The sequence below is a fragment of the Mya arenaria genome, chromosome 7 (genome assembly GCF_026914265.1).
Source record: "Mya arenaria isolate MELC-2E11 chromosome 7, ASM2691426v1".
NCBI classification, from domain to species: Eukaryota; Metazoa; Mollusca; class Bivalvia; order Myida; family Myidae; genus Mya; species Mya arenaria.
In genome coordinates this window covers 21,921,150-21,993,238 of record NC_069128.1, presented here as the reverse complement: position 1 = coordinate 21,993,238, position 72,089 = coordinate 21,921,150, and the positions used below count along the sequence as shown (strand labels likewise).

Below are 72,089 nucleotides of genomic sequence, written 5' to 3'. Positions count from 1 at the left end.
AATAGCAAAGTCTTTTATAGACTACGAAATATTTTCAAATCTTTATTGTAAAAAAATGTAGAAATTAACGGCACTTACTTGTTTGTTTACACCAGTTGTGACCAGTGATGACTCATGTGAGAACCCATTAACAGGCCAATAAAAATAACAGGCCAACAAACATAACAGGCCAACAAGCAAGACATGTCAACTAAAAGAACAGGCCAAAAAGCAGGCCAACAAACAGAACAGGCCAACAAACATAACAGGTCACCAGACAGAACAGGCCAACAAACAGAACAGGCCAACAAACATAACAGGTCAACAGAAAGAACAGACCAGACAGAACAGGCCAACACACAGAACAGGCCAACACACAGAACAGGCCAACACACAGAACAGGCCAACACACAGAACAGGCCAACCAACAGAACAGGCCAACACACAGAACAGGCCAAAACACAGGTAAAAAAGAACAGGAAAAAAAGAACAGGCAAAACAGAACAGGCCAACAAGAACAGGTCAACAAACAGAACAGGCCAAAACAGAACAGGTCAGCAAACAGAACAGGCCAATAAATAGGACATGCCAGCACACAAGACAGGCCAAAAAACTGCAATAAAGCCAAACTGGATCTTGGAGCGCCTTAGATATATCCGAAAAGAAAGCAAATAGAGTAGCTGATGTCGAGCGAATCACTTTAAATAGAAACTATATTTGACAGGAAACACCTAATACATAGAAACACGTCTTACAAAGTTAACATAAATGTTGTAATCATGTCTATTTATGTACGCATTGGCAGTGTCGGCGAAAACTAGTGGTACCTGTGTGTGCATTGAAATACGATGACAATTAATACATTATGAAAACAGGATTCATCGGAAACTACCAATATTTATTATCCTACTTATTATTTTTGAACTACTTGCACTGATGTACCGGCATGCGTCCGAGGTTGTTTTTTATGCAAAATGGCCGAGGAGACCCGATCAAATATTTCGTCTCCTGCTAGTTGCGATGTTACAATAATAGAACAGCATGCAGATGATATATTTGAAAATGCATTTAAAGGTATGGAATAAATCGCAGTATTATATTAAGACACTGTTAGCCGAAACATGCCGGTCTATTTTTTGCACATATGTTGCACATGTGTTGCTATTTGTTGGGAAATTCTTAGACTAAGTAGGACGCACTTTTTCAGCTGTGTTTCCATAGACAATTAATATCATGATTAAGAAAGAAATACCAAAGCGAACGCCAAAGTTCCTCTCGTATTTTTGCAGTCGAACAAGTGTGGCCATTGTATTTGCACGATCGCTGCTACACCAACGCTCTGACATACCTCCACTGTAATAAGACGAGCTTTACCGTATAAATATCCCAAATAAAAACGTTCTGAAAGGGAGAGAGATCCTTCTAGCACACAGTGTCCACGTACATATTATAAAAAATAAAGCCTAATACATTAAAGGTTAGTCGGCGGTTGATTGAATTGTTTCACAGATAAGAGACAAGAGGGAAGTCCACTCTTAAAATGGCTCATGCTTGATGTCTTTAAACCAGAAGAGAAAACACATACAAACGATAAATTACAGATTGACAGCTGGTGATGAGTGAATGTTTTTGCACGATATATTAAGACAAGGAACATTAGATTCAAGGTAATCATAGATATCCTTGTTGAATTAATGGCCATTGATTAGACTAGCGGGAAATGTTCCAGTCTAAGTGCAATTTAGAGTAAGAAGTACATGCCAACCATATTGGCTCCGATACAAATGGAACATAATTTTGGTTTGAAAAAATGTAAACATTTCCAATGAAAACTGTTTCAAAATTACTAAATACATGAGCTACTTGGTTAACAGTTATTGGCCCTCGAACCCCGACTCAACCTTTTTATAAGTTGAATGCACTGCACAATCGTAATGAAATAGAATGTAAAGGGACAGACAATGTAGCCAAAACACTATCATGATTTTGTTTAATGGATCACACATTTTAATTTATATCACAATGAAACACACACTCTATCAAAATTAAGTATTGCATGGATTCGAGACGGATACATATCAGTTATCATCCGCTCAAATAAATCAGTATTGGCTAACGTATCCTAGCACCAGCTTTACTTTAGATGTTTCCTATTTCATTTTTTGTATAAACATTCGACGATATAAAAATACTTACTATGAAGAAATCTACCTTTTGTTTGATAGAAATGTTGAAGTTCATGTTGGCATACAGGTTAACATTTAGGTACGTTTATATCAAATGAATCATGCTAATAAAGTTAAAACTCGTTTGTTCTAAATCTCTAACGATATATGTATGTTGACAATACTCACAGCTATAAAATAGTGTTGCAACACGCCTTTTTGCTAATTTAAAACAAAATTTAGGAGGAATGTAGAAATTATTCAATTTAACAGCTGGATTAGATTGATAAGGATTGATTAGTGTTGACATCTTTTTGAAGGTTTATGACCCAAACTCAAAAACTGTTTAAGATACGTGTTACACTAAATTCCATTATCTACCTGACTCTTTTAACTATGTCAAAGACTTAAAGTCTGCTGGGCACAAGCACAACCAAAATCCCAGAAGCACAACTTCACATGCTACTTAAAATTTCACTTGGATTGAAATACTTATCGGGATAGGTGTGACCTAATGCACCATGCTTTATATGCAATGTTTTACTAAATCAAGGGCTATATAACTCTTCTCTCATTAGAGGAAGGGCCATAACTCTGCATTTATTTGGCAACGTAATATAAAACTCCTTGGTCACAGCTCCTTACGCTGGTTATCTATTACGTTAAGTTGTGTGGCTCTGTTAAGTTGTGTGGCTCTGACTTTCATACTTTTGGAGATATACATGTATTTTCATTAATCTAGTGATGCGCGTGGCTTTTGAGTCGGACGGACAGCCAAGGACAAATTTCTTCCCAAACACGCACTGAAATAATTGCGGCATACAAATAGAAATGCACGCAAAGTAATTTGTACAGAGTGTGGCTCCAGTTCCTCTATCGATTACATTATATCCTCATGTTACATCGAATAGGAATAAAAAGGTGTATATTACAATTAAAACAAATAACACAAAACACACGAGCTAATCTCTTCTTCACAAATAACACAAATAAATCTCAATAATATTATGAAACGGCAAATGCATTTAACAAACAAATGTTTATGATAAACCGTCAGAACGATTCACAAAGTGCAAACTAAATCGTTTTATTATAGTTAATTCTACCAAATCAATAGGCGCGGTTTTGCTTCCTCCAGACGAATACAATTCCTTGCATCTTTTATACACAATAAACGACCAGACACAGGTGGAAGCTTTTGAAATTTGGCATTTATATCAGGATAATGTTACAGAAGCCGGAGGAAATTTGTTACCATCGTTTTAAATTAAATTACTTATGTAACCTTTATGTTTTAAGAAAACCTACTAGCCGAACTTTTAAAGCCCATGCCTATCTTGCAAAGAATTGGCCTTAATGGATATCATGAGCGTTTTTGGTAGAAAAAACATAGAAATACATTCTTTAAAGGCGATCCCCATGATACTTCTTACAAATAAAGCTTCGTATGGAACAATTTATTACCAAAAACATTATCACTTTTTACTTCCCCCTTCATGACCTTCACCAGTCGATAATTTCCATTTACACTTTTTCTGTTTTTCAGAAATGACCGAACGATCCCGAATTTTTATGAGCCTCGTTTTCAACCACGGAAGTAGACAAAGTGAAAAAAAAAATCGATTATTGTCATTTTACTAAATCATAAGTTAACATATGTTGTACTTCACTGTCAATTTACTAAGCATAAATAAACAGCTGTTGTACTTCAATGTCAATATAAAAGTGTGAATTAACATGCATTTTATTTCTGCGTCGATCTAAAATGTTTTGTTGTTGGCAACCGTAGACGTACAAATATGATAATTGATTATCTTCTTTATTGTATTTAATTACACTTATGACATATAATAACACGGGGGGCAAATCTGCACCATAAAATGGATGCAGCCGAATTTCTCAGTCGACCAAGAGGCATAACTCGTCAATCTTATTAGCCAGGTTTTAGGGGAAATGTCGACCAACAAGCATAACTCGTCAATCATATTAGCCAGATGTATAGGAAATGTCGACCAAGAGGCATAACTCGTCAATAATATTAGCCAGATTTATAGGAAATGTCGACCAACAAGCATAACTCGTCAATCATATTAGCCAGATGTATAGGAAATGTCGACCAAGAGGCATAACTCGTCAATCATATTAGCCAGATGTATCGGATATGTCGACCAAGAGGCATAACTCGTTAAGAATATTAGCCAGGTTTAGGAGAAATGTCGACCAACAAGCATAACTCGTCAATCATATTAGCCAGGTGAATGGGATATGTCGACCATGATGCATAACACGTTAAGAATGTTAGCCAGGTATAGGTGAAATGTCGACCAAGAGCCATAACTAGTCAATCATTTCAGCCAGGTGTATGGGTAATGTCGACCAAGATGCATAACTTGTAAATGATATTAGACAAGCTTAGGGGAAATGTCGACCAAGAGCCATAACTCGTCAATCATATTAGCCAGGTGTATGGAAAAAGTCGACCAAAAAGCATAACTCGAGCACTACTCGTCAATCATATTAGCCAACATTATGGGAAATGTCGACCAAGCGGTATCACACGTCAATCATATTAGCCTTTAAGCCTATGGAATCAACGCCACTGGACTCTTAAGCAGTTATTTTCTGACATAGTTGTATATATGGCTATTTATGTAATGTCGGTCGTAAATCTTCAATTTTATTTGAGTTGTATGCCATACTAACTGATAAATTATGCTTAGAATCACCCCTGTTTATTCTCGGTAAAAAAGAAGGATTCCGTGTTAAACAACTGTTTTAGGCGAACGAACTGCCGGAAATGAGGTTTATAAATATAGAATAAATGTTATTTTATGCAGAAGATCTCTATCAACCCGTTCTGTGAGAAGAAAATGCACAGTTGCAAACAGGTGGTAACATTTCTATTTTTAAATTATTTTATTCATAAAAGCTCATTTGTTCACATCTTAATCAGTTATGAAACATGTAAGCTGAATTTTTTACAATGACATCTGTAGGAAGTGGAGATGATGTCAGGTGTAAGACAACTGCGGGTTTTGCATTCAAACAAAATATTATCCTGGTTAGATTATGCCAGCATTTTGTAATTTTGTCAAAGCTTCCCTGTGAAAGGCAAACATACTTTTGCATAATCGTTAGTCTTTCGGTGACCTTTTTAACAACCTTTGCAAAGACAAACGCCGTTATCGATATCCTGTAGGATTGTGACTGTTATTTTTGCTATTTACAATCATGCCTTAGGTATGTAATAATTGTTTACACTCGAACATATGATATTATCAGTCCTACGCATTTATACCAAAGCTTTAGTTTCCCCCAAAAATGTCTTATATCAGTGTGGTGCTAATTATTAAAATAACAGGGAGCTCATGAAATTATCAGATGACATCTTCTGGAATGCCTTCTTACCACTATTGAATTACATTTACTAGCTTGGCTGGGAAGAAATGACCAACATATTGTAAATTACATTTTCTGGAAACTTAAATCAGGGTCAGATTAAATGTTCTTGGCTACATTATTAGATACTAAACTAAGAACAACACACACACCCCATCTCCCTATTACTTAGGCTGCCATTCCTTCTGTCAGTTACAGTCCTTTCTCGGTCTTTAATAGGATTTCATGTTATGATAAACTTAATATGTTCGCAATATGCATGCCTGCAATTAAAACTACTGTACTGTTATTTTGTTTGCCAAGATGTATTGCACTAATTGCAATTTTGTGAGGACGGTATGAACTCAGCTAGAACCCTGGTGGACTGGTGGGAACAAAGCTAGAGCTCTGAAATGTCTTGCGGGAACAAGGTCGGTAGCCAAATCTTATCTCTAATCTTTCTGAAAGGCACACATATCAAACGGCAAACACACAAACACTCATTCAAAAGAATAGACAAACACAAATTAGAAGCAATTCAATTGTTTAGTCATATGTTGCTTATGTATGGTGCGTATAAGCCTAAAATAGAAAAACAGACTTTCAGAACGTAAATGCATTAGCTGGTGGTTAGTGATTCGCTTTGGCCACTGATTATATCAATAAATGAAACAAAACATATATAAACCAGCCAAGATCGTGCCCATTCGTTGATGCTTGCGGATATAAACCAGCCAAGATCGTGCCCATTCGTTGATGCTTGCGGATACTTCCTAGACTAAGTGCAATTTAGAGCCAGAAGTACATTCGACCTGTGTTTGCACCATGGCAGGAAAACATGATAAGGTAAAATATTTAGTACTCATAATGATTGTTTTTTGGCAAAAATCATCCTTCGGGCGCACAAAGTACATCTTAACAAATAAGATATAAATCTTAATTAATGAATGTTTTATTGACGACCATGATCCGTATTAAATGCAAACCGTACCAATCATCATCCTTACACCCAGCAGCGCACTTAACTTGTTAACCATTCAACATAATAAAAGTTTTTAAAAAAAAACGTTTAATAAAGAGACTTTCATGTCATAAATGGTCTTGATGTCGCAAGTAATAGCGTAATTATACGGCATACTTTCGCTTGATTTCGCAAGTATTTAGGTGAAAACGTCAAACATTCTCTTGATGTCGAAAAATATAAATACATGTAACTAACACGTTAAGCACTAACTCGATGCGCAAGTAACGAATAGCCTACATGTCAAGCATTCTCTTAATGTCGAAAGTGATAAATAGCTTGCATTTCATTCATTATCTTGTTGTCGAACGTGATAAATAACTTACATGTCAAACAATTGTTTGATGTCGCGAGTAATACATTACTTACATGTCATATCTAGAGCTCGTAACTGTCTGTTTTATTGTATGATCGAATTATAGTGCAACTAGTGAGCACTAAAAGTTATATTTCACGAATTGTGTAATCATTTGTTTTTATTTTTTACTATATACCTTCAAGTAGAATTAAAGGTTGACATATGAGATTGACCTCTTTAATGTTATGGTCAAGGTCATTTCAAGGTCAAAGTACGAAATATACATTAATTTAAAAATGTTTCATTTTGAATAGTTTTGAAGTCTTTTTAATGATATTTAATATAAAAATTAGGTACTGTTGCAACACTGCAAATTGTATGTTCTTTCATTTTAAATAATATTTTATGTATTTTTTATACATTTTTTTTTAATTCGCAATGGTTTCGTACATGGTGCAAAAGGCTATCGCACAATTGTTATATCTGTAAGATTCAAAAACAGATAAAATTTATTGTCTATATCCTCTCTTTAAAAGGTTTTTTTTTTGAAAGTTTATAACCGCATGTTCATTTCCAAAATGATTTCAGATCGGTCGTCATATATTTTCATTATAGTATTTTTGTCTACAAGGGTCAATTGAAACAATTTGGTGCCATGCCTATACTTACTGCCAAATGTTGGTGCCAATATATGTGTTTCAATGAGGTTGTTTTTTTATGTTTAAATGTGACCGTTTTATCTAAATGAGCACAGTGTTTCAGTTTAAGAAATTAACACACAAAACAGGCCAAATTAATGTCAATATACAAAAAAAACAGTTTGAAAATGAATTTTATTTTGTTTTTGAAACCTAAAAAATACGTAACCAGTTAGGGAAAATCCTTATCTATCGATTTACCACGACCGGATTTATTAGGCTTAGTATTGGATAAAGCATAACCTGTATGCCAAAATGTGGTTTGAATGGCACTGTGTATGCTTGACTAGAGCTGAACATGGGATTGTTTGGCTTTAAATGGGATTTGAGGTACCAAAATATGGTACGTTTGGCACTGAGTAGGCTTACTAAGAGCTGCACATGGGTTCGTTTGGCTTTAAATGGGATTTGTTGGTGCGACCATGTGGTCTTCTTGACACTGGTTAGACTGAAATAGATTGATTTAGTTCTTAAAGGGCGTAATGGTTGTCAACAAATGGTATGTTTTACACTGAGTAGTCTAATTTAGAGTTGCACGTGGGTTAAATTGGCTCTTAACTGGGATACGACTGCCTGCAAGTGGTCTATATTATAATTGAATATGTGTTTGTTTGGCTTTAAATGGGATTTGTGGTGCGAACATGTGGTCTCCTTGACACTGGTTAGACTGAAATAGATTGATTTAGTTCTTAAAGGGCGTAATGGTTGTCAACAAATGGTATGTTTGACACTGAGTAGTCTAATTTAGAGTTGCACGTGGGTTAAATTGGCTCTTAACTGGGATACGACTGCCTGCAAGTGGTCTATATTATAATTGAATATGTGTTTGTTTGGCTTTAAATGGACTTTTTGTGCCAAGATATGGTCATTTATGGTAATGAATTGTAAAAAAAGAGTTGCGCACTGGCTTGTCTGGCTCTAAAAGGGTTAATGGCTACCACATTGTGGTCAACTGGCCACTGAGTAGTCTATGTTAGAATTGGACGTGTGTTTATTGCGATCTAAATGGGCTATATTGAATGCCAGCATGTGGTCTATTTTGCACTGAGCAGTCTGAACTAGAGTTGCACATGTATTTTGTATGGCTCTTAATGGGCTTAAAGATTCCCATTATGTGGTCTGTTTGACACTGAGTAGTCTAAACTATAGTTACACATGTGTTTGTTCGATCTAAAAAGGCTTTAGACTGCCAAAATTGGGTCTTCACACAATGTGCCTTTTACAAAATATGGTTTATCAAACACTCTATCGGCTTCATAGACTCCCTAAAATTATATTTTTGACACCAAACGGGGTAAAAAATTTTTTATTCAATACAAGGTAGATTTAAACAGAGCCAGTCTTTGAGGACTGCTTGGTCATTAGGGTTTGTTGTTGACTAAATGTGGTTGAATAAGCTATTGGATGCCTTGGTACAACCTGTCTGGATTTTTAGTAATATGTTGGCTTGACCGAAACCACAATATGAAGTATTGAGCTGTTCAGAAAAAACCTCTGTAATAAGAAAGGTATAAAAGGGGCTTCATTGCAATCATGTAGAGGGTTGTTGGGGACCTATAGTGTCTTGAACGGACAATATGGTATTGGCTGGGCACTTAGAAGGCACTCAGTAGCCATGTGTAGAAGGACTTTATGGCTTGCTTAACACTAATACATTAAACCTGGGCTGAAATATTTGGAGTTGTTTGATACTAAAATATTTACAGTCTAGGCCGGCATAGCACAAAATTGACTTATACAGTGAATAACTTCCGGCTGAATGAGCTAACATGGAATTCAAAAAAATAGTATACATGTAGTTTGTTAAGCACTGAATAAGACAGTAAAAGGACGATTTTGGTTTACTTGAATTGAAAAAAGTTTCAATATGGGATTAAAGATGATACATGATTTAAACTGTTCTGTGATTTTAGTCATGTTATGACTTTTTTCAAATGAAATCAAGTCAAACACAATGAAATAATAAATAACACAGTCGATATTGTTTATACTTGCATTTTAAATTTCAAATGATCAGTTCGAGTTTGATTTTTTATGGCTTAGTTTTTTATATCATTATGAAGTTCAGTTATCCTCTATTCCTTAAGATAGGTATTTTAAGGTGAAACAGTGTCATTTGATAGCCTCTTGGGAGCAGAATGTTTTGGCGACCGTCTTTTGTAACATGTATTGGGATCACACGACACCCAGATGATTTCATAAAACATTAATATGTTTTCACTGAAAAAACACACACAGAGACGTTTAGAGTCATAATTCCAATAAGTTTTCTACAAGAACTTCTGTTAGCAAACGCAAAGTTATTTAGAAGAACTTTTCACATTCAAATGACTTTGACATTAAAGAAGTCAGTAATGTATGCTAACATAAAGGACATTGTGAAAAAGATACACCATATGCCGTTGCACTTATAAGTGTTACACTTTAAAGATGCACTCTTACTACCAGATAAGATTTACCACAATTGATAATATTGTTTTAATATTCCAAAAAGGATGAATAAATGTCGAAAACAATAGTTCTAACGAAGGATACCGAGTTTAATTTGAAAGTAATTAGTATAAAACACGGTATTTATACCTTATGAGACTGTAGTAGACCACAGTAAATCTTTTAGCATTCACCAATCATTTAACATTTTTGCACTTCTTGCTTTTAAATACAAGGTTACAATCTTGTTACCAGTAATTAATATTTTCCATAAATGCATTATTTAGTAAGTAGTCAAAAGTTCATCAGTCAAAATTGATGTTTGTTATACATGTGTATGTATTGATTTTGAATAAGAGTGTCACTTTAAGGCAAGCACAATTTTTCCAAAGATTCTAATAACAACCTTTTGACGACCTTCGGGACGTTATTATCGCGTTGTTTATGAAAATAATCTCAAAGGTTAACCCTTAAATATTCATTTTTTTTAAAAGAAGAAACATACAATCTTCATTTCTGCCACAAATATTTGACACTTATTACAGTGAAAAACATCAAATTGATATTCCACTGATAAATCTATATAAACCACGATTTCGCAAGCAATAGATAGCTTACAAGCCATACCTTATTCCGATGATGCAAGTACTAATAAACCTGAACTATCATATATATTCTCCTGATGACGCAAGTAAAAACATTATAGGGGTCAAACGATAAGTTTCAAAGACAGACCACAGATGAATTCAACATATATGTATAAATAAATAGTCAGAAATTTAAGGATAAAATACATTTAATGCTTGTGTTTCACGTTCATTAAGCCACAGGTTTATTGAATTACGCCCACATCAACATGTTTACTAGAACAATGTTCTATATTGATGCAGACGTAGGGCTAGTAAAAGAAAGAAAGTAGGGCTAGTAAAAGAAAGAAAGAACGATTTATTATAAAAAAAACTAGCAATTACATGCAAGATATCCACCAAATATAGAATACCAGTATTTGTTTTCCTTGGCCTCCTTTTTTAATAAAACCAAGCATAAAAATTATACCGACCATACAGTAAATGATGTTATAATTCATGTTTTGTGGTGATATTGTTGTTCTTGTTTACATTTGAATAACTTGTTAAAACAACGAGGAAAACAAGCGCTGTGGTAATCCGATAACCAAGACACCGTAGTTATATGCTAACGGAGCTCAAGGAGTTGGTTTTATAGTGTGATACAAGTCATATAAGCAATAAATTAATTAAAACTCACAGAATATATATTCACTTTCAAAGCCGCACTCTCACAGATTTACCGTTTTCACAACTTTTTTTGTCTTGGAAAGAGCAAATTTTTGCGTTAATATCTGCAAACCAGTGATATAAGACTGCTGACAAAAGATCAGATCGCAGATTTTCATATTTCCATTCGAAAATTAATGTTTTATGGCTAAAAGCGTTACTAACGGTTTAAGAAAATGCATAAAACAACAATTTTTGAACTTGAATATGAGAATCTACGTTTTGATTTTTTGTCAGCAGTCTTATATTACTGGTTTCCATGCACTTCCGCTAAAATGGCTCGTTCCAAGACAAAAAATAAAAAAAAGTTGTCAAAACTTTCAATATGTGAGAGTGAAGCTTTAACACTGAGTCTCAAACTCAGATTTCAGTTTATAGCGGCCAAGATGGTATTAATTGTTAATTATTGATATGTTACTGTAATTCTTGCTTTCATGTACACAAGTGTATTCAATAAACCACATTTCTACTTAGTTTCATTTGACTGTGATATGGTTTCGATGTTTTCGTTGACATCATACTTTGTATTTAAAGTAAGCATAATAATGAGTTCCCAAAACTCGGACCACATCATTAAAAGGAAATTGTGAAATAATAAACCAGGATGTACTACGTAATAGATTAGTGAAAAAAAGCATGTGCCATATAGAGACTAAAATCAAGAACGACGCATTGCGTAATGCACGGGAGGGAGTGCACATCTTGTATATTAGATATATTGGAATGTGCTACATGTAAAGGTATTGGGCGTCGGTTTATGTCTACATTTCCTTTATAAATAGTCGATATGAATTTATACAAATATTTCACAGTATAAAGATTGTCTCCATTTAGTTTTCTAATTAGAATATTTGGTCACAGAAGCATTTCATTGCGTTAAACGTCATACCATTAATGTATTTTCTTTCTTTTTCTTAAAGCTGCACTCTCACAGATTTACCGTTTTGATTACTTTATACATCTATTTTTTGTCTTTGAATGAGCCAATTATTGCGCAAATATCTAACAACCTATGATATAAGACTGCTGACAAAAGATCAGACTCCAGATTTTCATATTGCCGTTCGAAAACAAATGTTTTATGGCTGAAAGCGTTACTAACGCTTTAAAGGGGCTGTCTCACGTATGATAAAATAGCGAAAAAGAAAGAAAATTGTCGAAAACTGACTTAAACTTGGCATCGACTGAAGTACCACATAGTTTACAATTTATTTAAGTTTAGCAGTTATTTCGTATTTTTCGATTAAAAAAGATTACTGGGTATGTCTACCAGGTAGAATTCATTCATTATGCGTGATTGGCTAGTCGGTGTTATCACGTGATATTACCGAGGTAGGTGTATAGCTTGATTATGTCACCCGATTAGAGTAAGCCTTTGAACATCAGTGAGTAAGACGCTGGACTTCAATTTTGGCGACGCGGGTTCGAACCCGGTCTCCGACACAATTTGTTTTTACATTTTGGTACTTTTTTTACAATTATGATAGCAAAGCGTAACACATTCTATTAGATAATTGTCCTGAGTTTCGATACAGAAAAAAACTTTTTTTGGTGCCAATCTGTGACACAGTCTCTTTAAGAAAAATGCATAAAACATCATTTTTTTAATATAAATATGAACACCTGCGATCTGGGGTTTTTTCAGCAGTCTTATATCACTTGTTTCCATGCATTTTCGCGAAGAAAGCTCGTCCCAAGACAAAATAAATAAAACATATTGTCAAAACGTTCAACCTGTGAGAGTACAGCTTTAACAATATAACTTCATAACTTTAAAATTGACGCTTTTTAAAACAGTTTTTTCACGTCTTTATTGTCGGTTAAATCGTGATTTCGGAACTACACTTGAATCGCTTTGCGAAATGTACATTGGCAAAGTATTTATAATGCAGATTAATGTCAGCTGATATAAAGTGTGCATGTGCGTTTTAAGTGGGGCTGTATTCTGACTTAATCATTAATACGGACATACTAAACGCAAGGTTTGTGGGATTTTTGTTACAAATTAATTGTGTTTCTGCCTTTTTGTTACAAATTAATTGTGTTTCTGCCTTAAAGCTGGGGTTAGATTCTCAGCATGGTGTAAGATGTGAATGATTTGCCTTCTGTGCCGCTGAACGGGAGCATAATATGTTTATGGCTACTGGGTTCGGCCCTGTAAAGTCATGTTTATTAATAACTCGAAATGAATTGATTGTTTATATTACGTGCATGTAATGGAGCAATAAAAAATATAAATACGAACAGAGAAATATTGTGGTTAAGTGAAATGTTAATGGTGTTTGTGTTTATTCATTAAGATATAATTAAAATGATATTGTTTTATGAACAGTATGTACAGTAGTCCATTTGAAGTGATTATAATTACTTACAATGATATTAACTGCCAATATGTCAGCGGCCTAGCGGCCTAGCAATAAGAATTCATGAACATTAAATGGAAATATGCATATGCTGTTTTCGTATTAATGTTATATAGTGCTGTTGATTGGTCTGTTGAATTTGTTCTACGGAAACATTTTGGGGACTAGACCTTGTAGATTAAAAATCAACACATTTATGCATGATTTAAAGAATGCATTCATAAACTGTTGTTGTTGCGAACTGTTTGATTTTTTAGGAGGGCGTCGGACTGTAAAACAAAACGACATAATATTCATTTAGCTGGACCCTTGTGTTCTTATAACATCTCATCTGCTACATTTCAACATATTAATATAGCAGCTTGGAAACAACTGTGTTCTCATCAGAAATTCACGATAAATATATCCCATAATGCATAAGTTATAAATATAGTATTTGACAACCATTCTTTATTTCACATCGGAAATTCTATCGTTAAGGAATATAAAGACTTCCTATTACATGTACAAACATATTTAAATCGACGGTTGAAATCAATTGGGTGTAAATAGCTGATAAAGATCTCTGTGGGTGGATTTAAAACCTAACCACTGCGTGTGCTCGGTGGTTATGCGGTTTAAAGCATAAATATTTTGATATCAAATTAAACGAAAGGTTTATTGTCAACTCATTCAATTTAAAGATTAAATAGATAACGCCTTAACGCTTTAACTGTTGATAAAAGGAAACAAGTTTAAGGTGCGTGAAAGCGTGCATTCATTTATCTGTTTAGGATTCGTTTTTTACATGCTTGTGAAATCCGTAAAATCAGAACCGTTTTCGGATTCCTTCGGTGTTTTCAAAAAGAATAAAATCTAATTCGAACAAATTATTCTAGTTTGTATTCAATGGGTCCTTTATGAATGACTGTGACTTTTTTTTAAACAAAACAAAAACAAATGCATTATAATAATCTATTTTAGAATCGATAGAAGAAATCTATTTGCCAGTCAAAAACAATATTTCCGTGCAATAACAAACACTAGATTTACCTTGTTCGTAAATGCATAATGTATACTATATATATATATATATATGTATATATATATTTACGAACAAGGTAAATCTAGTGTTAATATATATATATTAAGTGAGAACGACCAAACTGTATGATGATTAAATTCGATAGAAATTTGTTTTCTAAGAAACCTTTATTAGCAAATATCCAATTTATGTTACACCGATATCACATACTATTAAAGGCATCTTTCATTAGCCATTAACATTTTAAAGACATTGTATTTGGTCCCATGAAGCTCTAAAAAAAGTGTTGTAAATAACTTTCGATTGATCTTATAAAATTCCTTTCAGTATTCCTTGGAAGACTTCCAGGCGAATGTTTAAAACTGAGTTATTAATATAAAGTGATTGAACGCATGCAATACTCGCCTACAGCAAGAACAGATTTCTTGGTTATAAAATGCATGAATTGCCGTATGTCATCGTGCTTTACTGTTTGCATCTGGTCTTGTGTGACCTTCACTGAGTGTCTGTCTCGCTTAAATCAATGATCCTTCAATAAGTTCGTGGTTTACTGTTTGTTTCTGTTTGACCTTCACCGAGTGTCTGTCCAGCTTTAATCCTTGCTCCTTAAACAAGTCCGTACTTAACTGTTTGCTTCTGGTCCTGAGTGACCTTCACTGATTGTCTGTCCAGCTTTAATCCTTGCTCCTTAAACAAGTCCGTACTTAACTGTTTGCTTCTGGTCCTGAGTGACCTTCACTGATTGTCTGTCCAGCTTTAATCCTTGCTCCTTAAACAAGTCCGTACTTAACTGTTTGCTTCTGGTCCTGAGTGACCTTCACCGAGTGTCTGTCCAGCTTTAATCCTTGCTCCTTAAACAAGTCCGTACTTAACTGTTTGTTTCTGGTCCTGAGTGACCTTCACTGATTGTCTGTCCAGCTTTAATCCTTGCTCCTTAAACAAGTCCGTACTTAACTGTTTGCTTCTGGTCCTGAGTGACCTTCACTGAGAGCATACATTGCTTTAATCAATGATCCTTTAACAAGGTCGTGGTTTACTGTTTGCTCATGGTCTTGTGTGACCTTCACTGAGTATCTGTCCAGCTTTAAGTCATGCTCCGTTAACAAGTCCGTGCTTAACTGTTTGCTTCTGGTCCTGTGTGACCTTCACTGAGAGCATACATTGCTTTAATCAATGATCCTTTAACAAGGTCGTGGTTGATGTTATTGTATTATATTGCTTGATGCATAATCTGTTTTTGTCTATTTTATATTCTATCGTCAATGACCAAATAAGGATCATTGTTTGCATGGCTATTTAAGTGTCATATGACATATGATCTGTCTGTGGTTTATAAAAAAATAATTCCCGGGTTTTCAGAAATGTCAGGCACTGTATTACAATCCCAGAGTTGCAGTGGGTTTATTTCGCCTGTCAACTAAATTAATGGAGTCATTTGTTAGACCCTTAAGGGATCACATGGCAGGGTATCAGTCAGACAGAGACATTTAATTGTCTGCATATAAATTGGTATATCATTTGGGTTCATGAATGAATAACAAGTTTTGAGAATATGCATAACCGTCTTTCTTCCAAACTTGCAATTGTAACCTAGCCCCCCCCCCCACCCCCAGGTCCGGGAAATAGCGGGGACTTTGACTTTCGGTCCAGACAACCCCGGCTAATATCCCAGTCCTGCGGGGACGAACAGATGGTAAAATCCCTGCCAAACGCCCCCGCACTCCAGGGACCCTAAGGCACATCCCCCGCTATATTTAAAGCGAAGATAAAACCACCGCATTCTCCCGGCACTGCGGGACCTGAAAGATAAAAACACGGCCCATTTCCCCGGCTATCCCCTGTATACCCCCGGACCTGGGGGGGGGGGGGGTACAGTTGACTGGTGCATTAACACTACTATGAATGAGAAGTTATGCACCAATCAATGGTAACCACCTCCCCCAGATCCAACTGCTGGAAAATTCCCCGCCAAATGCCTCCTCACCCCAGGGACCCTAGGTACGGACAATTCCCTGCTATTTTTGGTGCGAGGACAAAACCACCACATTAACCCGGCACAGCGGGGCCGCCTGGAAGGTAAAAACACGGCCCATTTCCTCGGATATTCGCGGTATACCACCGGACCTGGGAGGGAGCGTGGTTATAATTGACTGGTTCATTAAAGTATCGTACTTGTGTGGTACTTACTGTTCATTTTGAACTAAATCCAACTGTAGAATACAGACTAGATCACTACTATCATTTATCCAAAAGTAAGGTTTCAAATTGCTCAACTTATGTATTTTACTGTTGCACTGGCGTGAAAGCGAGATATTCACAATGTAGTACAGTTCGGGATAGTTCTTATTGTAGGATGCATCCTATTTTGAAAGATGTTTACGGACGTTTTATCGTTTGAAGCTGCCACCAACGTCCGAAAGTTTATCAAGCTTTGTGGTTGTCTCAAGATCTTAACCTCATAACTTTCATCTTTTTGCCAAAAAAAAATAAAAAACACATTTCAAAAAACAACACATATATAAAATCCTTTATCAGACACAGCACCACTACCATACATCAAACTGTCTTCTGATTTGCAGCTTAAAATTGAACTATGTCATCCTAAGCAAGATAAAAAGAACAATTTCTGAAATATAGCATACGCGCCAGTAAAAAATTAGTATGAACATACTATTGCTCATTCCTTGTAGCATTTCTCGTGACGAATGAGTTGATATCTTAAAAAGTTAATATGCAAGAAAGAATGACCTCAAACATTAGTAAAGGCCAATGTCAGTCGTAATTGTTTCAAAAACAAACATGTTAGTAACGTGTTAAGGTACATTTCCTTTTTACTCTTTCTACTTATTATACAACACATCAATTGAGCACTATCTGTAGACCGGACATAGTACCATTAACATACATCACTTGAGAATAACCCATATACAGGTCACAGAACCACTACCATACATCACTTGAACATAACCTATATACCGGACACAGCACCACTACCATACATCACCTGAGCATAACCTATATACCGGACACAGCACAACCACCATACATCACTAGAGCAGAACATATATACCGGACATAGGACCACAACCATACATCACTAGAGCATAACCTATATACCGGACACAGCACCACCACCATACATCACTTGAGCATAACCTATATACCGGACATAGCACCATTACCACACATCACTTGAGCATAACCTATATACCGGACACAGCACCACCACCATACATCACTACAGCAGAACATATATACCGGACATAGGACCACTACCATACATCACTAGAGCATAACCTATATACCGGACACAGAACCACTACCATACATCACTAGAGCAGAACATATATACCGGACATAGGACCACTACCATACATCACTAGAGCATAACCTATATACCGGACACAGCACCACCACCATACATCACTTGAGCAAAACCTATATACCGGACACTGCACCACTACCATACATCACTAGAGCATAACCTATATACCGGACACAGCACTTCCACCATACATCACTAGAGCAGAACATATATACCGGACATAGGACCACTACCATACATCACTAGAGCATAACCTATATACCGGACACAGCACCATTACAATACATCACTAGAGCAGAACATATATACCGGACATAGGACCACTACCATACATCACTAGAGCATAACCTATATACCGGACACAGCACCATTACCATACATCACTAGAGCATAACCTATATACCGGACACAGCACCACCACCATACATCACTTGAGCATAACCTATATACCGGACACAGCACCATTACCATACATCACTTGAGCATAACATATATACCGGACACAGCACCACCACCATACATCACTTGAGCATAACCTATATACCGGACACAGCACCATTACCATACATCACTTGAGCATAACATATATACCGGACACAGCACCACCACCACCATACATCACTTGAGCATTACCTATATACCGGACACAGCACCATTACCATACATCACTTGAGCATAACCTCTATATACCGGACACAGCACCATTACCATACATCACTTGAGCATAACCTATATACCGGACACAGCACCACCACCATACATCACTTGAGCATAACCTATATACCGGACACAGCACCACCACCATACATCACTTGAGCATAACATATATACCGGACACAGCACCACTATCATACATCACTAGAGCATAACCTATATACCGGACACAGCACCATTACCATACATCACTAGAGCATAACCTATATACCGGACACAGCACCACTACCACACATCACTTGAGCATCACCTATATACCGGACACAGCACCACTACCACACATCACTAGAGCATAACCTATATACCGGACACAGCACCACTACCATACGTCACCTGAGCATAACCTATATACCGGACACAGCACCACTACCATACATCACTTGAGCATAACCTATATACCGGACACAGCACCATTACCATACATCACTTGAGCATAACCTATATACCGGACACAGCACTTCCACCATACATCACTAGAGCAGAACATATATACCGGACATAGGACCACTACCATACATCACTAGAGCATAACCTATATACCGGACACAGCACCATTACAATACATCACTAGAGCAGAACATATATACCGGACATAGGACCACTACCATACATCACTAGAGCATAACCTATATACCGGACACAGCACCATTACCATACATCACTAGAGCATAACCTATATACCGGACACAGCACCACCACCATACATTACTTGAGCATAACCTATATACCGGACACAGCACCATTACCATACATCACTTGAGCATAACATATATACCGGACACAGCACCACCACCATACATCACTTGAGCATAACCTATATACCGGACACAGCACCATTACCATACATCACTTGAGCATAACATATATACCGGACACAGCACCACCACCACCATACATCACTTGAGCATAACCTATATACCGGACACAGCACCATTACAATACATCACTTGAGCATAACCTCTATATACCGGACACAGCACCATTACCATACATCACTTGAGCATAACCTATATACCGGACACAGCACCACCACCATACATCACTTGAGCATAACCTATATACCGGACACAGCACCACCACCATACATCACTTGAGCATAACATATATACCGGACACAGCACCACTATCATACATCACTAGAGCATAACCTATATACCGGACACAGCACCATTACCATACATCACTAGAGCATAACCTATATACCGGACACAGCACCACTACCACACATCACTTGAGCATCACCTATATACCGGACACAGCACCACTACCACACATCACTAGAGCATAACCTATATACCGGACACAGCACCACTACCATACGTCACCTGAGCATAACCTATATACCGGACACAGCACCACTACCATACATCACTTGAGCATAACCTATATACCGGACACAGCACCACTACCATACATCACTAGAGCATAACCTATATACCGGACATAGCACCACTACCATACATCACTAGAGCATAACCTATATACCAGACACAGCACCACTACCATACATCACTTGAGCATAATCTATAAACCGGACACAGCACCACTACCACACATCACTTGAGCATAACCTATATACCGGACATAGCACCACTACCACACATCACTTGAGCATAACCTATATACCGGACACAGCACCACTACCATACATCACTTGAGCATAACCTATATACCGGACACAGCACCACTACCATACATCACTTGAGCATAACCTATATACCGGACATAGCACCACTACCATACATCACTTGAGCATAACCTATATACCGGACACAGCACAACTACCATACATCACTAGAGCATAACCTATATACCGGACACAGCACCTCTACCAAACATCACTTGAGCATAACCTATATACCGGACACAGCACCACTACCACACATCACTTGAGCATAACCTATTTACCGGACATAGGACCACTACCACACATCACTTGAGTATAACCTATATACCGGACACAGCACCACTACCGTACATCACTTGAGCATAACCAATATACCGAACACAGCACCACTACCATAGGTCACCTGAGCATAACTTATATACCGGACACAGCACCACCACCATACATCACTTGAGCATAACCTATATACCGGACACAGCACCACCACCATACATCACTTGAGCAAACCTATATACCGGACACAGCACCACCACCATACATCACTAGAGCATAACCTATACACCAGACACAGCATCATTACCATACATCACTTGAGCATAACCTATATACCGGACACAGCACCACTACCATGCATCACCTGAGGATAACCTATAAATCGGACACAGCACCACTACCATACATCACCTGAGCATAACCTATATACCGGACACAGCACCACTACCATACATCACTTGAGCATAACCTATATACCGGACACAGGACCACTACCATACATCACCTGAGCATAACCTATATACCGGACACAGCACCACTTATATACATCACTTGAGCATAACCTATATACCGGACACAGCACCACTTACATACATCACTTGAGCATAACCTATATACCGGACACAGCACAACTACCCTACATCACTTGAGCATAACCGGTAATACCGTATAGAGCACCACTACCATACATCACTTGAGCATAACCGGTAATACCGTATAGAGCACCATTACCATACATCACTTGAGCATAACCGGTAATACCGTATAGAGCACCACTACCCTACAATACTTGAGCATAACCGGTAAACCCATATAGAGCACCACTACCCTACATCACTTGAGCATAACCGGTAATACCGTATAGAGCACCACTACCATACAATACTTGAGCATAACCGGTAAACCCATATAGAGCACCACTACCATACATCACTTGAGCATAACCGGTAATACCGTATACAGCACCACTACCCTACAATATTTGAGCATAACCGGTAAACCCATATAGAGCACAACTACCCTACATCACTTGAGCATAACCGGTAATACCGTATAGAGCACCACTATCATACATCACTTGAGCATAGCCTATACGCCGGACAAAAAGGTTTGTACGGGATATTCTAAAAGGTATGGCATACCCCAACGTATGCATTACTTTGCTATTAGTTATGTCAAATGTCTTTCTTCACATTGAGATTTTGCGCAAACATAGAGTGCATATGAAAAAAACTTGACAGTAATGCGTTGTAGGACTGTTGACATTTCACTTCGTCTAGCTGATGCAAGCTGTTATATCTCAGGCGGCATTCCAAAGTCTTCATTTTTTGTTTCCCTACAGGATTTAAGTTTTGAAATTGAGCCCATGAAAGATGTCTATGAGCGAAGTAATACATCTGCGTTCTCATACATTTGTGTACTTTTTCATTGCTTAAACACTTGTTTGTTGAGGTCTTCTGCGTCTTGAGTCTCTTTAGTTCCTTACATTGTTCCTCTTTATAGCGTTTGCAACTATTATCATAACACTCACTTTTCTCTGAAAGCGCCAACAGACGTTATAAATTCTGATTTACCATTCTAACACATTCCTAGAAATCTGCCGCGCCTGCATAATTGTATTGATCAGAGTAATTTTAAACAGCTTAAATTAATCGATTTTTTTTTTAATTCGACTTGAGCTTGCTCCTTTTTATCTTTGAAATGGAAAAAAATGGTGTGGCCTTATGACATTATTCAAAAGACTAATTAATACAGTTGACATTGAAACGAGGTAAGCCCGTTTACAAAATTCCTGCACAGCAGTGGTCTATCAAGACGCAGACAAAATATGCGAATTTCTATTTTGTTTGCTTTTTACTGTTTATTTTTAACTGAATAATTTGAATGTGAGTTATCTTCGGGTTATCTTTTCAAATTGCTCAAGACGGCCCATGGTTATCAAGGTTTGTGGTAAAATAAAGTAAACATCCTTCCTCGTAAATTACATCATTTTACCAAAAAATGAAACAAATACCGCTTTTAAATGATACCTCTTTAAGTATTTCTAAATCTTGTAAAACGCGTTATCAAGAATGCTGTAAATGTGATCGATAGGGCTGGTAAAACGTATGAAAATGTTAGCAATGAAAAAATATATTTTTACAAGCGAATTAATGAACGATTAGATGTGGTTGAATTCGCGTTTGAATAGCCTAGCTCGTGTTAAATTTATAATAATATATGCAAAAAGCAAAATTAAACAAAATTTCTTAACATGAGTACATTTTATAGATTATTATATATAGTTACAAACTTGTATATGGCTACATGTATAGTACACAATAAGCCAAAAACATTAGTTAGGATTTCGGCATTTATTTTGGTTTTTACATGGATGAAGATCGATAATTGAACATGTTTTATTAATGTAAAATGAAATCATTTCACGTGCTGTTTGAATGAATTATTTATGCTCCTGCTTTTGTCCTGCTCATTTGAATGCAGGCTGGCTGTCGTTAATCTTTGGTTTGCATGGCTTTTATCTCAGAAAATCCATAAAACAAAGAACGGCGGTTTTGGTACCAAATTGTTTTTATTACGTGCGGTTATTTTTGAATTTTATGTCGTGTTTTATTCCTGGGGTTAATTCAAGACGGGAACAAAACGACATTAAAACATGGAAGGCGTTGGAACCTTCTGTGATAAACCCCACAATTATGTAGTCAATATATTTTGTGCCATAGGTCGGCAAGATCGAAGAAAATGCCACTAATCTTGCACTCCTTTCATTTACAGAAATGTATGGAACGCCACAATGGTGTAATGTCGTGCCCTCTTATGCTTAAATGTCTACAAGACATGCTTTATGTCTAACTGATATGCTATATGTCTTACTGACATACTATATGTCTAACTGAAATGCTATATGTCTTACTGAGATGCTATATGTCTTACTGACACGCTATATGTCTAACTGACATGCTATATGTCTAACTGACATGCTATATGTCTAACTGACATGCTATATGTCTTACTGATATGCTATATGTCTTACTGACATGCTATATGTCTTACTGACATGCTATATGTCTAACTGAAATGCTATATGTCTTACTGACATGCTATATGTCTAACTGACATGCTATATGTCTAACTGACATGCTATATGTCTTACTGACATGCTATATGGCTTACTGACATGCTATATGTCTAACTGACATGCTATATGTCTTACTGACATGCTATATGGCTTACTGACATGCTATATGGCTTACTGACATGCTATATGTCTTACTGACATGCTATATGGCTTACTGACATGCTATATGGCTTACTGACATGCTATATGTCTAACTGACATGCTATATGTCTTACTGACATGCTATATGGCTTACTGACATGCTATATGTCTTACTGACATGCTATATGTCTAACTGACATGCTATATGTCTTACTGACATGCTATATGGCTTACTGACATGCTATATGGCTTACTGACATGCTATATGGCTTACTGACATGCTATATGTCTAACTGACATGCTATATGTCTAACTGACATGCTATATGTCTTACTGACATGCTATATGGCTTACTGACATGCTATATGTCTAACTGACATGCTATATGGCTTACTGACATGCTATATGTCTAACTGACATGCTATATGTCTTACTGACATGCTATATGTCTTACTGACATGCTATATGTCTTACTGACATGCTATATGTCTAACTGACATGCTATATGTCTTACTGACATGCTATATGGCTTACTGACATGCTATATGTCTTACTGACATGCTATATGTCTTACTGACATGCTATATGTCTTACTGACATGCTATATGGCTTACTGACATGCTATATGGCTTACTGACATGCTATATGTCTTACTGACATGCTATATGTCTAACTGACATGCTATATGTCTTACTGACATGCTATATGGCTTACTGACATGCTATATGTCTAACTGACATGCTATATGTCTTACTGACATGCTATATGGCTTACTGACATGCTATATGGCTTACTGACATGCTATATGTCTAACTGACATGCTATATGTCTTACTGACATGCTATATGTCTTACTGACATGCTATATGTCTAACTGACATACTATATGTCTAACTGACATGCTATATGGCTTACTGACATGCTATATGTCTTACTGACATGCTATATGTCTAACTGACATACTATATGTCTAACTGACATGCTATATGGCTTACTGACATGCTATATGGCTTACTGACATGCTATATGTCTAACTGACATGCTATATGTCTAACTGACATGCTATATGTCTTACTGACATGCTATATGTCTTACTGACATGCTATATGGCTTACTGACATGCTATATGTCTTACTGACATGCTATATGTCTAACTGACATGCTATATGTCTTACTGACATGCTATATGTCTTACTGACATGCTATATGTCTTACTGACATGCTATATGTCTTACTGACATGCTATATGTCTTACTGACATGCTATATGTCTTACTGACATGCTATATGTCTAACTGACATGCTATATGTCTTACTGACATGCTATATGTCTTACTGACATGCTATATGTCTTACTGACATACTATATGTCTAACTGACATGCTATATGTCTTACTGACATGCTATATGTCTTACTGACATGCTATATGGCTTACTGACATGCTATATGTCTTACTGACATACTATATGTCTAACTGACATACTATATGTCTAACTGACATGCTATATGTCTTACTGACATGCTATATGTCTAACTGACATGCTATATGTCTTACTGACATGCTATATGTCTTACTGACATACTATATGTTTTACTTATATGCTATATGTCTAACTGACATGCTATATGTCTAACTGACATGCTATAATTCTAACATTCATGTTATATGTCTAAAAATATATTATTCCTCTCATGTAATCAAGTCAACTATGTCTAAATGACATGTTATCATGTCGTACTGACATGTTATTATGCCAGACTGACATGTAATTGTGTCTAACTGACATATATTTATGTCTAACTATATATTAATGACAATGTTATTATGTCAGACTGACATGTTATTATGTCTAACTATATTTTAATGGCATGTTATTATGTCTAATATATCTTAATGACATATTATTATGTCTAACTATATCTTAATGGCATGTTATAATGTCAGACTGACATGTTCTTATGTCTAACTCTCATGTTATTATGTCTAACTATATCTTAATGACATGTTATTATGTCTAACTATATCTTAATGACATGTTATTATGTCAGACTGACATGTTGCTATGTCTAACTCTCATATTATTATGAATAACTATGTCTAAATGACATGTTTTATTATGTCAGACTGACAAGTTATTATGTCTAACTAGCATGTTATTATATTACATGGAGATGTGATTACGTCTAACAGACATTTGTCTTATGGGTACGCGAACTTGTCGAATTGACTTATCATTATGTCCGAACAATATGGTAGTATGTCCAATCGACTTTGTCACTTAGATCTAATCGCATGCCGGTTAGACGTAAACTATATGTCAGTTTGACTTAAAAATATGTCGGTTAAATATAATAACATGTCACTTAGACATAAAAGCATGTCGGTAGACAAGGTAGCATGTCAGTAAGACATAGTAGCATGTCGGTATGACAAGATAACATGTCAGTTAGACATAGTAGCATGTCGGTATGACAAGCTAACATGTCACTTATGTCAAGGTAACATGTCAGACATAATAGCATGATTGTAAAACATTATAACATATCACTTAGACAAAATATCATTTCAGTTAGACATAATCGCATGTCGGTTACACATGATCACATGTCGGTTAGACATAATAACATGTCATTTATACATAATTACATGCGTTTAAGACATTATAACATTATGTCATTCTGACATGATAAAATGTCAGTCACAACTTTCAACAATTGTGGCGTCCCATATAAATGGTTATAAACTAAAGTATACCTTTTAAATATTTTTGTTACTCTGATGACGTATAGAGATTCACATCACTTTTGTTTTACGAAAATGACAAAACATTAGATTCTATATTATGTATAGAATTTGTTCATTACGTTATATAGATAGATACTATGACTGAAAGGGATATGTTCGTACTGAAAGTGAATATGACTTTAATAATATTCTGGAAAAGGATACCCCCAAAGCAACAAAATACTTTCATAATATGAACATGATACTCTCAGTATGTTAATGATGTAATTAAAGGCAGGAAGATTGCGACACCGTCAACGCCTTCTATCACCTTACACACGTGTTCACTGGTTGTTCTTAACTACGTATTACATCATATATAAAGATGTTGATATAATGTTTTGTTGTTGCTATGGAACATGAACTGTAAAAACACCCACTGTGCTAACACATTTCACTTTCAAAGTAATCCCTTGGGAAATGTTTTGTCCTGTTCTTCGTGACATTAAAGTTAATTTTACAAGTAACACTGAAAACATATAGGAGAATAGTGTACTATATTATGAAGCGTTCACACTGGTTTGTTTTAATTTTCAACATTCTAGTACTATCCCCAATAATGGTTTTGTTTCATAAGTAATTTTGTTAATTGAGGAACTAGGCTTTTACTGATTTCTCTCGAAAAGATACTTAAACAAAAACATAAACCTTTGCCTTACATGGTTGTTATTAATAAAGATGTTTCGAACCATGTGTCGGTGTGTGTCTCTTGTTCAGTGTCTGTTATCCCGTAGTGGTGTGCCTTTAAAGAAATTCTTTGTTATTAATTTGGCTTCTGAGCTAATCCCTGTAGTTTCCATTGTATTGTTGTTGAACAGCAAGTAAACAGTTTCTACTAATTTAGTCTAAAGGGCAAATTACACCGATTCGGAAGTGACTACTCATTGTAACATTAGTTCTTTTTCTTACCACATGATGTCCAGTGAATCAAAGCATGGCTTTAACATATCAAACCATTGGCCACTTTTCAACTTTAAAAGTTTTAAAGTTGAATTATCTGGAATGTAAAAACCACTTGTTGGAACACTGGATCTGCTGGGTCCACTTTTATTTGTTTACAATTTCACCGCATTGTTTTGCTCCATTACGGAATTGCATTACATGTGGATTTACTGGATTCACTTGTATTTGTTTACATTTTTCCGCATTGTTTTGCTCCTTAGCGGAATTGCATATCATGTGGATTTACTGGATTCACTTGTATTTGTTTACATTTTTCCGCATTGTTTTGCTCCTTAGCAGAATTGCATAACATGAGGATTTACTGGATTCACTTGTATTTGTTTACAATTTCACCGCATTGTTTTGCTCCATTACGGAATTGCATAACATGTGGATCTGCTGGATTCACTTGTATTTGTTTACAATTTCACCGCATTGCTTTCATCCATTGCGGAATTGAATAACATGTGGATCTGCTGGATTCACTTGTATTTGTTTACAATTTCACCGCATTGCTTTGATCCATTGCGGAATTGCATAACATGTGGATCTGCTGGATTCACTTGTATTTGTTTACAATTTCGCCGCATTGCTTTGCTCCATTACGGAATTGCATAACATGTGGATCTGCTGGATTCACTTGTATTTGTTTACAATTTCGTCGCATTGCTTTGCTCCATTACGGAATTGCATAACATGTAGATCTGCTGGATTCACTTGTATTTGTTTACAATTTCACCGCATTGCTTTGATCCATTGCGGAATTGAATAACATGTGGATCTGCTGGATTCACTTGTATTTGTTTACAATTTCACCGCATTGCTTTGATCCATTGCGGAATTGCATAACATGTGGATCTGCTGGATTCACTTGTATTTGTTTACAATTTCACCGCATTGTTTTGCTCCATTACGGAATTGCATAACATGTGGATCTGCTGGATTCACTTGTATTTGTTTACAATTTCACCGCATTGCTTTGATCCATTGCGGAATTGCATAACATGTGGATCTGCTGGATTCACTTGTATTTGTTTACAATTTCACCGCATTGCTTTGATCCATTGCGGAATTGAATAACATGTGGATCTGCTGGATTCACTTGTATTTGTTTACAATTTCACCGCTTGCTTTGATCCATTGCGGAATTGCATAACATGTGGATCTGCTGGATTCACTTGTATTTGTTTACAATTTCGTCGCATTGCTTTGCTCCATTACGGAATTGCATAACATGTGGATCTGCTGGATTCACTTGTATTTGTTTACAATTTCACCGCATTGCTTTGATCCATTGCGGAATTGCATAACATGTAGATCTGCTGGATTCACTTGTATTTGTTTACAATTTCGCCGCATTGTTTTGCTCCATTACGGAATTGCATAACATGTGGATCTGCTGGATTCACTTGTATTTGTTTACAATTTCGCCGCATTGTTTTGCTCCATTACGGAATTGCATAACATGTGGATCTGCTGGATTCACTTGTATTTGTTTACAATTTCGCCGCATTGTTTTGCTCCATTACGGAATTGCATAACATGTGGATCTGCTGGATTCACTTGTATTTGTTTACAATTTCACCGCATTGCTTTGATCCATTGCGGAATTGCATAACATGTAGATCTGCTGGATTCACTTGTATTTGTTTACAATTTCACCGCATTGCTTTGATCCATTGCGGAATTGCATAACATGTGGATCTGCTGGATTCACTTATATTTGTTTATAATTTCACCGCATTGCTTTGCTCAATTGCATAACATGTGGATCTGCTGGGTCCACTTGTATTTGTTTCCATTTTCACCGTTTTTGTTTGTGCTCTATGACGGAATTGCTTAACATGTGGATCTGCTTGGTCCACTTGTATTTGTTTACATGTTCACCGTTTTTGTTTGTGCTCTATGACGAAATTGCTTAACATAATGGAACACATAGTGGTTACATTGAACCATTTTTTTTTTGTCTTGTAAGAAACGTAACCTTTTTTATGTTGTTTACTGTTTTGTACAAAAGTGGAGCTTCAATGCCATATATGATGTTAGGGGTCTTTAAACACTACAAAGCAGTGTTATTTCGCGTGAAAATCGGTCATTTCACAATATAATAGATAGGGAATTTTTTTAGTCGACAATCAGCTACAGTTTACAAAAGAAAAAAAAACCCATTTCTTTTGACGTTTTTACCAAGTGGTTCGGACCTACACCATTGCAGGCATTGCTTGTCATTGAATTGAGATTCTCGTCCCAGGTCAAGTCAGAAGCAAGTCTTTATATGCATGTTTCGTCTTCTTAAAATTCAAAAACAAAAGGTGGGATAAAGTTATAAAAAATGACTTAACAACGCACTAGATATTTTCGAGTGTAAGAAGTGTTAAGATGTATTGTTTTTCTCCGATGTTTGATTACTTTCCTAACATTTCTTGAAGACAAATCTGAACAGCATTTCTTCCAATATATTTTTCACGAACATTAAATTTAGATGACAACGTCAGCTATACCAACGCTGGAGTTATTTCACCACTTCTTAATACCACATACTGGTCCTCTACATTGTATCGCTACACGTTTCCTACCCAACACAATTGCTTTTGAAATTAAGCCTTGTCATCAGTGCTTCATCTGCGTCTTTAATGGATAGAACCTAAAACATTTATCCCTGAAGTTACAAAATAATGTTATGTCAATTGTACAGTAAATGAATGTATGTGACCTCGATGTATTATTCCGACCGAACTTATATAGTGTAACTCTGTTTTTAAGGGAGTTTCCCCAACATCAATTGACATAATTATAACAGTGTAACTCGTGTCATCGTCGGATAAACCCCGATACACTACGTATCATTATGAGGAGTAACGGAAAATGTACGTAGTTGCCGACGATGAACTTGTATGTGTTGTCTAGTTTGCGTGTGTGTGTCATCAAACAAGAATATCCGCGTGTCTCTATAATTACTACAACATAAGAGTGTAAGCGAGAAATGTTCTGAAGATGATATTTTCTTTACATTATTAATTTTCCATTAGGACACAAACTTTGTTTGTATGTTTGCACGCACCAAAGGAATACGATAAATTTCCATTAAAACGCCATTTTGGAATATGTCCATTTTAATCCAGCTTTAAAGAATCCTTTTGCAGGTTAAAGGGTAAAATTTGTTGACCACACATATTTGAAAACGAAATAAAAGGTATGAATTACAGTTTTGTATTTATCTCTCGGAATTCATGATTCAGTTTTATCGATATATGTGTCGCAAAGTGGTATTTTAACTCGTAAACTAGATCTATAGCCAACTATTAGACCCCTCAAGTTGTTTATTTTAAGTCCTTACGTATAACACACGATAAGACCAGTACACGGTACACCACTTATAGTTTGTCATGATTTAAATATTTGGTGATATCGGGAACTCGTTTTACGTTTGCTTGATGCACGTTTGGATAAATTGATAATTTAGTGTAACGATAAAACGAAGAACCCGTTAAAGTCAATTTTTTATTTTATTTTTTTTAACATAGATTTAAAGGTTCGCATAAAATTGACTTTAGTCCTTTTATTGACTCAACATTATATTATCGGTCGATCTTGATTATTTCAGATACAGAACCTTAAATAATCTACATTTTATAGTCATAAGCCTAATGTTGCCCCTGGCTTGCTTCAATATTTTTCAGTTGGGACGCATGATCGTTTGCCTATAATTGTTTTTGTTTTTTTGTCTGCGGTTATTGTCTGAGTGGGGTGATATGTCAGATATTTCTATTACCATCGCCTAATTGCCTTGTCAAGAGAGGAGTAGTAGGCGTATCCTATGTTGGACCCCATTGGGAGTTAACGAATGACATGTACCAGACAGATGCTTTTGAATGTTTTTCTATCTCTTGATATAACAAGGAATATCATGAATAGGTAAATATGAACCTTTTAGGAAATTCAAAACTTTCATTTAGCCTCCAAATGATAAACCTACATAGAAAGTGCTGGAAACGTCCCCCTTGCCGCTTACTGTTTAAACATCAATGATTCATTGATTCTCTAATTAAGTGAGTATGCATGCGTGCGAATTGTCTGGTAGTGGTTTGATTCGTGTGTAATACAAACTTGCAATGCAGTGTAGCTGAAGACCATGTTTTTCTGTGGTTTATTAAAAATATACCCGCAGATATTATACTTCTTAACCCGCATTTTGAAACAGTGAGCTTATACATTTCTTCATATACATATGGTTTCACTGTTTCAATCATTTTAGCCCATTACACTGTAAAAACGAACGTAAGCAATTAAAGTGAAGAAAGTGAACGACGTCACGTAGGTATGACGTAGTATCGCTTAGCCCGTTCACCGTAAAAACGTACGTGAGCGCACAAAGTGCTCGGAAGAAAATGTATGACGTCACGTCAGGTATGACGTAATATCGCTAAAATAAGACGCGATCGATCTTCCAATTAAACATGAATCAATTATTGATTTCCATCAATAATTTGAATGAGATATAAATACAAATTGTTTGTTTCAGTTTTAGAAAGCACTTTATTTCATAAAGTGAGCACCAACTGTTTAAGCGTGTCCTCTATTTCTCGATTGGTTTTCTACCTATCATCTTTTTCCTTTTTGTGGTAACCATACAATTTCAAAGTCAGAGTTATCTTCTCTAGGATACCACTGATCGAGTTTCAAGGTTTGTGGTAATACAAAGTACTTAAACCGTATACCTCATAGATTACATCGTTTCACAAAATAATACAACACATTAAGATCGTAAATGCTCTAATCGGTTTGTATAGGAACCACACAATTAATGAAAAGCTAAGCACCACAGAATCATCATTGAAGTTAACATATGCTCACACAAACCATAATGTATTGCCTTCATCATGCAACGGTTGCTATATTATATATAAAAAGCACACGAGTAAGACTAGATCTTGGAGATTGATCATTCGGAAGAAAAAAAAAATACGAAGTTTAAAAATAATAATACCTCAGAGTCTGTTAAGTTCATATTCTGTTTAGTTTAGCTTAAAGGTCTTAAATTACAATTGAGCTAATTTATTCAATGAGAGCGACGAAATTTGTAAAACTTGAACAATAACCGACTAGTAGTCGAAGTTGAATCTCAGGTGAGAATACCATTAAGCTTATAAGCCTAATAAATGAATCGACTATGTCTCGTAGGCTTTAAGACGACGTTACTTTGCGCGCTATTTAGCTGAATAGCAAGCGATTAACTATTTACGTAATATATAGACAGTAATGGCAAATGTCCCCTAGTATCTTAGTTTTAATATAGCGTTTTGATGATGCAGCGTTTATAACTTTGAAAACGAAGAATATGAGTATGGTGTTTCTCTGAAGGCATTGTTCGTATATGTAATATTACATAATTACAAAAAACGGTTAAGTTTAAGTTAAATACTGCTCTAATGTGCAGTCAATTAATTGTGGTAAATCTTATTTGGGAGTAAGATTGAATCTTTAAACGAAACGGCCATTTGAAATATCTGGTAATGGATAGTCTTTCTAACGATGATGGTTCAAACACCGGTCGAAAATGGTTTCTGTGAAGAGATTTAGATACCGAACGCTCTACGTACATCACACATCACTACATTTCCCAAAAATCGCAAAATAAACGCTAATAAGAACAATGAATAACAACACAAAACACGAACACAGACAACGTATATCATTCGTGCTATTGTTTGTATTTGTCCCGTAAAACAGATAATGAAGGAATTTCATTCAGCGAGCAAACATGTAATGTGTCCTTTCCAAGATTTCCCATGTGTACGGTTTTGTCCGTTTTTCTTGACCTAAGTCAGAACTAATTTTCATTTCGCATCTGAAACGTTCAATTTGCATAATGTTATTGTCTTAGAGTGACAAAGAAAACATAAAGGAGTGTGCCTAATCAGCAGTTTGCACGTGTTTGTTATATGTTTTGACACTCTAAAATTACGCCACTAATTGTTTCGTTCTAAAAGATGGTTTAATACAAAGGGAACTATGTTTTTGAGAATTAACTTATTTGTTTGTGAAGCAATGACATCTAGAGTAAACAATTGTTGCGAAATAAAAATAGTTTTATCCAACAAGCAATTCTAAGGGTATGTTAAACCCCCTGTTTACCAAAAAGAGGAAATCGTTCAAAAAGACATTTGGAACACGTGTCGTCAAGGAAATGTTGTAATTTGTTGTACTTTAGTTTAATTTAAACTTATTTAATTTTACAGCGATTGTGAAACAAGCTATTGCAACTTATATTAATCACTCTCGTTGGCACGATGTTGCGCGAGAGTGTGGTCTTGTGTTGTGGGGGACACCAGAGTACCCGGAGAAAACGAACTTGTCCGGCTTGATGACCACTAACCAAACTCACATGCGTCCAGGCCGAGGTTCGAACCCGGGTTGCCTTGGTGAGAAGCGAGTGAGCTTACCACTGCGCTAACCGGACAAAATGTTGTACTTTAAGTGTGTATATATCGTTCGTATTGGCTTTCAAGACAATTTGGTTCTTTTGAAAAGCAAAAAATGGTTTGTTCATGGTTGACAAAGCCTCTTCGCAACTAAGCATTATTAAACATTTACTTTCCAAACATATGGCTTGACCTCGGATACCTCCTAGTTCATGAGAAAAGTTGTTACAAAGATAAACAGCATTTCACACTGTTTTCCCCAAACATGGTTTGCTTCAGACACTTTCACCGACGACCATAATGAAAGTACTTACGGCATTCCACCGTTTCTAGCTATCTATCTATTATCTATCGTTTTGTCAGTATTTGAATATCGGGAAGTAAAACAGGTTTACTACATCCACCCAGTATGTTGTATATTAATTTCCCCACTACGGAACTCTCTCGTCTTTATGACAATTATTGAATTCTTAGCACAATTGCCTTTGCTTTAATCTTGACCCCCCCCCCCCCCCCATATTTGTTTGGGCTAGTCAATTGTCATTATGAGATGAAATGCCCTCTTTCAGTATTACAATTCCTTTCTTAAAACATAAACAGATGCGAATCAAAAGGTTTGGGGGTGCGCTAGCTAGTTAGGATCTACTGTATAGAAGTTTTCTTGTGTTTTTAACATAAAAGTACATGTTTTCAATCAAATTGAATGTATATATCAGACAGTACTTAAAAATTATATCATATGATAAGTGAGGACGGTTTCGTGCCTATGGGAGGTGTTCAACAGTAGTTATGAGCCGGTGTAAATTTCTCCAGTATGAAACCACTCTAAGATGTAGTATTGCATTGGAGAAAGAAAAGCAAGTTTGCTAATGCCAACAATTAAATGCTACTGTTATTACAACACTAGCTAGTGCATGATGGTTTTCCTAAGCTCCAACTGTTTGTTCTACAATTTGCATTTACATTTTTGCCATAAGAAATGTACTATTAAACTTGTCAACTCCATTGGCAGTCATGCACCATTGGGATACCCTGTGACGCCATATGATTTTAGTTCCTTTTGAAAGAGTATTGCTTAGTGATAACTAACATGTCAATATACTGACCGACAATACACTTAGGTTAAGCTTATTGCAGTTATGTTTTGTGTTTAATGTCAATTGAAATCGGACGTATATATATAATGTTAAGTTTGAATTTTACATAAAACAAGCATTCTGTCTCTACACCATAAACGCATTTAAATGATATCAACAAATAAGGGGTTAACCAAGAACCTTTAGGGCCCAATATAGTACATTAGATATCTTAAAATAACCTTTGTTTTATTGTTCCAATCATAAATATCAATGATCAAAGTGCTTCACCTGTGTTTTCTGTTTTCGATACATGGAACTTTCAAGTTATTATATACCTGTAAACTTTAAAAGTGTATTCCAATTGGTTTGGCTGGAAAAAATCAGCGCACTATAGCAATATATTTGCACTGTAACATATTTCTAATTGAATGCTTTTAGAATAACAAGAGTATCTCCATAAAAAACACGAGGAATGGGTTCAAGTTGTTTTAGGGCTGCAATAGCTGATCCAGTGTTTTCCTGTTACCCTGACCGTTCCTGGAACCTTTATGAATTCAGATTATTATGTTGATGTATGTGTAGTCAGTCTTTGTCGTGTTGGAATGATCTGTTTTTTCTCAACTTATGTGTATGTAGATCTTGATTTTGTGTCTCTAAACAGTTGTGACTCTAAACAGTTGTGTCTCTAAACAGATGTGCCTCTAAACAGTTGTGTCTCTAAACAGATGTCCCTCTAAACAGTTGTGTCTCTAAACAGTTGTGACTCTAAACAGTTGTGTCTCTAAACAGATGTCCCTCTAAACAGTTGTGTCTCTAAACAGTTGTGACTCTAAACAGTTGTGTCTCTAAACAGATGTGCCTCTAAACAGATGTCCCTCTAAACAGTTGTGTCTCTAAACAGATGTGCCTCTAAACAGATGTCCCTCTAAACAGTTGTGTCTCTAAACAATTGTGACTCTAAACAGTTGTGACTCTAAACAGTTGTGACTCTAAACAGTTGTGTCTCTAAACAGATGTGCCTCTAAACAGATGTCCCTCTAAACAGTTGTGTCTCTAAACAGTTGTGTCTCTAAACAGTTGTGACTCTAAACAGTTGTGTCTCTAAACAGATGTGCCTCTAAACAGTTGTGTCTCTAAACAGATGTCCCTCTAAACAGTTGTGTCTCTAAACAGTTGTGACTCTAAACAGTTGTGTCTCTAAACAGATGTCCCTCTAAACAGTTGTGTCTCTAAACAGTTGTGACTCTAAACAGTTGTGTCTCTAAACAGATGTGCCTCTAAACAGATGTGCCTCTAAACAGTTGTGACTCTAAACAGTTGTGACTCTAAACAGTTGTGTCTCTAAACAGATGTGTCTCTAAACAGATGTGTCTCTAAACAGATGTGTCTCTAAACAGTTGTGTCTCTAAACAGTTGTGTCTCTAAACAGTTGTGTCTCTAAACAGATGTGCCTCTAAACAGTTGTGCCTCTAAACAGTTGTGCCTCTAAACAGACGTGCCTCTAAACAGTTGTGCCTCTAAACAGTTGTGTCTCTAAACAGATGTGCCTCTAAACAGTTGTGCCTCTAAACAGTTGTGCCTCTAAACAGACGTGCCTCTAAACAGTTGTGCCTCTAAACAGTTGTGTCTCTAAACAGACGTGCCTCTAAACAGTTGTGCCTCTAAACAGACGTGCCTCTAAACAGTTGTGCCTCTAAACAGTTGTGCCTCTAAACAGTTGTGCCTCTAAACAGTTGTGTCTCTAAACAGACGTGCCTCTAAACAGTTGTGCCTCTAAACAGACGTGCCTCTAAACAGTTGTGTCTCTAAACAGATGTGCCCATAACTAAACAATTATGCCACTTAACGAATGTGCCCCTAAAACGTTGTCCTTTCAAACAGTTGTGCCCCTAGACAGTTGTTTCTCTAAACAATTATGCCGTTAAAACAGTCATACCTCTAAACAGTTATGCCCTTTAAACAGCTATGCCTCTAAACAGATGTGCATCTAAGGCATTTGCCTTTAAACAGTTGTGTTTCTAAACAGACGTGCCTCTTATTAAACCGTAACGCCACTAAACGGATGTGCACTTAAAAGGTTGTCCCTCTACACAGCTGTCCCTTTAAACAGTTGTCCCTCTAAATAAGTGTTCCTCTAAACAGTTGTGTCTCTAAACAGTTGTGCCTCTAAACAGTTGCGTCTCTAAACAGTTGTGCCCCTTAACAGATGTGCCTCTAAACAGTTGTCCCTCTAAATAGTTGTCCCTTTAAACAGTTGTCCCTCTAAATAGTTGTTCCTCTAAACATTTGTGTCTCTAAACAGTTGTGCCTCTAAACAGTTGCGTCTCTAAACAGTTGTGCCCCTTAACAGATGTGCCCGTAATAGTTGCCCTTCTAAATAGTTGCCCTTCTAAATAGTTGTGTTTATAAACAGTTGTGTCTCTAAACAGTTGTGCCTCTAAACAGTTGTGCCTCTAAACAGTTGTGTCTCTAAACAGTTGTGTCTCTAAACAGTTGTGTTTCTAAAATGTTGTGTCTCTAAACAGTTGTGCCTCTAAACAGTTGTGCCTCTAAATAGTTGTGTCTCTAAACAGTTGTGTCTCTAAACAGTTGTGTCTCTAAACAGTTGCGTCTCTAAACAGTTGTGTCTCTAAACAGTTGCGTCTCTAAACAGTTGTGCCTCTAAACAGTTGCGTCTCTAAACAGTTGTGTCTCTAAACAGTTGCGTCTCTAAACAGTTGTGTCTCTAAACAGTTGCGTCTCTAAACAGTTGTGTCTCTAAACAGTTGCGTCTCTAAACAGTTGTGTCTCTAAACAGTTGCGTCTCTAAACAGTTGTGACTCTAAACAGTTGTGTCTCTAAACAGTTGTGCCTCTAAACAGTTGCGTCTCTAAACAGTTGTGTCTCTAAACAGTTGCGTCTCTAAACAGTTGTGTCTCTAAACAGTTGCGTCTCTAAACAGTTGTGACTCTAAACAGTTGTGTCTCTAAACAGTTGTGCCTCTAAACAGTTGCGTCTCTAAACAGTTGTGTCTCTAAACAGTTGCGTCTCTAAACAGTTGTGTCTCTAAACAGTTGTGTCTCTAAACAGTTGCGTCTCTAAACAGTTGTGTCTCTAAACAGTTGCGTCTCTAAACAGTTGTGCCCCTTTACAGATGTGCCTTTAAATAGTTGCCCTTCTAAATAGTTGCCCTTCTAAACAGTTGTGTTTCTAAACAGTTGTGTCTCAAAACAGTTGTGTCTCTAAACAGTTGTGTCTCTAAACAGTTGTGTCTCTAAACAGTTGTGCCTCTAAACAGTTGTGTCTCTAAACAGTTGTGCCTCTAAACAGTTGTGTCTCTAAACAGTTGTGCCTCTAAACAGTTGTGTCTCTAAACAGTTGTGTCTCTAAACAGTTGTGCCTCTAAACAGTTGTGTCTCTAAACAGTTGTGCCTCTAAACAGTTGTGTATCTAAACAGTTGTCCAACTAAACAGTTGTGCCTCTAAACAGATGTCCCTCTAAACAGATGTCCCTCTAAACAGTTGTGCATCCAAACAGTTCTGCCTCTAAACAGGTGTGTCTCTAAACAGTTATGCCTCCAAACAGGGCTTTTGTTTAATTTTAACTACAGGGCTTGTCAATGTAGTAATAATTGTAGTATCAATTGATTTTAGTATATTATTTTATTATTTATTATTTTAGCAAAGATATTAAGCTATATGTTTTTTAAGTACTAAATATATCGTCTTCAACTTATCAATCTAGAAATATGCTTTATTCATGACATTCTGGGAGATAAAAGAATACCGTGATTACTCAGATTAGAAACATGAAGTTTATGCACGACAGCTGAACATTTTCCAAGAACGTTTAAGTCTGTACAACCATTCCATAACTTCTACAATTAACCCTTCGTATTGTCTTATTGATAAGTGAATAAACATACACTTTAACTATATAAATGATTTAAGCAGCTGAGGTGCACTAGTTCAACCATCATATATACATCTCGTTCTGTAATACGCGAAAAGTACTGTGGCCATAGCCTGAGCTGAAAGCACATATACAGAACGATTCAAGAGAAGACACATACTAATAGACGGGCCGTAAATAGTTATATTGTAACCGACGTAGCAGAGTATTAAATTCGGTCTTTGAAATCAAAATCAAAACCTTTGTAACACTGAAACAATTGTCGGTTTCTGACTTATATTTGCAAAAGTAGTTTTATTCAGGAACAAACTGTTAAACCCATCCCGCAGGAAATTTCTAAGTGTTTGACTGACAGTTCATTGGCGACAGCTATGAAAGATGTTTCCACTATCTGTTTTATGGCTGTAGACCAAGTTCTTTTTATAGCATAACTATTGACGCTGTTGTTAACTATGTGTTTTGACTTGTTTTGTCTGTCTGGATATTTGTCACGTGTATTTTGATTTTGTTTTATTCGAACTGATTATGAAATATCCTAGAACTGGGAGTAACCCTTTGTATTGTATTACGTTTGTTCATTGTCTTTGCAGTGGTAAATGTTCCTGTTCAATACATTTAATGGCCACTTAATTGACGCGTGCTTGTGTTAATTTTTCATGCAATTTCAAATACTTTTCGAAAGGCTAGGTTTACACTCGAACTGTCGCAAGCATTTTTATTACAATTCATAACTATTGTAGTTTTAACGAAATGTACACATTGAGTGTGAACGATGGTGATTTCAGTTTCTATGTATTTTGTGTTGTTCTTGTGTGTAGTCATATTGTCTCGGTGACCTTAAATAAGCCCTCTAAATGTTCGGCCATTTTGCGTGAGTCAATAAAATTTTGTCGAGTTCAGATTGAAGAAATATAGGCAATGAAAAGATAGAAAAGAGGAGATTTCCTTCGCAATTGCTTTGCATTTACATTAAAGCACAACATAATTTGTTTATGCGCGAACAAGGGAATCAGATCAATTGTCGTTAAAGCTTCTTTAAGGAATACCTGCATTTTCAACAAGCATGTAAGCTGTATTTATCTGAAGATCAAAGAGATAACTTAGTCAATTGTGAAAAATAAAAAATTAACCAATTTTATGAAACATATTTATTTATTTTTGTATCTTCATTAAAACTTATAACTATGTTCATTTGATTGTATCAGCACTAGTCTTGACCATTGCTTATATTTACGTTAATTATTGAGAAACATTTAACAGTTGCACGATGTCCAGTTTGTGTTTTAATGTCAGCACTTTTTATATTATCTAAGTTGGTCAAACGTTGGGGTTACACTGTGTAGGCATACACTTGAATAACACCGCCTTTCTATTGAGTTACGTTATATAATTAATGATATGTATTGGTCTTGTTTGCAGTGTTTATTCCTCTAATGTCTACGGGTCAATGTAATGTAGTATAGTGCATTAGACATTTGGATAACAGAATATATTATCGCTCGACTGCATTTGTCTAACAGGAGACTCTGTATTATGTCTGTCAAAACTAGTTAAAATGACGTGCGCCAGTGAGAGGCATTTACATTTGCTAACGCTTGGTACCACATAAAATCAAATGAATAAACTTACAAACCGTTAAGAACATTCAAAACTAGCATTTGGCAGATTTTTATAAAACACATACTACATTCATTTCAATCGTTATTTGAATGTGCCTGATTTTGTCTCGTTTTTTGGGACCTATTACCGCCGTGCTGCTAGTTGGCGATACTTATCATTTAATCATTCAGATGTGAATGACTTCAGGTTAAATTACAACCTCAATGGCTGCAACATTGTTGGCAATGCTTGGGATTTCTTGCTGGTTGTCGATGATTATCATTTAGTCATTAATATGTTAATTACTTGAATTTATCTTACTGACTAAGAATACAACCTCTTTGGCTGAAACATTGTCAATGACACAGTAAATGTGTGTCAGAAGAGTGACAATATGCGGTCCATTAAGTTGAAATTCTTAATGATTAAGTCTAGTACTGATTGCTTTAATGATCTACAAGTTCCTTGGCTGAAATTATAAGTTGTACCCTAATCGCAATTAATGAACTAGAACCGACTTATAGTTTCTCGCGACAGGAAAGAAGATCGTCGGGTTTGACGTCACTGTCTCTTAGATGAATCCAAGAGGTCAAGAAGGGTAAATAACAAAAAGCGTATATGTAGCTTTGCTCACCGATACAATGTATGTAGATAGTAAGCGATGAACTATATTAAACAAACAAAAAATGTCATGGTCAACGCATTGTAGTCCATTTACATTATTTTATTGTTCTGTTTGGTAATCTTCAGTGCTTTAAAAAGGTATCAACAAACGACAACCTGTCTACTATGACCAAAAATATTTAAGCATGCTATACACTAGTCTGAATTAAATGATACGCTATTAAAGTATATAGTAAACGATATACCGAGGTATGGTTGTTCGACCTAATTGAAACCATTGAGTCTTAAAAAAGGACAAAACAAACGAAACCTATTTACCGGAGACACTACCCAAATTGCATATTAATACCATCTCAGATATGTGCTATAATTACACACTCAGTCCCAAATCAAACATGGCCATTTTCAATGCTGTCCATACTTTTTAATGGAAAGCAAAAAAGATATAGTTCGCCTACCCAATCCAGTTTTCTAAAATAATTATCTGGCTTGGATTTTTAAGAAATGCAAATAATTCGAGCATTCGTAATTATTGTTTTATATTCCTACCGATTAATATTTTAATAATCTGAAATCATATTAATGTTTTTAAGACTTTTAAATTGTTCTTTGAAATATACATGCGTAATCAATTTGTTTTTGTTATTTTTACTTAAAACCTGAATTAATTACCAAAACCATAAACTGCCTTTTGATTGCTGAATGTACTTAATGTTTGAAAGGGCATTATAAATTATTTATCTTCTTCCAATTGTTCTATTATGACTTGCAAACTGTGTATATTCCTTCAGGGATGAGATAGTTATGTAGAAACCAAGCAATGACCCAGCTTACAAGGACCAGCAGCTGTCACACACAAACACAATTAAATATACAATTATGTACATTTGTTAGGTATTTATTTCAAGAAATAAATATGAATGATTTCCATGAATGGGAAACCCTGAGGTAGTTAATACGCCGTTGGATTACATAGTGCACTACTCACTAGCTCCCATGTGTACAGTTATGTTGATTTTTCTTGACATGAAGTCAGAACTTATTTTGCTTACGTTCAATTTGGATAAAGTTATTGTCTTAAAGTGACAAAGAAAAGATAAAGGAGTGTATCCAATAAATGTTCGCACATGTTTTGACATACTTTTATTACGCCTCTAAATGTTTTCTTCGAAATGTTTATTTGATAATTGTGAAAGTTTGTTAATGTCACTGACCCAATTGTCCTTGCAAGAAAACCTTAAGAATGAACTTTTGGTTTCAAAAAAAAATGTCGTTTTACGACTTTTGAGTTTATCAAATAAGCAACAACTGCGAAGTTTGTGAGCTAGGCAATCCCAATGTATACCAAAAAAAGAAATCATTCCACATGACATTTATATCGCGTGTTGCTGACTATAAACATTGCACCATTGACTGTCATGAAATTTAGAAACACTCTCATAGCCGTTTTTTCAATTGAATTGATCATTCATAATTGGTATCAACTTGTCACTGTCGTTATTTTGAAATGCTAAAGGGGTTCATACTTGGAAAACACAAACTATTTTGCAAACTTGCATTGTACTTTATATAAATTTCAAACCTATGGCTTGACCATATATGTATTTACTTTAGTTCATTTTTCAGCTATTGATTCAGACAATTTAGCTGACAACCGCAATTAAAGATAAATTAGTTTCATCATCGCATAGAGTTATTTGTTTTCATTTTGGTTCATAGAGTAAGGATTTTGAGTAAGAAACAGGCTTCTTCCCCTCTACTAAGATGTATTAGGTTTAAACTTATTTAAAAGAACCCTCTCTCGTCCTCGCAAAATGGATGCCAATATTAGCTTCTACCAAGTAACGGACTCGACAGTGATACTTCATATGAGCGGTCATCGCCTAGTGGTATAAACTAACATCATTTCCTAACATGTCATACAATGTTACTTACGACAGCCATTCAAATGCTACACATATTTTAAAGTGACACTCTTATTCAAAATTAATACATGTATGGCAAACATAAACTTTGAGTAATACACCTTTAACTACCTTCTAAATAATGCATTTATGGAAAATATTAATTACTGATAACAAGATTGTAACCGTGTATTTAAAAGCTGAAAAAAACAAAAATATTAAATGATTGTTGGGTGCTAAAATATTTATTGTGATCTACAATAATCTCTTATTCAAAGGTAAAAATACCGTGTTTTATGTACCTTTCTTTCATATTAAACTCGGTATCCTTCGTTAGAACCAATGTTTTTGACATTTATTCATCCTTTTTGGTATATTAAAACATTTGTATTAATTGTGGTTTATTTGGGAGTAAGAATGCATCTTCAACTATTTGAACAAGTGCATGCTGTTTTACGGTTCCATAGTCAATTCTGTAGTTCACCTCTAATATTCCCAGCCTTTGTTGAATTATTGCACTCATCAACGTGCTTACCTGGTTCTTCAATACTTGGAACCTGCAAGTTGTTGTATAAATGTCAAGTCTCAAATGTTATGTCAATTTCTTTGCCAAAAGAAATCGCCATGTAAATCAATGCATGTGCACTCTACCAATATGTAATTAAGAACATTATATTATGCCCGTCTGATGGATTCAAGTTGATCAAGTGCTACAATGGCTGGTAGAAACTTCTTGATATTCCAGTGCAAATGCTCAGTAACATGTTCAGATTAGTACTTGATATAACGTCATCAACTCATCAGTTTTGAGATATGCGTCATGCGTCATATTTCTATTTCTACCATCACGACAGTTTTATAGCATACGCGTAATTACTTAAATCCTACTTTTCATTAGACTTTTACGCACGACGGGTTGGGTTCCAAATTGCTTTTCAAACATTAAGTTAGTTTGTTTATTTCTCCCTTATCATCCACTGAATAGTGGATAAAAGACTTATTTTTGTACATTTTTATAACAATGCAAAAAATGCATGTTGCATTTAATGGAATAATAATAATAATAATAATAATAATAATAATAATAATAATAATAATTGCCTGTGCATAAAGAGCCCCGTTAATATTTCGTAAAAAGCATTATGACATTTTGGCTTAGCAATTTGCATTTTGGCTGAAATGTGTAAATAGGTTACGAATAGTTCAACTCTATCCTGTCAACAATGTGTTGTGGCTCTGGCTAATTGGCATTATTTAAGAATATATACTTTATATAAGTTCTTTTAAACCACACGTGTTTGCCCGTTCCCCGGCTTTCTTTTACCCCACTACAGTGTTGATCGGATAGTATGGACCATCCTGACACAAAACATACTCATAATGATAGCTGGAACCTATATAATTATAGGCTGTTCTGGATAAAAATGCAAACATATTTTTTACAAATTTCTAACAAATCATTCTAAATGAATGACGTCACGTCAGATACGACACACGAGCCACAATCTTCCAATTAGCCACCAATCAATCATAGATCTTTCTCAATAATTTGTATGAGATAAAAAATTGTTTGTTTCAGTGTTAGATAGAACAACATTTAATCGAGTAAACACCGAGTGTTTAAGATCTATTTCTCGATTGGTGTTCTTCGTACCCTCTATTTCTTTTTGTGGCAACCATACAATTTCGAAGTCGGAGTTATCTTCTCTAGGAGACTGCTGATCGTATTTCAAGGTTTGTGGTAATACAAAGTACTAAAACCGTATCCCTCATAGATTACATCGTTCACAAAGTTATATAACACATTAAGATCTTAAATGTTCTAATCGGTTTGTATAGGAACCACAAAATTAATGAAAAGCCACAATCATTACATAGTTTAAGATAACACATGCTCAAATAAAGCATGATATATTTGCTTCTTCATGCAATAATTGATTCAATTCATATAAAAAACAAGTCTCGATCCTAGAGATTGATTATTGGGAAGAAAACAAACTTGCAAAGTATAAAAATAACAATATCTCTGTTTAATTAGTATGTTAAGTTTAGTTCATGAATTACAAATAGAGCTAGTTTGTTCCAGGATGGCGAACTAATTTGTAAAACTTGAACTATAACCGACTAAAAGTCGAAGTTGAAACTCAGGTGAGCATTAAGCTTATAAGCCTAATTAAAGAAGCGACTGTTTCACGTAAGTTTTCCAACGACGCTACTTTGTGCGATATTTAGATGAATAGGAAGCGATTAACTGTATACATATATAGACAGTAATAAACAGTGCTCCGCCTTGTTTTCTAAAACTAAGGATATCGTTTTTATTGCTGTGACGTTTGAACAATGTGTAACAAACAACTTTTGAAATGAAACGAATACTAATTTGTTCATACTATATAGTATGAACAAAATGTTTGTATTCCTGAAGGCATTGTGTTCATATCTGATATAAATTTATTACAATAAATTGTATAGTAAAACACTACTCCTATTGCATTACATGAAATTCCAAGGACAAACCATGTTTATAGTGAACAATCTACTAAGATTTGGCAGAACGACCTTGATATCATTTGGTATAAAGACACGAGCTAAACGCGCGTCCTTCTCACGAATATCGCTTGTTGCCTCTTTCATCATTGTTTACACTCCGGATAGTTAAACGAAACGGCCATATGACGTATCCGGCAATCGTTAGCCTTTCTAGCGATGTTGGTTCAAACTCCGGCCGAAAATGAATTTTGCGAAAAGATTTAGATATCAGACGTTCTACCTATATCAGATATCAATACATCATCCCGAAAATCTCAAACTAAAAGACAATAAGAACAATGAATAAAAACACAAAACACGAACACAAACAACTTTTATCATTCGTGCAACTGTTTGTATTTGTGCAGTAAAACAGATCATGAATAGATTTCAATCTGTTAGTAAATATATAATGTGTCCTTTCCAAGATTTCCCATGTGTACGGGTTTGTCCGTTTTTCTTGACCTAAGTCAGAACTAATTTTCATTTAGCATCCGAAACGTTCAATTTGCATAATGTTATTGTCTTAAGTGACAAAGGAAACATAAAGGATCGTGCCTAATCAGGAGTTCGCACTTGTTTGTCTTATGTGCTGTCACTTTAGTATTACGCCACTAATTATTTCGTTCTAAAAGATGGTTTAATACTTGTTTTTTTTTAACTTATTTGTCTGTGAAACAAAGAAAAATGGAGTAAACAAGTGTTTCGAAATAATAAAAAAGTGTTATCCAACAAGCAACCTTTAGGTTAAAACTATGTTTAACCCTCTGTTAACCAAAGAGGAGAAAATTGTTAAAATCACATTGGACCACGTTATGCAGACTGTAGCCGTAAAGGAAATCAGAAACATTATGCTTGTTGTTTTTTTGCACTTGAAAAGAGCATGTATCGTTGGTATTGCCTTTCAAGACAATTTGGTTCCTTCAAATGCAATAGATGGTTTGTTTATGGTTGACAAAGCATTATTATACATCTACTTTTCAAACATATGGAATTACCTTGGATACCTCCTAGTAATTTAGAATAGTGGTTATTAAAGATAAACAGACAACATTTCTTTACACTGTTTTTCCAGAACATCGTATGGTTCAGACAATTTCACCGACGACCATAATGAAAGTACTTCACCGTTTCCAGCTATTATCTATCGTTTTGTCAGTTATTAAAAATTAGGAAGTAAAACCTATCGTTTTGTCAGTTATTGAAAATAGGGAAGTAAAACAGGTTTACTACTCCCACTCAGTATGTTGTATGCTAGTTTCCCCACAACGGAACTCTCTAGATTTAGTGACAATAATTGAATTCTTAGCACATTTGCCTTTGCTTTTTGTCTTGAAAAAAACACCACCCCCATATTTGTTATGGGTTATCAAATTGCCATATGAGAGTAACATGCCCTATTTCAATTTTCCAATTCTTGGTCAAAATAAAAAATTCACTCCTTTCTTAAATCCTAAACGGAGGCGAATCAGAGGGCATTGTATGTATTTCCAATCAATATGTATGTTAGAGAGTATTATAATATTAGACCATAATGATAAATGAGAACGGTTTCGTGCCTAGGAGAGTTGTTCAACAGTAGCTATGCACCGGTGTAAATTTCTTCTGAGTATATAAAACCCCTCTAAGATGTATTATTGAATTGGAGAAAGTAAAAACAATTTTGCTAATGCCAACAATTAAATGCTACTGTTATTACATCACTAGCTTGTGCATGATGTTTTTTTCTAAGCTCAAACTGTTTGTTCTACAGTGTGCATTTACATTTTTCCCTTCAGAAATCTTATGTACTATTAAGTTTGCAAACTCCAGTAAGCCATTGGCTGTCATGCAACATTTGGTTACCTTGTTATCCCATATGAGTTTAGTTCCTTTTGAAAGAGTATTGCTTAGTGATAACTAACATGTCAATATAATGACCGAAAATACACTTAGGTTAAGCTTATTGCAGTTATGCTTTGTGTTTAATGTCAATTGAAATCGGACGTATATATATAATGTTAAGTTTGAATTTTACATAAAACAAGCATTCTGTCTACACTTTTACAAATTTTAATGATATCAACAAATAGGGGCATCACGAAGCATCTAAAGGTCAGAATATAGTACATTGGATATCTTAAAATAACCTTTGTTGTATTGAGCCAGTCATAAATATAAATGATCAAAGTGCTTCACCTGTGTTTTCAATTCATAAAAGATTCAAGTCATTATATTCCTGTAAATTTAAAAAGTTTATGCTTATTAGTTTGGCAGGAAAAAAACGGCGAACTTTAGCAATATATTTGCACTGTATCATTTTTTCTAATTGAATGCTTTTAGAATAATAAGATTATCTCCGTATAATGCACGAGGAATGGGTTCAAGTTGTCCTAGTGCTGCAATAGCTGATCCATTGTTCTCCTGTTAACCTAACCTCATAAAGGGGGCAAACCGAACATTTATGATATCAGATGATTATGTTGATGTATGTGTAGTCAGTTATACTAGTGTTGGAATATTTTATTTCTCTCCATAAGTGTATGTAAGCCATGCATCTAAATAGCTGTGCCTTTAAACAGTTGTGCCTCTAAACAGTTGTCCCTCTAAACAGTTGTGCCTCTAAACAGTTGTGCCTCTTAACAGTTGTGCCTCAAAACAGATGTGCCTCTAAACAGTTGTCCCTCTTAACAGTTGTGCCTCTAAACAGTTGTGCGTCTTAACATGTGTGCCTCTAAACAGATGTGCCTCTAAAGAGTTGTGCCTCTAAACAGATGTGCCTCTAAACATTTGTGCCTCTTAACAGTTGTTTCTCTAAACAGATGTGCCTCAAAACAGATGTGCTTCTAAACAGCTGTGCCTCGTAACAGTTGTGCGTCTAAACAGTTGTGCCTCTAAAAAGTTGTCCCTCTAAACAGTTGTCCTTCCTAACAGTTGTGCCTCTTAACAGTTGTGCCTCTAAACAGATATGCCTCTAAACAGTTGTCCCTTTAAACAGATGTGCCTCTTAACAGTTGTGCCTTATACAGATGTCCCTCTAAACAGTTGTCCCTTTAAACAGATGTGCCTCTAAACAGTTGTCCCTTTAAACAGTTGTCCCTTTAAACAGATGTGCCTCTAAACAGTTGTCACTTTAAACAGTTGTCCCTTTAAACAGTTGTCCCTTTAAACCGTTGTCCCTCTAAACAGATGTGCCTCTAAACAGTTGTGCCTCTTAACAGTTGTGCCTCTAAACAGTTGTGCCTCTTAACAGATGTTCCTCTAAACAGTTGTGCCTCTAAACAGTTGTGCCTCATAACAGATGTGCCTCTAAACAGTTGTGCCTTTTAGCAGATGTGCCTCTTAACAGATGTCCCTCTAAACAGTTGTGTCTCTAAACAGATGTGCCTCTAAACAGTTATGCCTCTAAATAGTTGTGTTTCTAAACAGTTGTGTCTCTAAACAGTTGTGCCATTAAACAGTTGTGCCTCTAAACAGATGTGCCTCTTAACAGTTATGCCTCTAAAGAGTTGTGTCTCTAAAGAGTTGTGTCTCTAAACACTTGTGCCACTAAACAGTTGTGTCTCTAAACCGATGTTTCTTTTACCAGTTGTTTCTCTAAACAGTAATTCCTCTAAACAGTTCTGCCTCAACGCAGCTGTGCCCCTAATAAGTTGTGCATTTAAACGGCTGTGCCTTTAAACAGTTGTGTTTCTTAACAGCTGTACCTCTGAACAGTGCCTCTAAAGACATCTGGTTCTAACCATTTGTGTATCTAAACAGTTTTGCCTCTAAACAGTTAAGCCTCTGAACGGTTGTGCCTCTAAACAGTTAAGCCTCTGAACAGTTAAGCTTTTACCTAGTTGTGCCTCTAAAATGTCATGCTTTTCAGCATGAGATGTTCTTCTAACATTTGTGTCTCTGAAAAGTTGTGTCTCTAAACAGTTTTGCCTCTAAGCAGTTGTGCTACTGTTAAGCCTCTGAACATTTATGCCTTTGAACATTTATGCCTCTAAACAGATTTGCATCTTAACAGATATGCCTCTTTTTAAACAGTTATGCACTAAACGAATTTGCCACTCAATAAACAGTTGTCCCTTTAAACAGTTGTGTCTCAAAACAGTTGTGTCTCAAAACAAATGTGCCTCTTAACAGTTGTGCCTCTAAACAGATGTGCCTCTAAACAGTTGTCCCTCTAAACAGTTGTGCCTCTAAACAGTTGTCCCTCTAAACAGATGTGCCTCTAAACAGATGTGCCGCTAAATAGATGTGCCTCTAAACAGATGTGCCTCTTAACAGTTGTGCCTCTAAACAGATGTGCCTCTAAACAGTTATGCCTCTAAATAGATGTGCCTCTAAACAGTTGTCCCTCTAAACAGTTATGCCTCTAAATAGTTGTGTTTCTAAACAGTTGTGTCTCTAAACAGTTGTGCCTCTAAACAGTTGTCCCTCTAAACAGTTATGCCTCTAAATAGTTGTGTTTCTAAACAGTTGTGTCTCTAAACAGTTGTGCCATTAAACAGTTGTGCCTCTAAACAGATGTGCCTCTTAACAGTTATGCCTCTAAAGAGTTGTGTCTCTAAAGAGTTGTGTCTCTAAACACTTGTGCCACTAAACAGTTGTGTCTCTAAACCGATGTTTCTTTTACCAGTTGTTTCTCTAAACAGTAATTCCTCTAAACAGTTATGCCTCAACGCAGCTGTGCCCCTAATAAGTTGTGCATTTAAACGGCTGTGCCTTTAAACAGTTGTGTTTCTTAACAGCTGTACCTCTAAACAGTGCCTCTTAAGACATCTGGTTCTAACCATTTGTGTATCTAAACAGTTTTGCCTCTAAACAGTTAAGCATCTGAACGGTTGTGCCTCTAAACAGTTAAGCCTCTGAACAGTTAAGCTTTTACCTAGTTGTGCCTCTAAAATGTCATGCTTTTCAGCATGAGATGTTCTTCTAACATTTGTGTCTCTGAAAAGTTGTGTCTCTAAACAGTTTTGCCTCTAAGCAGTTGTGCTACTGTTAAGCCTCTGAACATTTATGCCTTTGAACATTTATGCCTCTAAACAGATTTGCATCTTAACAGATATGCCTCTTATTAAACAGTTATGCACTAAACGAATGTGCCACTCAATAAACAGTTGTCCCTCTAAACAGTTTTGTCTCAAAACAGTTGTGTCTCAAAACAAATGTGCCTCTTAACAGTTGTGCCTCTAAACAGATGTGCCTCTTAACAGTTGTCCCTCTAAACAGTTGTGCCTCTAAACAGTTGTCCCTCTAAACAGATGTGCCTCTAAACAGATGTGTCGCTAAATAGATGTGCTTCTAAACAGATGTGCCTCTTAACAGTTGTGCCTCTAAACAGATGTGCCTCTAAACAGTTGTGCCTCTAAATAGATGTGCCTCTAAACAGTTGTCCCTCTAAACAGTCGTCCCTCTAAACAGTTGTGCCTCTAAACAGATGTCTTTTTAAACAGATGTCCCCTTAAACAGGTGTGCCTCTTAACAGTTGTGCCTCTAAACAGATGTGCCTCAAAACAGTTGTGCCTCTTAACAGATGTGCCTTTTAACAGTTGTGCCTCTAAACAGATGTCCCTCTAAACAGTTGTGCCTCAAAACAGATGTGCCTCTAAACAGTTGTCTCTCTTAACAGTTGTGCCTCTTAACAGATGTGCCTCTTAACAGTTGTGCCTCTAAACAGTTTGCCCTCTAAACAGTTGTGCCTCTGTTTTATGTTGGCTTCAGGGCTTGTCCCTGTTGTAATACTTGTAGTATCAATTTGTGTCAGTATATTCGTTATATTTTAGCAAAAATATTGAGATATATGTTCTTTTCATTACTAAATATATCGTCTTTAACTCAACATTCTTGAAAGATGCTTTATTAATCACATTCTGAGAGATAAAAAATCCATCATTACTCAAATTAGAAACATGAAGTTTATGCACGACAGCTGAACTTTTTCTAATAACATTAAAGTTAGTATTACCATTTTGTAGCTTCTGCATTGAACTCTTCGTATCGTCTTACGGATAAGTGAATATACATAATACTTTAACTATATAAATGAATTTCGCAGCATAGGGGCAGGTTCAACCATCATATATAACGCTAGTTATGTAGTACGTGAGTGAGCTATACTGTACATTTAGCGGCCATAGCCAAAACTGAAAGCTCATATACAGGGCGATACAAAAGAAAACTCATAATAAAACACAGGCAGTAAATTGTATATCAATAAACTATATAGCAACCGACGTAGCAGAATATTCAATTCGGTTATCAAAATGATAACATTTTTCAGGCTGAAACAATTGTGGGCTTCTGAATTATATTTGCGAAAAAAAGTTTTATTCAGAAACTAAACCCATCCCGCCGGTAATTTCTGAGTGTTTAACTGACAGTTCATTGGCGACAGCTTTGAAAGATGTTTCCACTATCTGTTTTATGGCGGTAGACGAACTTTTTTATGTAAAGCATAACTATTGACGCTTCTGTAAATACGAAACATTCTAAAACTGGGAGTAAACCTTTATTTTGTTTTACGTATTGAAAAATATGTTCTTTGTATTTGCAGTGGATAATTTTGTGAATATTGTTATTGCCTTTTAATGTCCATTTAATTGACGCGTGCTTGTGTTAATATTTCATGAGATCTCAAATAAATATTCAAAAACCTCTGTTTTACTATAACTAGTGTAGTTTTATCGGAATGTGTACAATATGAGTGTGAACAATGGTGATTTCAACTTCAGTCTATGTTTTTCTGTGTAGTCCTGGTGTGTGGTCATATTATCTCGGTGAACAAAAATTAGTCCTGCATAAATGTTCGGCCGTTTTGCGTGAGTCAGTAAAAATTTGTCTAGTTCAAATTGTTGGAATCTAGGCAAGGGGATGAGAGAAAAAGAGGAGATTTCTTTTGCAATTTGCATACTAACTTTTACATCGAGGCACAAACTAATCTGTTTATGCGCGAACAAGGGAATAAGTTCAAGTGTCGTTAAAGTTTCTTAATGGAATATCTGCATTTTCAAAAAGCTGTTTTGAATATCAGAGAGATAACTTGGTCAATTGTAAAGAAACAACAACTAGAAATCAATTTTAACTTAATATAACATATTAATTTATAATTTATATCTACATTGAAACGTATTATGATTATGTTCATTTGATTGTATCAGGGCTATGTTCCAACATATTAATTTATCAACTATGATTATTGCTTATATTGACGTTTATTAATGAGCAACAATCCACAGTGGTACCATGTCCAGTTACTGATTTAATGTTTTCACTTTATATATTATCTAACTTGATCAAATCTTGGGATTACAATTTGCAGGCATGCACTTGAATTACGCCGCATTTCTGTTAAGTAACTTTTTTATAATTAATGCTATGTATTGGTCTTGTTTGCAGTTTATATTCATCTAATGTCTACGGGTCAATGATATGTATTGTAGTATATTAGCTATAGACACTTTGATAACATAATATAGTATCGCTCGACTGCATTTGTCTTACAGAAGTCTGTGTATTATGTCTGTCAAAACTAGTTAAAATTGACGTGCACCAGTAAGAGGCATTTACAGTTCCTAACGCCTGGTACATCATGAGAGCTCATGAATAAGCTAATATAAACCTTTAAGAAAATACAAAACTTGCTTTTGGCAGATTTTATAAATCACATACTTTATTCGTGATATAGTATTGCAGTCATTGTTTGAATAACTCGTTTGTGCCTGATTTTGTGGGGGTTTTCTTGGGAATTATTACCGGCGTTCTTGCTGGTTGGCGATACTTATCATTTAATCATTCAGATGTAAATTACATCAGGTTATAATATAACCTCATTGGATGTAACATTGCCAATGACACAGGAAATTATAGGGTTTTACAACCGGCTTTCTTGCTAGTTGGCGGTGATTATTATTTAATCATTAAGAAGTAAATAACTTCAGGTTATCTTACTGACTGAGAATACAACCTCTTTGGCTGAAACGTTCTTAATGTGTATCAGATGAGTGACAATATGCGGACCTTTAAACACCCGCGAAAGTTGAAATTCTTAATGATTAAGCTTTGTACTAAATCATTGCATATCTACAAGTACCTTGGCTGGAAGTACAGGTTGTATCCTAATTTCAATTACTATACTAGAACCGACTTGTAGTTTCTCGCTACAGGAAAGTAGATCGGCAGGTTTGACGTCGCTGTCTCTGTCGCTGTCGTATTATCGCGTTTTCGCAATCAAACTTTTACGCACGAAGGGGTGGGTTTAAAAGTGCTCTTCTAACATTAAGTTAGTTTGGTCATGTCTCTCTTATTATTATGCACTGAATAGTGGATAAGAGACATGTTTAATGCATTTTAACAATAATGCAAACAATGCATGTTGCATCGCAGGAAAAATAAATAACTATAATAATAATAATAATAATAATAATGGTTCCCGCTTTCTTCAGTGATGATCGGATAGTATAGACCATTCTGACACAAAACATATTCATAATGATAACTGGAACTGATATGATTATAGGCTTCTCTGCAAAAAAAAGCAAACATAATTCTAACAAATTTAAGACAAATCATTCTTAATGAATGACGTCAAGTCAGATACGACGTAGTTTAGCTTAAATAAGCCACAATCTTAATTAACCATCAATCAATCATTGGTTTTCCTCAATAAATTGCATGAGATAAAAAGACAAATTGTTTGTTTCAGTGTTAGATAGAACAACTTGTTATCGAGTGAGCGCCGAGTGTTTAAGCTTGTCATCTATTTCTCGATTGGTGCTCTACGTACCCACTATTTTTTTTTTGGCAACCATACCATTTCGAGGTCGGAGTTATCTTCTCACAAAATTATATAATACATTAAGATAGTAAATGGTCTAATCGGTTTGTATATAAACCACAGAATTAATGAAAAGCTAATTACCACAAAATCATTATACAGTTTAAGAAAACAAATGCTCACATAAAACATAATGTATTGCCTTCATCATGAAACAGTTGATATAATTTATACAAAAAGCACACGAGTTAGACTCGATCTTGGAGATTGAGTATTCGGAAGAAAAATACATACTAAGTAAAAAAAAATAACAAATATCTCTGTTTTATTAGTCTGTTGAGTGTAGCTTAAAATGTCACGTAGGCTTAAAGGCGACGTTACTTTGCGCGCTATTTAGCTAAATAGCAAGCGATTAACTATTTACGTAATATATAGACAGTAATGGTATGACCGAAAAGTATGTGACACAATGTATACTTTGCATGTGTATGGTGTATACCTGAAAGCATTGTTGTTATATGTAATATAACATAATTACAAGAAACGGTTAAGTTGAAGTTAAAAACTGCTCTAATGTGCAGTCAATTAATTGTTGAAAATCTTATTTGGGAGTAAGATTGCATCTTTAAACGAAACGGCCATTTGAAATATCTGGCAATGGATAGTCTTTCTAACGATGATGCTTCAAAAACACCGGTCGAAAATGGTTTCTGTGAAGAAATTTAGATACCGAATGCTCTACGTACATCACATATCACTACATTTCCCAAGAATTGCAAAATAAACGATAATACGGACAATGAATAACAACACAAAACACGAACACAGACAACGTATATCATTCGTGCTATTGTTTGTATTTGTGCCATAAAACAGATCATGAAGGAATTTCATTCAGCGAGCAAAGCCACTTCGCAACTAAGCATTATTATACATTTACTTTCCAAATATATGGAATGACCTTGGATACCTCCCAGTACTTTAGAATAGTGGTTATAAAGATAAACAGACATTTCTTTACCCTGTTTTCCCCAATCATCATATGCTTCAGACACTTTCACCGACGAGCATAATGAAAGTACTAACGGTAGTTCGCTGTTTCCAGCTACTATCTACTGTTTTGTTAGTTATTCAAAATAGGAAATTAAAGCAGGTTACTACTCCCACCCAGAGTGTTGTATAATAGTTTCCCCACAACAGAACTCTCGTTTAAGTGACAATAATTGAATTCTTAGCACAATTGCCTTTGCTTTAGTCTTGAAAACACACAACCCCCGTATTTGTTAGGGTTTGCCAATTGCCAATATGAGATGAAAATGCCCTCTTTCAGTATTCCAATTCTTGGTCAGAATAATATATTCACTCTTTCTTATATCCTAAGAAGAGGCGAATCAATGGGGTTGAGGGTGCGCTAGCGGGTTAGGATATATAAAAGTGTTTATGTTTTTAACATAAAACTATGTATTTTCAATCAATATATATTTCAGGCAGAATTAAAATATTATATCATATGATAAGTGAGGACGGTTTCGTGCCTATGAGAGGTGTTCAACAGTAGTTATGAGCCGGTGTAAATTTCTCCAGTATGAAACCACTCTAAGGTGTATTATTGAATTGGAGAAAGCTACTGTTATTACAACACTAGCTAGTGCATGATGGTTTTCCCAAGCTCCAGCTGTTTGTTCTACATTGTGCATTTACATTTTTGCTATAAGGAATCCTATGTAATATTAAGCTAACAAACTCCAGTAAGACATTGGCAGTCATGCAACATTTGGATACCTTGTTATTCCATATAAGTTTAGTTCCATTCGAAAGAGTATTGCTAAGTGATAACTAACATGTAAATATAATGGCCGACAAAACACTTAGGTCAAGCTGATTGAAGTTATGCTTTGTGTTTTATGTCAATTGAAATCGGACGTATATATGTTAAGTTTGAATTTTACATAAAACAAGCATTCTGTCTCTACACCAAAAAACGCATTTTAAGGTTATCAATAAAAATGGGTTCACCAAGCATCTAAAGGTCATAATATAGTGCATTGGATATCTTAAAATAACCTTTGTTTCATTGAGCTAATCATAAATATCAACGATCAAAGTGCTTCACCTGTGTTTTCAATTCATAAAACTTTCAAGTTATTATACTTCTGTAAATTTAAAAAGTTTATGCTAATTAGTTTGGCAGTAAAAAACGGCGCACTTTAGCAATATTTTTGCACTGTAACATTTTTCTAATTGAATATTTTTAGAATAACAAGATTATCTCCATACAATGCACGAGGAATGGGTTCAAGTTGTTCTAGGGCTATAATGGTTGATCCAGTGTACTCCTGTTTCCCTGTCTCCGTTCAATTCAGATAATTATGTTGATGTATGTGTAGGCAGTCTTTGTCGTGTTGGAAAGGTTCTTTGTTTTATGTTGGGTTCAGGGCTTCTCCCTGTTATAATACTTGTAGTATCAATTTATTTCTATATATTCGTTATATTTTAGCAAAGATTTTGAGATATATGTTCATTTCATTACTAAATATATCGTCTTTAACTCAACAATCTCGAAATATGCTTTATTAATCACATTCTGAGAGATAAAAGAAATCCGTGAGTACTCATATTGGAAACAAAGTTTATGCAGGACAGCTGAATATTTTCCAAGAACGTCTAAGTTAGTATTACCATTTTATGTATAGCTTCTTTATTTAACCCTTCATATTGTCTTACTGATAAGTGAATAGACATATACTTAAACTATATAAATGAATTTAGCAGTAAATGTGCACTTGTTCTGTAATACGCGAAAAGTACTTTGGCCATAGCCCGAGCTGAAAGTGCACACAAAGAACGATACATTTAAGAGAAGACACATACTAATAGACAGGCAGTAAATATTTTATGAATTAGTAATATTATTACCGATGTAGCAGAATATTAAATCCGGTCTCTGAGAAAAAATGAAAACTTTTGTAACGCTGAACCAGTTGTCGGCTTTATATTAACGAGTAGTTATATTCAGGAACAAACTGTTTAACCCATCCCGCAGGTAATTTGAAAATGTTTAACTGACAGTTCATTGGCGACAGCTACGAAAGCTGTTTCCACTATCTGTTTTATGGCGGAAGACAAGCATAACTATTGAAGGTTTTTTTTACTTGTTTTGTCTGTCAATATATTTGCCATGTGTATTTTGATTTTTGTTTTATTTACCTGATTATGAAACATCCGAGAACGGGGAGTAACCCTTTGTATTGTATTACATATTGAATCATATGTACATTGTATTTGCAGTGAATGTTCCTGTTCAATATTGTTATTGCCTTTTAATGGCCACTTAATTGACGCGTAATATTGTTAATTTTTTAAGGAATTTCAAATAAATTTTCGAAAAACTCGGTAAACGCTCGAAGCTTAGCAAGCCTTTTTATTACAATTCATAACTAGTGTAGTTTTATCGGAATGTGTACATTTAATACTGATAAAAAATGATTTATTGTAATCAACATAAAGATGATTCCTATCTTAAGTATAAAACACTCTTAAAGAAGTAAATACTACGCAAGTTATTGAAAAACAAAAATAGTGAGTTAAGCTTAATTCTGTAATAAGGGACATAAGAAGTTTCGAGAAATTGGGGCCTGAACATCAAAGAAATAACTTGGTCAATTGTAAAACTTAAAAAAAAGAAATCAATTTTAATTTTATGAAACATAATATCTCATTTTTTGTATCTACATTGAAACGTTTTATAGCTATGTTCATTTGAATGTATCAGCACCATGTTAAAACATATTCATTTGTCAGTCATGATCATTGCTTGTATTGACGTTTATTTTTGAGCAACATTCTACAGTGGTACGATGTCAAGTTTGTGATTAAATGTCTGCACTTTATATATTATCTAACTTGATCAAATCTTAGGATTACAATTTGCAGGCATGCACTTGAATTACGCCGCCTTTCTTAAGTAACGTTTTATAATTAATGCTATGTATTGGTCTCGTTTGCAGTTTATATTCATCTAATGTCTACGGGTCAATGTTATGTAGTGTAGTGTATACGACACTTTGACAACATAATATATTATCGCTCGACTGCATTTGTCTTACAGGAGTCGGTGTTTAATGTCTGTTAAAACTAGTTAAAATTGACGTGCACCAGTAAGAGGCATTTACATTTCCTAACGCCTGGTACCACATGAGATCTCATGAATAAGCTTATACAAACCTATAAGAAAATACAATACTTGCATTTGGCAGATTTTATAAATCACATACTTCGTGAGCTAATATTGCATTTTTTGTTGAAATAACTCGTTTGTGCCTGATTTTTTGTTGTTTCTTGGGAGTCGCTAACTGCTTTCTTGTTGGTTGGTGATGATTATCAATTAATCGTTAAGATGTGAATAACCCCCGGTTATAATACAGCCTCATTGGCTGAAACATTGTTAATGACACAGTAAATGTGTATCAGATGAGTGACAATATGGACCTAACCAATCACGAGTTATTTCCACACATAACACCACACGTATACACATCAATGAAGTAAACTATGATAGTCCATGATCATTTCCTTTATTTAACACTTGCTTGGCGGTGTATATATGTTTTAACTAGTTGAGATATTTTACAGTAACAAAAATAGTAGCAAATGTTAATCAATAGAATTATTATGAACAAATCCTTATGACAACTATATAACGGCTGGTACTAAAACATATAATAATCATGTATCATGTAAAGTTATGAAATTCTTTCTCTGAGCAAATGCTTTATACACGAAAATAGAAAGATTCTTTAACAAATCATTATTATATGCTGACCCGCGAAAGTTGATATCATTTATGATTAAATCTAGTACTTAATGATTGTATACCTACAAGTTCCTTTGTAAAAATTAGAGGTTGTATTCTAATTGCAATTAATGAACTTGAATCAAGTTATAGTTTCTCACTACAGGAAAGTAGACCGTCAGATTTCACGTTGCTATATCGCAATATCATCATCGTACTGTCGTATTATCGCGTTTTCGTTATCGAACTGTTGCGTTTTCATCATGGTACTGTCGCGTTTTCATCATCATAGATTCGTGATTTGGCGTTTTCATAATCGTTCTATCGAGTATCGCGTTTCAGATCAGCAGATTCACAGGCGTAACTTACCTGACGTACTATCCAAATCGCATACGAATGCCATCTCAGATAATGTGCCCTAACACACTCAATCCCTAATCAAACATGGCCATTTTCCACGCTGTCCATTCTTTTTAACGGAAAGCAGAAAAATTCCAGTTCGTCAACCCAATCCTGTGTTCTAAGATATTTCTCTCGCTTGCTCGTTAACACACATTATCCTAATTATATTAACTCGTCACCTGACGACACGAAAGCACACCTGTAATGTCATAGATTTGCATATTTTCAAATAATTTCAAATAATTCGTGCATCTGTAATTATTGTTTTATATTGCTTGCTATTAATATGTTAATATCCTGAAATCATATGCATGTTTCTAAGACTCCTAAACCGTTCTTTGAAATACCCTTGCGCAATCAATTTGTTTTTGTTATTTTTACCTACAACCTCAACTTATTCCCCAAACCACGAATCGCCTTTCAGATTGATGAATATACTTACTGTTTGAAAGGGCATTATAAGTTGGCAATATAAGTTGTTGTTTTTTCCAAATGTTCTATATGACTTGCAAACTGTGTATATTCCTTCAGAAATGAGATAAGTATGTTGAAACCAAGCAATGACGCAGCTAACAAGGAACAGCAGCTGTCACACACAACAAAAACACAATTTAATATACCATTCTGTACTATTGTTAGGTATTTATTTTAGGAAATAGATGTGAATGAATTCCATGAATGGGAAACCCCGATGTAGGAAAGACCTTGTTTGGTAACATATTGCACTTCTCACGAACTCCCATGTGGACAACTTTTGCTATTTTTCTTGACATGAAGTCAGATAAAGGAGTATATCCAATAAATGTTCGCACTTGCTTGTTTTATGTTGTATTACGCCAATAATTGCTTTCTTCGAAATGTTGAAATGTTTATTTGGTAATTGTTGATGTCACTGAACCAATTTTTCTTGCAAGAAAAGCTTTAGAATGAACTGTTGTTTCAAAGAAAATGTCGTTTTGCGAGTTTGTGTTTATCAATTAAGCAACAACTACGAGGTTTGTGTGCTAGACAATCCCCTTGTTTACCAAACAGAAGAAATCATTCCACATGGTATTTATATCGCGCGTTGCTGACTATAAACATTGCACCATTGACTGTTAAGAAATTTAGAAACACTCGCATAGCTGTGGGGTTTTTTCAATTGAATTGATCCTTTATGATTGGTATCAACTTGTCGATGTTGTTCTTTTGAAATGCAAAAGGGGTTTGTACCTGGAAGACACAAAATAATTAGCAATCTGGCATTGTGCTTTTTTTTCAAACATATGACTTGACTATAACATGGACTATATTTACTTAAATACATTTGTCTGGAAAATGTTTTCCAGCTATTTTTTCAGACAATTTAGCTGACAAATGCAATTAAAATTTGCTTACAATATATCATTGCATGGTGTTATTTGTCATCATTATTGTTCATAAGGTAAGGATTTTGAGTAAGAAACATGATTCTTTTTTCTACCAAGATGTACTAGGTTAAGTCCCTTTAAAAGAACCCTGTCTCGCCCTCGCAAAATGGATGCCAATATTGATTTCTACCAAGTAAAGGACTCGACAGTGATACTTCATATGAGCTCTCATCGCCCATCCCAATCAAGCAAAACAAATCTTTAAGTGGTATAAACTAGCAACATTTCCATTCATGTCATACACTATTACTAACGACAGCAATTTAAATATATCAATTAGTTTAACTACTTACTTTAAACAACTGCATGCTCTTTATACGGTTCCATAGTCAATTCTGCATTTCACCTCTAATGTTTCCAGCCTTCATACAAGCCTTTGTTAAATTATTGCACTCATCACCGTGCTTACCTGTTTCTTCAGTACTTGGAACATGCAAGTTGTTGTATAAATGTCAAGTCTCAAATGTTATGTCAATTTCTTTGGCAAAAAAGATCGCCCAGTAAATCAATGCATTTGCACTCTACCAATGATGTAATTAAGAACGTTATAGTCTGCGCGTTTGATGGATTCAAGTTGATCAAGTGCTGCAATGGCTGGTAGAAACTTCTTGATATCCTAGTGCAAATGTTCAGTAACATGTTCAGATCAGTACTAAATACAGCGTCATCAACTCAGCAGTTTTGAGATATGAGTCATATTTCTATTTTCTACCATCGCGACAGTTTTATAGCACATGCATAAAAGAAGAACTAGTACTAAATAAATAATAATAATAATAATAATAATAATAATAATGATGTTGATGATCATGATGATGATCATGATGATGATGATAGTGTGGTTATAAAAAAGTTTGTAGTTACTATGGGACTAATGAAGACAATACAGAAAAGAACGATGCAGCACAACACAACACAAACAACAAGGCGAAACATGCTAGGCTTATCGACACAAAACCTTGGTTGTTTACTTTATTTCAAGCACTAGTTATCAATATTTTGTCTCTGTAGTTTTTATTCTAGCATTAACACACCATGTCGGTTTGTTTACTGATACTTTGAATAAATAAAGTACATTTTTATTATGTTTGCTACCATGTAGCTCAACATGATTTTTTCCGCAGCATTTTAATATAATTAGTATACTGGTGAAGAATTTAGCCAAGTAAAACCTCATTATAATCCCATGTTATTCTGCAATGTGTCCTTCTTTCTCCGTGCAAATGCTGATGAGGTTTTAATTGGCCACTTCAGCACTTGATCATTGTTTATTTATTGTACAAGGTTGATTCAATTATATACCTGGAGAGAGTATTCATTTTCAATATTATATATATTACAGTGAGAAAGTCAGGAAAACTACGACACGTATACTGTACATACATATATCGCTGATATGTTAGCACTGCTCGATTGCTCGATACGTGAAGGCATGACTGATTTTCATGTAAATATAACATAACCTTATTTATTTTCCATTACGAAGTAACGTGACAGCAACTATTGTGAAAATTAGTGTAAAGCAAATTGTACAGAAGCATAGAAGTTATACATAAAATAAAATGTACTTTAGTATGTTGGTTGATTTAGAACTGTATAACACATATGATACAAATAGTTTAAAATTGCCTTTTGGGCTGAATTGAAAGAACTAATAAATATGATAAAAAAATGAGTACATCACAATGCAAAAGTTGTTCGATGGACAAAAATTTATTTTAATACAGTAAATGTTTTATGTCCATACAAGGTTTAAAATTTGACAAGCATACTACATACATCCTTACAGACATGTGCATATATATGAAGAGCTTCGTAAATATTACGAAAGAAGAGTTTATGATATTTTGGCTCAAAACATTTGCTTTTTGGCTGAAACGTGTAAATAGTTTACGAATGGTTCAACTCTATCCTGTCAACAATGTGTTGTGACTTTTGGCTAGTTGGTATTGTGTTAGGATATATACTTGTAACGAGTAAGTTGTTTTAAATCATAAGTGTGCGCTTTTTACCACAACACAGTGTTAGAATAGAATGGACCATCCTGACACAAAATACATATTCGTAATGATAGCTGGAACTTATATAATTATAGACTTCTCTGAAAAATATGCAAACATAATTGTAACAAATCATTCTCTCTTAATGCTTGCTAAACTATGACAAATCATCTTGCAAATGTTGTATGTTAAAATATTTAGAACATTGTCGAACAAAGCTTAATGAACAAATAAAATATCAAAACATATTAATATTTGGCATTTCCCTTCACTTTGGTTTTTCGGTTTGGTTTATGCCAATTCACAAGATCTGTGTTGGAGTAATAGCTTTTCGTGTTTTTCCATTATGCCAATTCACAAGATCTGTGTTGGAGTAATTGCATTTTGCTGTTTATTTATTATGCCAATTTACAAGATCTGTGTGGGAGTAATTGCTTTTGGCTGTTTATTTATTATGCCAATTCACAAGATCTGTGTTGGAGTGATAGCTTTTTGTGTTTTTTTTCCATTATGTCAATTCATAACATCTGTGTGGGAGTAATTGCTTTTTGTGTTTTCTCATTATGCCACTTTACAAGATCATTGTGGGAGTAATTGATGTTTTCTGTTTGTTTATCATGCCAATTAATAAGATCTGTGTGGGAGTATTTGCTTTTTTGTGTTTCCATTATGCCGATTCACAAGATCAGTGTGGGAGTAATTGCTTTTTGTGTGTTTCCATTAATCCAATTCACAAGATCTGTGTGCGAGTAATTGCTTTTTGTGTGTTTCAATTAAGCCACTTCACAAGATCAGTGTGGGAGTAATTGCTTTTTGTGTGTTTCAATTAAGCCACTTCACAAGATCAGTGTGGGAGTAATTGCTTTTTGTGTGTTTCCATTATGCCAATTCTCAAGATCAGTGTGGGAGTAATTGCTTTTTGTGGGTTTCAATTAAGCAATTTCACAAGATCAGTGTGGTAGTAATTGCTTTTTGTGTTTCCATTAAGCCAATTTACAAGATCTGTGTGAGAGTTACAGCGGGATCACTGTGGGAGTTATTGCTGTTTGGTGTTTGTTCCTCATGTCAAATAACAAGACCTGTTTGGGAGTTTTTGCTGTTTGATGCTTTTTCCTTATGCCAATTCACAAAATCTATGAGGGAGATATTACCGTGTGTTGCTTGTTCCTCATGTCAATTCACGAACACAGTGTTTAAGTTGTTCTTGTTTGGTGCGTGTTCCTCACGTCAATTCACGAACACAGTGTGGGAGTTATTGCTGTTAGGTGCTTGTTCATTATGCTAATTCACAAGATCTGTGAATAATTGTTTTAAGGCTTGGTCCTGTAGTTTACATGGCATCAGTTATTGCTGAAAGTATTTTGTTTTTGCAGTAATCTTCCTATGCAATCCTGTATGGTTATTATTTGCTTAGATGATGGATGGATGTTTGTTCCGATGATTAATTGGAATGTCAGGTCCTGCAAGCGTATCATACGAGCCCTAATCATAATAATTCACGTCAAAATATTGAAATAAACGTCTCGATTTCAGGTTCTGTTGAGACTGTCAATCGACAGAAAAAGTGTGGCAGTTCCTGATGGTATAACTTGTTTTTAAGGAACTATAACTATTTGTTATGCTTTTCAGTTAAAGTTTGGTCCCCGTCTTGCTTTATCAAATCAATTTAACGTTCACACTGGCCGGCATTTAGTTTTAAACGACGCCACAAAATGAGTTCATAACTTCCAAATAGATTTCTTTGCATTGTCAATCTTTCTAGAGTTTAGCTTAATTTAAGAAACATATGAGAAAATTATAATTTTAAGTGATCATTTAATTGGTGCTTTAACACTCAGTCAACTAATTTCGATCCGGTAACTAAATAAAACAAAATTCTATCTCCTCCAGACTGAATTCAGCTTTAGCTTACCTTAAGAACATTTTAGCGGCTGGAAAATGCTACCCTTTACACTGTCATCGTAATATATATTTCTTTTCTGGAGGATGGTCCTATGGGATCATTGAGTTTGTGTTAATACCTCTTGAAAACAGAATACCGATTAAGACGGTCTTAGTGGGCGGTAACAGTTTTGCGCGTGTCAGTACTGTCAATAAACAATATCAGTCCAACAGAGACCTCTGTTTTCACATTGGATGTATTGCATGCTTCGATGCAACTTCCATTCCGGATTTGTCTTAGAATGTAACAGCGTGAGAAAGGGAAATTCCTGTGCATTGGAATTGCAATATTACTTTCTCATTACTAATGGATTAATGTATTTTTGCATGCACGAATGAAGGAGATTAATTGAAGGTATGTTCATCGTTGTCGCTGGAATTTCCTTGCGGGATATTGCAATTTTGATGTAGCTCGTAGGTAGGTTGCATAAGCTGATGACAGATTTATTATATATATATATATCTGTCATCAGCTTATGCAATAATGACATTTGTATATATTTATAAATATGTTCGTATCCTGACAGGGATTTCAATATTGGGAATTTCCCTAAAGGGAAATGTATTTTCAGCTTTAGTCCGACAATCAGCGGATTTACTTCCCACGTAGCACCTACGCCATATGGCAAACTATATTGGCTCTCTCTCTCTCTCTCTCTCTCCAGAGCTCTCTTACAGCAATTCCGTTCACAAATCCCTCCGAGGATGTTCGTAGAATTCTTCTGCTGCAATCATAAACCGAAGCGTACACGCTTAACTGGTTTAAATTTAGTTTGAAGCAGCCGCACAATATAAATTATAATCAGGTATGGAACTAATGTGAAACATGTGCAAGGTCGTCAAGAAAATAGGAGGAAACAGCGACCCAGGAATAAACTTTGAAATTATATGAAAAATAAATTTAGATTATAAACGAACATAAACATGGAATTTAAAGAAAACAAATATAAATTTTAACTTTGTTTGGAACAGTAATTTAGAATAGTATCGGATTTAAAATAATTGGATAAAAGAGAGATAGGTAATTGTAACACTTATAGTTAGCTCGGACAATTTAAGGCTTATATTCGGACTTTAGGAAACGTATAACATATGATTGTCTGTGATAAAGTGCGATAAAGAAGCATTGAAGACAATAATAAGATGGGTAAATGACAATAATTCGTAGTACTTTTATTGGCTGTCCGTTTGAAGGACATACGCGAATTCGTAGCGAAAACATGAAACATAGAGGATGTGGTTTCTGCTAGTTAATTAAGACCAATTAGTTAAGATAATTTTGAAAGAATGGAAGGAATATCATACGAGTAAACCGATATGTGAGGCCATCTTTCCACTATATTCTCCTGTTTAGTGACAACACAGTGAAACCATATCACCATGACTGACCAAGGAAAGAACATATGGAATAACATACTGGTAGAGTTTGATATTGAATATTTACAAATATAAGGGGATGGAATTGTAAAACTTCAGCTTAAATTCTTCAACCGGCGCAAGCTGCATTTATCCATAGCTTCATGGAAATAAATCAGCATATTCATTCTAAAAAATGTAAGCTCTTTTGTTATAAATTATTGTTTTCGGTATTTGTTTTTGTTGTTGTTTTTTTACTAAAGCGTGAATCGAAACAAACACAAATACATGTATACATCAAATGTGTATTTCGATTTGTCAATACTTACCTGAGAAAGAGAAATGTCAATCGATTTCAAAGTCCCCCCATTTCGCAAAATCGTTGTCAACATTTTTTTGCACTCGCAGGGAGAAAAACATGACGTCTTCTTCATGTTATTTGCTGAAAGACCCTTGCCTGCTTGAGTGTAATGCTGTCCGCATTATTGTATAAGTTATTATTAAATGCGCTTATACATAGATTTAAATCTTTATCCATATACAATAAGTATTGATCAATAACCAATGTATGAATTTTGTATTTTCGTGAAGAAAAAACAACAGCGACTTATGTTAAGTAGGTTTCAAACATGTTAAGTAATTTTCAAACATTGCAATTTATAACGAATGATAATTACTATATCTTATTTTTGATTCATGCAGATTTCTTAAACATATCAGAAAGTTATACTTGAATCATACTCAAGAATTAGAGGTCAAAAACTTAAATATGATGTTACACAGGCCATACCTAAAATATAAATTGGAATTGGAATATCATTATCTAATTAATATTGGGGATACCGCTGTGAAAATCTTACTTATTAGTACGTACCAAAGGGTAAGACAGGTTGATAATAATAATATTTAAACTATTGACTATGTCCAAACGAATATAGCAAACATTTCCTCCTTTTATGATTTCTTAAATTCAAATTTTGCTACTTTCTCTTTTAGCTTGGCCGTGTCGACTTTGAATAACGTTAACAATATGATACTGTCATGCTTAATGAATATTTAACTATTTGCTGACACAAGTAAAATGAACGAAGCGTTACAGGTTATTTAGGAAAATAATGAATTATGAACATTAATGATAACGCATATGTTCGTAATGCGTATAAAAAGAAACCCACACTTTCAGATTCATTTTACACATAACATGAAATAGGTGCATATGATATATATATTTAGAATGGAAATTTCAATGAGAAAAAAAGAAAAGAAAAACGTTCTCATTGTTGCGGGTGAATTTAAAAGAAAGCAGTGATGGTCAAATGACCTATCAGACACAAACGCATTTTTGTCTTATTTTCAATTTCAAATTTATAATGTACTGTTATACAATTTCGTTCACGGGAGAACGTTAATGTCTTAAGCCTCATGAACATTAATATTATAAGCCCCAAACATTGAATTATGTTCGTCAATTATGCAAATCTTTCAGGCTTAAGTAATAGGCCACTTAGTCTCCCTTTCAATTATGCCTAGTAAATCATCTTGCCTTATCGAATACGAAGATTGATTAACCAGAGACGCTGGCCTCGTCTCGTACGGGTTGTACCAGTATTGCACACCAATAGCTTATCCAGGCAAAGACTTTCCTCAAAGAATGTTTTCTCAATTGATGTTAAGCGGCCGTAGCAATATTGATATCAGCAATCAATTAACTTTTCTTTTGCATGCTGTTGCTCTTTTATCACAATTCGTGATTGAAAGTGTGTTTTTCTCTTATATTCCAGGTAATTACTTTGGAAGTGCTGGTCAATCGATACGGGGGAAAAGCAAAAGAGGTGCGATTGGTGTCCAATCTACAAAAAGCTTCAGATTCCTGTTTAATAATAATATAACATTGTCTCCGATTCCTGTGAATTCATTATATTAATTGCAATATGATGAAGATTCAACGGTGTTTTTCATATTGCTAGCTTCATAATTCTGTGAAATATAATCAACAAATGACTGTATACATGTATAATGGTTGGATCAGCGAATGACATTGGATATCTGTCATCGCCTACACGGAATATATCGACATTCGGTTACAAATTGGAACAGCAGCCAATTATGAAACCACCAGACATTTGGGACGCGTATTCCCTTCCCGGCAACCAAAGCGCGCTACTGATGGCGCAGTTTAATACCGTTGTGAATGCAACTATGATTAGCAGTGAGGAAGTAATTAAACAAATGAATGCCTCGCAATTCCACATACTCCTGCCTTCCTTGGTTCTAGTATGTGTTTTACTTGTGCTTGGAATACCAGGAAACCTAATCGCCGTGTTGGTGTATGCGATGAAAATGAAAAGAAGCACCGCTGGTTATTTCATAATGACGCTTGCAATAAGTGATCTGATCAACTGTGTTGTAAGCCTTCCAGTGGAGATAGCTCTTATCGCTGACTTCTGGACGTTTGACTACCCGCTCTTGTGCAAGTTCTCGCGATATATGTCCGCAGCAATGAACAATACCTCCTCCTTTATATTAGCTGCAATTGCGGTGGAGCGCTTTCGTTCAATCTGTTTACCCTTAAGACCAAAGTGCTCCAATTTACGGGCAAAGGTAGCATGTGCTGTGATAGTTTTGTGTGCAATCTGTTCTGCAATTCCTATGATAATCTGTTACGGAACCTTTACCCACAATCAGACCGTTAATGATTTGAATATTACTATTCAGTTAAAAACATGCCTAGTTGACGATGCAGTTGTTAATACAGGTTATCCTCTTTTCATTTTGATATATTTCTTTGTCGGACATTTAACCGTATTTATGATATTGGGTGTGTTGTATTCCTGCATTGCTTATAGGCTTATCAAAGGTATTGAATTCTCTGACAACAAGAACGGATTACTGCAACGTCAAGGGAGTGCGTACTCTATGACGTCATACACAGCCCACTTTACAACGAAAACAACGCGTCAGCTGTCTTTAGAAAGTGACGCCGGGAATTCGTTAAGACCGAAATGTCAGCTCGTCCGGACACAAAGCACAAACTCGAACTTTGAAATGAATATGACGCGTCGCCATGGTGGCCAAGCGTTCAGAACGAGGCGTCTGACATGTATGCTGTTTTTAGTAGCATCTGTGTTTGAAATAAGTTTCATCCCGTATCTGGTTATCGTCAGTATTCGAAATCACCATCCGGACTACTTTAGTCAATTACCACTTTTTGGACAGATGGTGTACCAGTTCTTTCTGCGGTTCTATCTCATCAATTGTGCTGTTAATCCCATTATTTATTGTTTTTACAATCAGAACTTCAGACACGGCGTTAAACGATTATTCCGGAGTATTAGAGACACACTTCAAGGTTCAGATAGTTAAAAGAATTGAACCGACCAAAACGACTCTTGGTGTTTCAAGAAAGAGATGTTTAACCGGAAAATGCATCGATGAGGGTGCGTTAGTAACATTCCACAGACGTGTGTACTGAATGAAAATGGCTTGTTTATTGACATGTTGTTTTATTGTTTTACAATGCATGTATGCCAAGTTTCCAAGAAAAATGTTCCACACTACACATTAAACACTATATATCACCACGTGATTTTAATTAGTGGTTTTATTAAGTACGTATGAGTATTACGTTAAGTAGTATGTTGAAATTAACGTGTATTTTATCGAGACATTGACGATGTGTGGAGACCAATTATCTGTTTGTGTAACTTCAAAGGCTTTTGCTGGCTTTTTACTAATAACTGAATTAAATGGCTGAAATACATACTTCATTGTATATTTTCCTATTTCCGAATGAAACCCTGCGTAATGGGTGGACTGACGGGAAAGCATTAGGTTAGCTTGGCTATGCTATAACTTGGCCATTATACATTTTTCTGGATTAATAGCGAAACATAATCATATCCTATTTTACTGTAATTTCGATTCACATCTATGATTATTATCTGGAAAGATTTATACTCGTAATCAAGAAGTGTTATCAGAATTGTCCCTGCCCTAAAGCTAAAATGTTTATGCTCGATACAGAATCAACAACTATAAGAGCACAACTGTAGACTAGTTTGTAATCCGTCAATAAAAACCAGAGTGCTTATAAGAATTTCACGTGAGAACTAATGTTTCGCAACCTCCAAGTAACCTCGACATGTAATCATTGACATATTGTCTTTAGATCTGATGAATAATGTTTAATAAATCAAGGGTATATTACGTTTTTGTTAGACACATAAACCTTAAGACAGTGGATTCATGGGAAATAAATGTCTCCAAAACCCGAACGCCAATTGGAATGGCTGCAACATAAACGTAGGAGTTTGTTAATTATTATCAGCAAACTAATAAGGTGATCATTGTTTCTGAAATATCAAAAGGCTTTCGTAGGAATAGTTTATGTTTTTACTCGATATTTGTTTATAGGCGCTGTTCTTTTATATACCTAAATGATCTTAAGGTTCAAATGACATATGTAGGGTTTTGCTTTGTAACAAGAGGCACACGAATAGACTAGACTGGCCACAACAATATTTATTACATTCGCTTTGCTGATTATAAAGAGACAATTGTAAGGGTCATCCATCGATATGTGCAATTTGACACTTAACAGTGAAGATTATAAAGCATGTGCTTTCTTGTCGAATTTGTATGTGTAATAAGGAAGCCTACGAAAGGTTTTCTTGATTTCATATTTCAATAGTTCAATGGAATCAGCAATTACCAGCCCAGTAGCTACGCACTGAAAAGTGTTTATGTTCAAACAATAAGAGGCTACGATCCAGCATGAAAAACTTGACAACTTAAACTCCAACAAATGTATTTTGGAAGCACAAACTACATAGTTACTGACGATAGTACGATTTCACTTTGATTGCGGCCATTTCTTGATAGCAAAGCTTTGTGCACTCCTTTCTTGAGCTTTAGCGGTATTCTTGTTTCAGAAGCCATACTGAACGTCTGCTATATCTCAACTCGTCTATGATCGCATTTGAATAGGTAACGGTAAATATTCAATAGCTTTAAATTCGTAAATCGATTCATCCTAGGAATGTATTACTTGCGCACTCGTTCATGGGGATTGGTAATAATTCCAAACGACAGGACAGTAAATAAAAACATTTATTCATATTGTCATAATTTATCATTTCCCAGAGAATACAAGATTTATGTAGAATTCGACTAATATTTACATAATGAAATCCTCGTCGCTAACACAACATAACCTTTGTGTGTGGTTTATATAGCTAATGGCATTGATATCTTTCAGCATCCAGTACATTAGGGTTATAAAAACTACTTGTAGCATGCAATATTAACTACCCAGACCAGGATTCATTATCCAGTACATTAGGGAAATGCAAACTATTTGTAACATGCAATATTAACTACCCCGACTAGGATTCATTATCCAGTACATTAGGGAAATGCAAACTATTTGTAACATGCAATATTAACTACCCCGACTAGGATTCATTATCCAGTACGTTAGGGAAATACAAACTATTTGTAACATGCAATATTAACTACCCCGACTAGGATTCATTATCCAGTACATTAGGGAAATACAAACTATTTGTAACATGCAATATTAACTACCCCGACCAGGATTCATTATTCAGTACATTAGGGAAATACAAACTATTTGTAACATGCAATATTAACTACCCCGACTAGGATTCATTATCCAGTACATTAGGGAAATACAAACTATTTGTAACATGCAATATTAACTACCCCGACTAGGATTCATTATCCAGTACATTAGGGAAATGCAAACTATTTGTAACATGCAATATTAACTACCCCGACTAGGATTCATTATCCAGTACATTAGGGAAATACAAACTATTTGTAACATGCAATATTAA

The 72,089-nt window shown here is 35.3% G+C and overlaps 1 protein-coding gene across 7 annotated transcripts; it reads left to right on the top strand.

Annotated features, from left to right (window-relative positions):
* Positions 1–11,778: 11,778 nt before the first annotated feature.
* Positions 11,779–69,991, top strand: LOC128239851 (cholecystokinin receptor type A-like). Of its 7 annotated transcripts, none has more exons than XM_052956292.1 (3): positions 11,987–12,004; positions 13,157–13,246; positions 68,013–69,991. In XM_052956292.1, the coding sequence occupies exon 3, from the start codon at positions 68,248–68,250 to the stop codon at positions 69,592–69,594; it is 1,347 nt and encodes a 448-aa protein (XP_052812252.1). In that variant the 5' UTR covers positions 11,987–12,004; positions 13,157–13,246; positions 68,013–68,247; the 3' UTR covers positions 69,595–69,991. The 7 variants fall into 7 exon arrangements, with proteins under 7 accessions (XP_052812254.1, XP_052812252.1, XP_052812255.1 ...); XM_052956295.1 differs by lacking the exon at positions 11,987–12,004 and adding an exon at positions 62,277–62,381 and having other exon boundaries at positions 13,113–13,246; XM_052956296.1 differs by lacking the exon at positions 11,987–12,004 and adding an exon at positions 60,178–60,237 and having other exon boundaries at positions 13,113–13,246.
* The last annotated feature ends 2,098 nt before the right edge of the window (positions 69,992–72,089 follow it).

Excerpts from the sequence above, each read along its gene's own strand:
- LOC128239851 (XM_052956294.1), top strand. The coding sequence starts at position 68,248 with ATGGTTGGATCAGCGAATGACATTGGATATCTGTCATCGCCTACACGG.